A 51857-nucleotide genomic window follows, 5' to 3' on the forward strand; every position below is an offset into this window, starting at 1 on the left:
ACATGAGCAGAGATGCTAGGAAGCACCGTGCCACCCACGTTGCTGAAAGACCTTGCTTTCAAACACCACCACTGAACTGTAAAACCACTAAAATCCCTGTCTTCCCGATACTGTCCTTTTCACTTTAGCTTGAAAAAAGCCAGTGTTTTCTCCATGTGGTCCATCAGAGGAGATTTTTTTCACGGATAATTCTCGTATTATGTCCCTGTTGGACCCACCTCCACTGAGACACAGTCACCACGAGGAATGAATGTGTTTCCATGAATGAATTAAAAGTCTAAATGCTGACCAGGCCGACTGAGGGGAACGAGCCAAAGTTTGAACCCTTGCCGTAAAATTATAAATCTTGTTAGCAAGGCGTTTACTTTCGTCTGCCTCTGCCGAGAAAATCTGCAGTAGAGTAAAAGGAGTGTGACAGCTCACTGCCTGCAGCACTCTCCCCATATTTTTCATACACACTGCTGAAATTGAGTAAAATGAGCTGAACTAAATAAAGCTGAGCATATTAGTTCTGGTGCCATACCACTCCCTTAATACACGAAGCAGTGTTTAAAAGGACAGCATGAAAAAGAAATAAACCAGGCTCATTTGCTTTACTTCAGAGCTGAAAATAGATTCACATCACAGCAGCTTAAGTAAACCACAATACACAATTATGACATGGGGATCGTTAAAGCCTCCTGTTATCTTAAAGGCAGCAATGTCCTCTCAGTCACTTTTAAATCACATTATGTTGGGTAACTGCGTGTGAGTCACTCTCTTCTGTGTGACCTCGAGACGAGAAAAGCTCATGTGCACCGACACTTTCTCATAATTCCAGTTTAGAACAACATGGTCTGATGAATGTTGTGCTATAAAGTGTGTGAAAGAAAACCTGGTGTCGAAATATCCTTAAAACTGCAAATGTCTTAAATGTTAACTCCCTACACCCTTCAAACTCTCTCTCACACACACACACACACACACACACACACAAGCTTCTTTCTTTCGAATGGGCCGAGCTGTACAGAATCTGTGACCTGAATTCATGTTTCAACTGCACATGATGGCTTTGAACTCGTAACAGTCTGAAAAAAAAGAAAAAGAATATTTTCCTCTCCTTTTTTCTTTCTCCTATTCCATCTGCAAGGTACGTATAGGAACTGAAACAACCACATCATAAGATAAAAGCAGAAACTTGACCTGACCGGAATTCACTGTGCCAAAATCATTCTTAATATGAGAGCCGGACAGCCCTGTTCGAGGGATTATCCTCAATAGAACAGGAAAGATTTTCAGCTAATCTATATTGGAATGCCAACTCTAGAGAAGGTAAGGGGAAGTGTTTGGGACCAAAGGTTTCCCTTGGAAGCCAGTACACTGTGCAGCAATTAGGGCCGACCACGTTAAAAAGCAATACAAACTAACAGAAGAGTTTGTTTTGTTCTGATGCAGATACAATGAATTGGAGTTAGTGTATTAGATTTGATCACCTGGTAATTCTGTTATTTGCCAGGCAAAGATAACAAACATTTAGGATTATCAGCTCCTCAGATACCAGAATTTCTTACGAAATGTCTTTTAAACCATTAAGAGAGAATTTTTGTTATTTTTATTCTTGAGCTGCCGGGTAGGAGGTTCATGAAAGACGTCGTGGGTCATTTTTCACAACGCTCATTTCATAAGCTATTTAATTATTTGATGATCAAGAAGAATACAATGTCTTGGTCTGGAGCACAAAAACATGAATATAAGATAAGAACAGTTTAACATTTTCACTATTTAGATAAATGTTTACAGCTGCTAAGATACAAAAGCTAAATGCAGCTGAAATTACTGAAAAAATGAAGGAAAGACTAACTTAATCACTAAAGTATTTGAGCTTCTTTCACCTTTTCACATTATGACCCACATCATATGGTTTTGGTTTACTCCTACTGCTCTGATTAATCTTATTTACAGCTACAGCAAATAGAAAACAGAAAACTAAACTCTGAAAAAAACCCTACAGTGAACAATTTCCCCAGCACCAAACCGCAGACAGACGATGGGTAACATGCTGTTCATACCAAAGGACAGTCAGTTAATCAATTGAAATGAGCTGCAGGGAGCAGTTACTGGAGTTACAGGTTTGAATTTGCTGCTGGTGTAGTTAGATACAGTAAGAGAGGGAGAGAGCATATCTCTGAACATATGCATGAATATACGTATCCGTTTAAGATCCGTGAGTTGTACTGGAAGTCCAAACAGTGGAATCGTTGTGAGAAAGGCTACTACAGCTGCAGTGGTTGTAAGCTGGCTCCAGCTATATCCCCATTTCTTCCTCTTTCGCCTCTGTTCCTGTGCTAGTTCAGGTGTCTGGGGCAGCTAAAGAAGCACAGGCTGGCACCAGCACAGACGCAAAGAGCTGGCAGCAGGCACTATGTTGAGCAACGTTTGAGAGGGTTCAGCCAGTTCCCCGTCAGTGATCTCACAAGGGCAGCAGTCGGGGAACAGAATGTAGACATACAGATGGACTGTGTAATACCTTCCCTTTCGCTGTGCCACCAGTGCTGCCCGGCCCACAAGACATAATTCTCACAGTTGGACTGAGAAATGAAAACTGTGCGAGGAAATTGTTTTATTACTTTAATTTTCAAATGGCAGGCTTATATTAATGGCCCAACTTAAGTATTCAGCAGAACCAGAACCAGAGCGAGATGCAAGATCTGCATGCATTCACACTATTTAGATACACAAATATTCTGATTTGATGTCCTCTTGCGTTGCAATGGTACAGCCTGTTGCTCTGGAAGCGTCTCCATTTCTCGCTCCATTTCTAAACACATACAAACAAGACCAAACCAAACCTCAATGTCCACTTAAGCAAAACTTTAGGAGGAACCGACAAACCCCAAAACCTCACCTCAGCCTGACCGCACCGCAACCACTGCTGGCAGTGCCTTCCATCGCTGAGATGTTCTAAGCGATTGGTTGAAATATTGTTTTACTTTAGGCTTTACTCTGTCTATTTTGGCACCATTCAAATCAACACTGGCCTCCATGAATTACTAGCAAACCATTTCAGTTTAAAACAGGATCTCAAAAAATGTTGTCTATTTTGATGGAAAACTTTAAATAATTTGATGTGGAATGGTACTTGAAGCCTGACTTGAAGTGTGATTTTCCATCCAAATGAACCAGTGTTTAGCTTTGAGTCAGGTGCTGCCAAGAGACTCTCAAAGGTGCCTTTGAGTGGGGCTCTGTGACTTTTTGTTGTGTAACACTGACATCTCATGGACAACTGGAAGACCCGCATTCATACAAGTGATCTGTGAGCATTTTTTATTAGAATAGAAGAATAGAATAGAAAAATACTTTATTCATCCCCCAATGGGGGAAATTTAAATTAGTCAAGTAGCTCAAAAAAATTATAAATATTTACAATGATTGTATATTAACAACAACAATAATAATACCAATTCTAGTAAAAAAATACTACTACTAACTAATAATAATAATAAATGACTAAATAAACAAATAAATAAAAAAAAATAAAAAAATCAATCATTCAATTTGAGAAGAACTCAGCAGTCACTGTTAAAAAGCCTTATGGCTGTGGGAACAAAGGACCTCCTGAACCTCTCAGTCCTGCAGCGCAGAGAGATAAGCCTCTCACTGCAGCTGCTCCTCTGTCCTGCCAGGATGCTGTGGAGAGGATGTTTATTATTCTCCAAAACAGAATACAATTTCCTTCTCATCCGTTTCTCCACCACAGCACTGAGAGGGTCCAGCCTTCTGCCTACAACAGAACCAGCCTTTTTCACCAGTTTGTCCAGGCGCCTACAGCATAGAACAGTGCACTCTCAATGATAGTGTGATACAACATGCACATCATACCCCTGCAGACATTGAAGGACCTGAGTCTCAGGAAAAAGAGACGGCTCTGGCCCCTCCTGTACACTGCGTCTATGTTGGCAGACCACTCCAGTTTATTATCCAGCACCACCCCCAGGTCTGAACAGTCTCAGTCAATTTGAATATGTCATTTGAAAACACCACAAAGCCACTCAGGATAATCCATGACACGTGTTCACATACTAATATTAGAAGTATATATATTTAATTATGTTGTGTTGTCACTGTCTAAAAAGAAGAGATTGTTAAATGATGGATCACAAATGGAAGTTTGAGAGTCAGCCAAAGATACCATGCGGTCTGTTGTATTTTTTTTTTTGTATGTTAACATCTGTTACAGGTGTCAATCGTCAAATTATAGAACAATGGTAATTGATTCATTTACTTCGGTTTTAATTACATAGTTCATTTACACCTGGGATCTTTTTTTTCCCGCAATTGAGAAGGCGGTGGGTGGACGAGGGGAGCAGGAACTTCTGCATTTTCTGTTTCTTGTTATAATTGTTCCCTTTCAGATGTGGGACATCTCATGGACAGAAACAGATTTAAAACATTCTCTAGAAAGCTGCAACACAGCTTGTGGTTTTTGTCTGTTTTCTGTAGGCCAAAAGGTTTAGTATTCCTGTATAGGAATTCACAGAAGACCCTCAATACTTTACATGTTGTCTTTTTCTCTCAGTTTCATCTTTGGTCAGCCATCCAGTTGGCTAAATATCGTAGTGATTCAATCCCACACAACCCAAAACAGATGTGAGGTACTATCATGTTGATTATCACAGTCATTATCACAGCTTAGTGGACAACTGTCAATTTATGAGTCTGACAATTTAGCATTTTTCAAGATATATTTAAAGCTCTTTACTCAAGAAATGTTTCGCTCACATTGTCGCTAATGTAACTGATCTAGTTTATAGTCATTTCCTGAATTATTTGGTGGTAATGAGTTACATTGCATCATACCCACAGATGTTTCTGATATATTTTTCGAAAACTGTTTCTTACCCACCATTTCAACTGTTCAAACAACACTTCTTCTGTTTCTTTTTTTTTTTTTAAGAGGGGCAGCATGCAACAGTTTGGACACTCTTTGACATCTGGTCTCTCTGATAACTTTAACTGTGGTCGTAAGCCTTAAGTAGCTTGTTAGGGCCATGTCCTCTTCATACATTAGGAAGGGCCAGGTGATCCAAATTTCAAAGCTTTGGAATTCATTTTACTCTTCGTTGTTCATGCAATCAGAAGCTATGAGCACCTGCAGCTGCTAAGCAAAACAGATGAAGGCCATAAAAATATATCTTCCCTTTGGACTCCTCAGGATTTTGAGGCTCTAAAAAACTAGCATTTACATTTACTATAAGAAAATGGTTATCTTCCTAGGTAGTTAAAGACAGATGTATTTAAGAAATGTCAGAGAATAAAAAGAGTGGAGGTCAGAGGGACATCTGGAAGACCAAGAAAACTTTCTTAGGAAACAGCTTGAAAAATGTTTAGATAGTGGGGGTGTAACGATTAAGCAATACAAATTGGAACCCAATTTCATATTAGGATGTAATTACATTGGTATGTGGACACTTGGATTGAATAAAATGCATCAGAAACCCAAGAGTACAGTCAAATGTTGGCTGATTTAGGTTTCTAGGCTGCACTGGCTTCCTGTGAGTCAAAGGATAGATTTCAAAATCTTACTGCTGGTCTACAAAACACTGAAGTGTCTTGGATCAAAATATGTGCAAGACTTATTAGTTCCTTATGAGGCATCCAGGCCCCTGTACTGTGTTGCCAGAGCCAGAACCAAATAAAGTGCAGCAGTACTTAGTTACTCTGCTCCTCACCTGTGGACTACACTTCCTGAATACCTGAGGTCTGCTCAAACTGTCAGATCATTTAAAATATTATTGTTTACTCCAGCATTTTCATCAGTTTAGTAAATCAATCCATTAATAATTTGAACCAATTACTATTCTGTATGTGTTTCTGTCAGCCTGGTTTTATTCCTTTGATATTTATTTTGTTCAATTTCCTTGTATGATTTTGATGCAATTTGTTTTTCTTTGCCTTTGTAAAGCACTCTGAATTGCCCTGTGAATGAATGGTGCTATATAAATAAACTTGCCTTGTCTAAAAACAGAAACAGCATTTTTAACAACCAGCATTGACAGCATTTACAATGCATTACCAGTTCTAACTTCTGAAAATCATTTGGATTTTATACGAAGGAAGAAACTTTGGACCAAAGTCTGGAGAGCACTGTCGTAGTACAGCGGGAGCAAGAGAGATCTGAACACTTAGCTCCTGAGAGATAATGATGAACACCCGAGATGCTAATACAGCACAAGTAGAAACAACAACAACAATATGATGTGGACAGTTTTCCACACACAATGTGGGATGCTGAAAGGTAATTAGCCCATCTATTGCCTGATTTATGACTTTAAAGTATGGCTGAGTTGGGGCTTTTGTGACATGATATAAACATTAAAGCTTTGAGCACAAATATGTACAAAAAACCTGATGCAAGATGGCCAAAATAAATCACACGGAATAAAAGCCTTTGCAAGAGGAAAGGGTGAGAATCCCATGATAATTAGTTGGCAACAAAAAGTATTTACAACCTGTCCCAAATAGGATGTTAGTAATAACTGACTGTGAAAAACTTTGCTTAAGGCCTTTTTCTTCTTCTTCTTTTTTCGATCAATAAAAATGTGACTTAGAAAATTCATCTTTTATAAAAAATTCCATGTGTCATCTTTAAACTCTTTAAATGCCATTTGGAAATTAGGTAAACTTGTAGTAACTTAATGATCCACAACTCAAAGTGTTTTTTTTTTTCAACACTAACTTACAATCATTTACTGTATCAAATCAAATCAAATCAAATTTATTTGTATAGCACATTTCATGTACAAACAGTTCAAAGTGCTTTACATAAAATAAAAGCATTGCAGCAGGGAGTGCAAGAAGCATTAAAAATACATAAAATAATATAAAGAGAAACAAATAAAATCATTTAAATGAATTTAAAATCAGGCAACAGTCTAGATAAGTTAAAAGATATTTCATGCATAGACACATGAGAAAAGAAATGTTTTTAACCTGGATTTAAAAATGTCCACATTTGGTGAAAGTTTAATCTCCAGTGGCAGTTTGTTCCACTTATTTGCAGCATAACAGCTAAATGCTGCTTCTCCATGTGTATCAAAGGTTGTTGTTGTTGTTGTTGTTGTTGTTTTTGTTGAAGGGTGTTGGTTAGCTCTTGGAGAGGGGTGGTCACTCAACTGTAAGGTCATTTTGGAGGCTGCACTATTTGGTACAATTAAATTGGACTTTATTATTCTGACAGGACTGTCTTTTGTCTCACCTCGTTCATTCATAAGACGAGGTATTTTTGCTCAAGAATAGGTTCTGTCCTATTTGATTATCTTAGCTTCTTTATTGTCAACATAGGATTGAGTAAATTAAGACAAATTAGGGGAGCTACTTTGTCTCAGTCTGAAATGCCCTTTTCACTTTTTACCACTAGATGGTGCTCAGAGTCTACTTTGAGATCATCTATTCATCTGAACATGTAGGCAGCTTTCTCTGTTCATGTGATACTATTTAATGCATGAATGAAAATGTGAACAAATTCGTATTATGCCAGAGAGTTGCATTTTCTTCAAGTATTAATTCAATTCATGTTGTTTTCCCTGTGCAGTTAGATGTTTGATCAAGATTTCCCAGATGACTGACAAAACATGTTTTCTGTCCTGTTTTGACAGATTTACTCATCTGGGTTAGGCACTTTTTTGAAAATTTTAAAATTCAAGCATTTTCTCAACATGAATACAGTTACATCTGCACAGGTGGTGGAGGAAGACAAGTTTTCTATCTGGATTCCGGTCCACGCAGTAAACTGGGTTAAATTAACCCTTTTAATAAACATAACACTAAGGAACATTTTTCCTGTTGTTTTTGTTCTGAGGATATAAGTTGAGCTTCAATCTGAAACATAATTCTTGAAATATGAAGAAGACATTATTAAAAGCTCCTCTGATTCATAAACATAAGCATTATGAACTGTTGCGTTGACATTTTTCTGGGAAGGACTGTTACAAATGCCCCTTAACCCTCCAAGGATGCGCCACACCTTTAAACCGAGGAAGGAGGGGGATCGGATGAGGAGATGGGTGGTTCATTTGGAAAGCTGAACACATGACACCACTGCCGAGCCTCAGTGACTTTTGTCGTTCAACAACTAGATGAGGGTTCAGGTGGAGGATTATCTAATAATGTTGGACAGTTAAGTGAGTTTGTTTCATAAATACCTTGTACTGTTGAAGTCTCAATAACTTATCAACCCGTCCTGTCCACATTACATGCAGATATACACACATTCACTGGTCACATGACAGGCATGACCACAGGGATCAATTAAAGGCTGGTGACATCATCTTAGTGTCTGGGTATAGTTTCTCACCCTGAGTGAAAATGAGGAATGGATTCCCATGTGTAAATTTCAGTTAATTTCTTGCTTCATCATGTTCAGTAGTTTGAGTTTTTCCAATAAGTGTCAGTAACCTTAACAGTTTAAGCAAGTGATTCACAGATACTGTTGCAATGTGGTGGCAGCATTACTGAATGAAGGGTCTGCACACCATCCACTCAACATACACGAGCCATATGTACTCTCGACACTCTTTGTCCTTTTGTTGTTTAACCAATGCAGAATAACATTGTAGCTTTTCTCTTTTCTTTTCTTCTATGTGTCCTTTCACAACCTTAAACTTTCTTTTTCTCCTGAAAATATTCCTTAGACTCTGAATTAGCTTCAAGTAGAGCAAGCTGACACACTGCACAGGAGATACAGCAGTTTACACATGACAATACAGCGTTTACTTCTTTTTTAAAACATTTTTTTAGTTTATTTGTTTATTTCATTCATCAAAAGTTAAAACAAAACAAAACAAAAAAATAAACAATAATGCAAATGCTGAATGAAAGGGGGCAGAAAGAAGCGAACTTATGTTGTTTACCCCGTTTTCAATAATCATTTTACAGATTAAATTATGATGTGTCCAAGCAAAAAAGAAATGGAAAAGAAGAAGAACAACAACAACCATAACCATAAAATTGCATAAAATAAGTTTAGGTGATGGCTGCTGACCATCCATCTACTCAACATCAAATAAATACACACACATATCTGCATACACTTATGAACCCATACAAACATATATACTTTCACACATACATGTACACACAGAGTCACATGTGCACATGAATGTGAATACATACACCTATACATTCAGTGTCCCATTTGTTTAACCAGCTCATATTTCTGTATCATAATAGTTTTTACAGTTTTTTTAAATATAATGTTTGATCTTGCTTCTTTGGCTTCCTTTGTTCAGACTGTTCCATAAACAATAATCTGGTAAATGTGTTACATACATGTACATCTTATTTTAACAGTGACATTTTTGTGCTCCATTTGTGATCAACACACACATACATGCACCGCTCCCCACCCTTTTTTTGGGGGGGGGGCGGGCAACCCATGTTAGGAACTGCTGTAATCACCTTTGCTGTGAACAATCAGTCATCATCTTTGTTTGAGAAGCGGTTTATTTTTGCCCTGCAGATCTGTCTTTACAGGCTGAACCCGGAAGAGGTGATGTCATGATGGCTATCACTTACAATGCTGCTTCCAGCCTCCAGATGTACAGCCCTCTGTCTCTCCCGTGGTATGACCTCAGCCTACATGTACGCAGGGGACATTGGCTTGTTTATCGGGTTAGCAAGATTCAGCTTAGATTTGATGCAAGACGACGATTTCGAAGGTGTTGGTGTCGGGTTTACACAAACATGCTGTGAATCTGAACCTTTGGAAAAGTTTCACAAAAATAGTGAGATGAGGTTGAAAGTTCAGACTGATGTGGAAAAGATGAAACCACATGTATTTTAGGTCCAGTGAGAATTTAATGAAACAAAACCTAGTAGCATTTACAGGGCTTTTTACTAACACAGTCCTGATCATGTAGACAAGCCAAGTCTTTGAGTATTAATTGTAAGTTATAGCTTATAACAGTTTATATAGAATGTTTATTAAATGGATCCTTGATGATAAACTTTTGGTGCTGAGGTATGTCAATAATAATTGTATTGATTATCTTTTGTTTACAACTACAGTACTACCATACCACTTATGCCTAATGGTAGTATTAAAAAAGAAAAGAGGACTGACGACGCTTGTTCTCGTGTTACTATACTTCACAATCTCACTCATGTTTCCTGAGCAAAAAACTAACCTCTGTCTTTATAAGTACAATTGTGCAGATAGTCATTTTTAGCTTTACATCACAAAATTAAACTGAAAAGTCATAAAATAAAATAAAAGCCTACGGAGAGCACTGATAATCATTGCTGTAAGTGTTACTGGTGGGCTGATTATGTTACTTTCATATTAAGACAGTCACGCGGAAAATAGATTTGTGGTCTCTGGTTACTCCAATTATACTCATACAATATGTCGACATGAAGACTTTTCTCAGTGATTGACAAAACTTCAGAGAGAACACCTGCATGGTGAGGGACAGCTGGCCAAGATACAGGTGCAACGCCATGTGCCAAGACAAACTTTTGTCAGCAGTTGGGTGAAGTTCAATATGTCACCACCCCTTTGTGCAAAATGAGCTGTGACTGCTTTGACAGACAACTGCTTTATCTAGGGTTAATTGTTCTAACTAACAAGTGACTGTGACAGCTGCTGTCAGACTCTGACACTTCTACTCAATAAACGAGTGCAGGCCTCCGTCCACACAGAGCTCAGGGAATCTCTGCTGTGGAGGAACAGAATTGTGTTTGTGTGAGGGTGAGGGTGAGGACTGCAGGCACCGTGTCATTTTACACAGTGAGTTTAAATGAGAAAGAAAGCATTGTACGATGAGAGCACCTGTGATCAAGCCTCTGTAGGACCTGTGAATGTTAAATGAGTTTCAAAGAATGCAGAGCATTCCTATCAAGAAAGCTAGAATGGCTGCACACCGCCCTCTGATTGGTGCTGCTGTCTCTGTGCAGTGAAGGTAGGAGAGGTAAACCAAGAGCCCCTGGAGACAGCATTCAAATATTACCACCCTCAATATTATTTCTAGAAGGACTTGCAAAAAGCCAAGCCAAATGAGACACCCGTTTGAAATGTGAGCTGGCCTAATGCACTGCTGTCATGCCTTGCATTGCTGCAAAAAATTTGATGGGCCTGCCAAGAGCTCTAGGATGGCCAAATAAATTGCGTACATGAAGGAGTGCCATCTACACTTGTGTGTCAGTCATCGTTAAGCGTTTCAACCCTAAGCCAAGTTATGGAAGTCTACAGAGCTAATGTTGTAATCAATCCTAACCCATGAGTCCTCTCTTCCTCTGTCTGGTTAGAGACAGGCAGCCCTCCAAGGTTTCTAAATGGCTCCATCTCTGCGTGAACCCTGACCTAATAGAGCTTACTACTAATGTTGATGTCCTGTCCTCACACTTTATTGGCAGCATGCTGGTCTTGTAGCTCCTGTCCTGTTTTGGGCTGATGTAGCAGAGAAGTACCTGACTATTTCGAGAGCCCCCGCTCTTCATTTAGATGAGGCAATCTGCCCTTCCCGCCATAGTATGTGATCATGATTCCCGCATTGGACAGCACAGTAGCACTGAACTGGAAAAGATATTAATGTGACAGGATATGAAATGAAATGTAAACAAACCTTTTTATTCCTGATTTTATAGAAATACTGTATGTAAGCAAAAAATGCGGGCTTAAAGATTCAATCACTTTCTATTTTTGCTTTTGTTCTAGGTGATCTGGAAATTGAATAGGGTTCTTCTCTGCTGTGGGGTTATCTTGCTTGGAAGATGGTTTCTCTGCAAGATAAAAGTCACAAGTAAATCCATCTAACTAGGCTCCAAGCTATGCGCTTGTGGCAGAAATTGTTTCACACCAATCAGTGCTCAACAGCATTACCTATGAGGGAATTTTAGGAGTGATGGCAGCTAACAATTGTGGCTGAAGTTCCGAGACTGATTCCAGTGGTCCTGCTTTGTCAGTCTAAATGGTGGAAGTTCACTCATAAAAGACAAAAATAGACAGATGCTTCATCCAGTCACCTGCCAAGTTTTTGCCTGCCCTTTTCTAAACAGCTTCCACAGAGGACGTCATAGATGGTTCTGTGTTAAAAAAAAAAAACATCTGGCTTTTGAGGTTAGCTGCGGGACACGTGCCTGCAAATCCACTCTCAGACATACTCTGCTTTCCATCAGTCTGAGCATGTCAGCGTCATGTCTGAATGAGCCAACACCTTCTCATTCCCAGCTCTTCACATGCAGACTCTTGGTCAAGAGTTTTGTGTGTCAAGTTTTCAATACACAGGTTTCTCTTTATCTTCACTTTCCGACGCTCGCGATAAGTGATGCAGTAGCTACACCAATAGCAAACGGCTACAATAAAACATCATTCTACAATGCTGGCAAGTGTCATGGTCTCTATAAGGAGGTCAGAAGGATGAATGTCAGCTTGGGAGTCAGACACCTGACTAATCCCATCAACCTTGGGTATGATTTCTATAACCAGGGCTCTCAAGTTTTCAAGTTTGCTTGGAGTGAGATTCGGGTGGGGCAGGGGCCGGGCCGTGTGCGCGGGGGGTTTCTTTCGTTTTTTTTTGGGGGGGGGGGGGGGATTTAGTGTAAAAATCTTCACTTTTACACTAAATTCTGCTATATTTTAAAATAAATTGTTTTAGGTATGCAAAGTCTTAACAAACAAAAATTTTTTATGAGCGTTGTTGTAAGTGTTTGTGCCATATTTTGATGCTTGATGACTGATATTGGGGGCTCCCATTTAAAGCACTGTGGCTCAATGTCAGCCATTTTCACAGTCATGATGGATGACAGAGTTCCATTCAGAGCCAACGTGTTCCTGGTCTTGGTTTTATTGAGTCCCACCATGGAAAAAACCCTCTCTGCATCAGCATTTCAGCATTTCAGCATTGGCAGAACTAATACCAGTTTGGCAATTGTAGATAGCCTTGGGAACCTGCTCATACCGGTCACCTTTGAAAAGAATTAACCACGGAAGCCTAATTACACTCCTACATATTTTTAACTTTTCATTAAGTTGCTCATGTCAAAGGGTGTGTGCTGAATATTTAGGCCTACTACTCCAACGAACAGATATTGGTCTTTTACAAGGAGTAGGAAAACTATAGTAACTAACAAAAGATTAAAATAAATGAAGATATGACCTGCTGATGATCCTGACGGTTCTCTTCCACCTCCAGCTCGTCTACAACTTCTGCACGCATTCAGAGCATAATAGGTTATGTCCGCTGTGCATTCATGGAACGCGTGCTTGCAGCTTAAAGCTATTTCAGACCTCACCCGGCAACAAGAAATTCTGTTTTCTGATTGGCTGAGAAATTCTATTTTGTGATTTTCCGATGGGTTGCTAAATCAAGACAGCTGTACCAGAGCTATAGTTCTGAGCTGTACGAGCGCACCTGCCATTGACTCGTATAGTATAGGCCATTATAATTTCTGTGCGACGAAGTTGATCATTTCTCAGCGTGAGAAATGGCATGTGTGGCGTGTGAGCGTGTGAACTTGTTGAAATGCGTGTGTCTCACGCTCATTGCGTGAGACTTGAGAGCCCTGTCTATAACCATAGCACATTTAAGTTGATCTGAATTGCTATGGCCCTATGATGTGTTCTAATAAAAGTAAGACTCTGTGGACCTTGGTGTTATACCTCAGTTGCATAGTCAAGTCTTCTACGAATGGAAAATGTCGCTTTTCCATGATGGCGCCCTCCATTACTGTTGTAGGCATGTCTGAATAAAGCTTTAGCATTTTACGTTAATGTTCAACCTCAGAAAAAAAACAAAACACAATGATTATTCTTTTCAGACATGATTAACCCAAGCTATTTATTTTCTTATCAACCTTGTTTTCTCAGATCAGTTTATTTCTCCCTGTAAAGTGCATCATATAATTAACCCATTCAAGTGTCTAGAGGACTTTTAGTGTATAAAGAGTAAAGGCGCGAGCCTAAGTTGGACACCCGTGATCTTTGAAAATTTCAGACAACAGAGAAATTGTCATTTATCAACTGCTTGTATAACCACCTGGGCAGGGAATCACTGAGTGAATCATTTTTCAATCATAACTCAATTCATAAATGTCGCTTAAAACTTTTCTGAGCAAAAAAAGAAGCCTGATGTTAACCTTATGGAGAGGTGGTGGCAACTTTTCTGGGCTCTGAAGCATCTGAGATGGACCATCACACTGTGGAAATGTGTATCGTGGTCTTTGGAAATAAAGGGCACCGTGTGCTCTGGACCAAAGACCCAAAAGGACCATCCAGAGTGTTATTGGTCACAAGTTTAAAAGCCAGTCTCTGTAATGTAATTGTGTCAGTGTCCCTGGAAAAGTTCATTTACACTTCTGTGGTGGCACTGTTAATGCAGAGGTTAGTGAGAATTTAGAGCGACATATGCTGCCTTCAGGGTGACATCTTTTCCAGGGATGGAATGCAATTTTCAACATGTTAATGCAAAACCACAATGTGCACGATCACGAAAGCATGACTAAAGAAGAAGAGGGTAATATATGTCCACATTATGGGTAATATACTGGCCTGCCTGCATTCCTGACCTGTGCCCAATAGAGTGGAGAATGGAGAATGTTGAAACAAAAAAGCAACAACAACCCCATACTGTTTCACACCTTAAGACAGGAAGTGCAGGAAGAATGGGAAAAAACAAAAACTGAAACATGTTATGGCTTGGTATCCTCAATGCCAGAACACCTTTCACGTGTTGTAACAGGGTAAGGGTAACACTACGACACTTTTTGACACATTTCACTAAAATGTACATGCATTAACAAATTAAATAAAGTTGAATATAAGAATAACTGTGTTTTCTTTTTTTCTTTCATTTTCAAAGCTCTCACTACCTTTTCTGATTTGGAATTCTAAAAGTCCCCATTGTTAGACTGAAGGTTTGCGTTACCAGACTGATGAAACCATCGGTGTTACATATCTCACGTGCGAAAAGGACACTTGTGTACCAAAAGAATGTCACGCTTCACGCCGAATTCTTATTGAAACATTGCACTTCCTTTTGTCAATGTCATCATTCTGTGTCTCCAAATATGGTGTTACTACATCTACTTCCTCTTTATGTATATATAGATATAGATAGATCTATATCTATATCTGTCTATAGATATAGATCTATAGATAGATAGATATGTTTAGGAGTCACTGTACTACTTGTTGTTTTCCCCATTTTTTTGTTAAACGTGTCTTTAGCTTAAAGTAGTTGAAGTAGTTTTCCCTCATTCAAATCAAAGAACTGGAAAGAATGTCTTGCACTCCACAGCCCATTAAGAATAACGTTTGATTTGTGATTTTATGTTAATGAATAAAAGAAAATGAGAACGAAAAAAAACCAAACAAACCAAAACAAAGACTTTTGGTCCTGCTCCACTTAAACCTGCAATGTAAACCATTCAGCTAGGAAATATCTCCTAATGTGATATCAGCTGCACACAGACTGTTCAGTTGGTTACAGTTCATTTAGGTTAACAAATAGAGCACAGACTTTGGAAAAGACACAGACAGAGACGACACAGACACTTTGAGGGTGAGGATTGGCATTCCCGTGCATCCTGGTTTCAATAAATGTCTCTTAAAGCAGTCATCTGCTGTATTCTCCCCTCTAATTTGTCTAAAACTACAGTTACTCTCTCAGGCACCAGCCATCATCGCCTCACATTAGGTAAAACCAACATTCTTGAGGCGTGACCACCTATGAAAAATCACAAATAAAAAAAACCTGAAACCATGACACTAATGACAGCATAGTAACCATTTACAGCCACTTATCAGTGTTCAGTCCAATAAGCACCATCAGCGTGGATAACTCCAGCTAAATCCTTTGTGCAACATGAGGCGCATTCGCACTGTAGGAACCTTTTGCAGTTCTTATAACCTTTTCAGGAATGGGGCCGTTTTTTCCCGCATTCGGACATACAGGAACTCAGGACCATCGCCCTCAGTTCCTATAACCATTTTAGCTCCTTCTCCGAGGCTGGGTCTTTTCTGGGTTCTATAGGAACACATCTGACGTAGGTGTTTGGTGGTTGGTAGCTACGCCCCTTGTCAGATTTCCACTTCTTCATGTTTCTAATCTGCTCAAAGTTAACAGTAGAATAACGGCTGAAATGTTTACTCATACGACACAGACACAACCGGCGGGTGTTTAATAAGTTAAACTTACACGTTGTCTCCTTTGTCTGCAGCGCTCTGCTCTCCTTCCTTCATGAAATGAAGAAGTATCGCCTGCTCTCGATCCTGACTCTCTCTGTGAGCTCTTCCAGCCTCGACGTTAGACGCCCGATGTGATCGTCCATGATTAATATCACCATCATGCAGACCATGAACTCGGTGGCCTCTCCGCTCTCCATATAAGCTTCTTGGTGGTGTTTTTTTCTTCTCTCTTTACTTTTCGCGGGTTTTGTTATTGAATGTGGCGCTAAAGTAACACGTCACTGTCGCAGACGGTTGCATCGCATCAGTCCCTATCAAGGTCCAGACTCATGTGGGAATGCAAACTGAAACAGTTCCCCTGAGGAAGGGCAGTTATTAGAACGAAATTCGAGGTGGACCGTTCTTAGAACTGCTCTGTCCGAATGCGGCTAAAGAGTTACAGTGCAATGCACAAGGTGGGCCCAGACCAGGTTGCACCCTGAAACCACTCTGTTTGGATTTATTGAAGGCTGGCATCCACAACAGTCCTGTAAATTTTGCAAATGTGTTCACTTTAACTGCAAATAATGTATATGATGTCCTATTGCTGTATGCATTTGTTCCATCTGCCCACATTCTGACAAAGGTTTAGCTTAACGGGATGCTTATCTCCGCAGCTACAGGTTACCTTACTAAGACTGGCTCATAAATGGACATCTCTAGAAAGCAGAAAGATGGGAAGGAGCCGATTCTGCTGTTGGCCTTTTCTTGTCTCCAGCAGGAGCTGATATCCTGCTGTGTGATGGCTCAGTAATGGGGATTGTCATCTAATTGAATCTGCACTAAGTTCTCCTCGCTACAGAGCCAGTCTGAGGATATGAAATAACAGCAGCATCTCTGTGTCTGTTCTGAATATGTATGAGCACCACATAATCCATGTGAAAAATCAGCATGAATACTACTGACTGTCTGTTAAAAGGATTAAGGAGGATAAGCATTTGAGCTGTTTCCTTGACACTAATTCAATAAGAAGATAGGCAAGGTAAATAAGCAATGGTAATTGATTTCCATGTTTAGTCCTCACATGATCTCAGTACACGCTACTGCATTAGTGGAAATGTATGATCACAAATGTAATTTGTTTCATGTTAAAATGCAAATATTTGCATAGTGCCTGCCTTATGCTGCAAAAAAAGAGCATGGCTGACCCTTCTCTGACAAGTAATCGAATTTGCTAGCAAATCTTTTGAGCATCTGCAGCGTGTTGTTTCTGCCTCTTTCAGTGATTCCAAGATACAATTTTGGAGAGGAGAGATTTAAGCTGTCTAAGTTGACTTTATGGATTCAAGTAATAACCATGTAAGCTCACACTCATCCCTATGATGGAATCGCTAATTTACACAACACATATTCAGCTAAAACAAAAACTAAAAAACTCCAGACTATATTTGCTTTGAAGCGACAGTGTGCACCACCATACACCCTCAGACTGTCACTTGTTCATAAAAATAATACATAGCTAACAAAGTGTTTGTCCTGCTAATCGCCATTTTGAAGCCTGAATTTCTGGAGTTCCTTTTTGCAAAAAGATTTTTGACAGGAACAGTAGTGGAAAAGTCATTCATGTCCTTAATGTGAGCAAAAAGCATTTTAAAAATGATCAAATGCAAGTGTGAATTTGACTCTCAATGTGCTCCTAAATGTACCTGGGGGAGGTGGAGATAAATCCAACCGCTTTACAATCGGACAGCTTATTACAATGTATATCTATAACAATATTTTATGAGATCAGTTATTGTGAATGAAAAAAATCTGATAGGCTACTATGGTAACTATACTAGTTAGATAAATATTGATAGAGTATATTACTGAAGTGAAATTAGACCTAAAATTAGGCCTAGAATTTAGCATGGAAGAGAGCAAAGGTTTACTTCAATAATGCACCACAAACAGAAAGCACTGCTGTGATGATTACACTGTTATAATGAGATAAATGCCACAAAGCCCGATAGAGTCTATATAAACTCAGTGGGCCCTTCTCCATAATAGCACCATAAATCTGTGTGGTCAGATGAATGTGCAGCTGCCATGTGTAAGAGTGTGTGCCTGTGTTGTGTTTTGTGTGTGTGGGTGAAAGAGGGAATCCTCCAACTAAAAGTTCGGGCAGCCTTCCTCCTGTCCACACTCATCATCTTCTTCATCATCAACGCCCCTCCCTCCCACCCCCCACCCCCTCGCGCACTGTTTTCCCAGATTTATTCACGTGCAGCTCGCGCCCGCCTCACTCAGACATTCTGTCGCCAGCGCCGTGACGTCACCTGCACCAGGAGCCTCCTCCGCTGTGAACGTTTCCCTCCGCCTGTCTTGGAGATAATCTAGTCCCTCGTGCCGCGGTAACCCTGAACTTGAGCAACGGACTGGCAAAAAGTGTTGTCATTGCATTTATCTGAGGAAGACACAAAAGTGAAGACTGTTATAACACTTAATTATGCACCTCCATAGTTTCTATAGTGATGTCAATAGGCTATTTAGTACAGACATTATTAAAGACCATTGTCTGTGTAATGAGCCTGTAATGTTCACTCTGAATAATACCTCCGTTTTATGCGAGTTCACATACAATAGTAGTTTTAAGAGCTTTTGCTGTGTAATTTCAAACAGGATTTACGGGGCTTTCGTGCATCTGTTTCGATCAGGTGTTTCTACGTTTCCTTTTGCATCCAAAACTGCTCCAAATCCACTTGAATACGGCTCACAATGCAGATGCATTAACTTGTCTAAGTCACCATGATAGAAGACACTTGATGTCGTCTGCCTGCTCTGGTGTTTTTAGGCACAATCAATGGTCTTGCACGTGAAAACATTGTTTTAAAGATGGATTGAAAAAAAACATTGTTCCACGACAGAACAATGAACGTTTATCATATCAAACCCAAAGCAAGAGAGCTGAGAGGAAGGCTTAACAAGGTGCAGTTTAAGAGTTCACGACAGATATGGTACTTGGCTGTCATTTAAAAATATCACAAATGAGTGGTGGGTAAAATTGGAGAATACACCCTTGTTAATTTTGTTCCAACCCTTTTATTTCTTTCACTTTTAGGAAAAATTCAGTAAACTTAAACGTTTCATAGGGTTAATTCGAGAAGTCTGGAAATAAACAAAGGTTTTGTCATTTTAATCATTTAAAATGCGATAACCGGACTGCACAATTACTAGTCATATATGCACAATATAATAAACATTTTACAAGAAAGTTATGGGGGGGGGTCTCTTCTGCTCTGATATGCTTCTAACAAGCAACACGCAATCCACTTTCAATTAAGCTCTCCGCCACAAACTCACGCGTTTGAAAAGACACCCACCCCCGGGGACTTGCTCTTGTAAATGAGCGAGAAAATCGCATTGTTTCACAATTACATAATCCGTTTCCATGCAGTGAATGAAGATGTTAGAAGTGTAAAAAGTAGGTCTTCTTGTTGTCTGGGGCTGCATCCCGCGGCGTGATACTGGCGTTCAGCGGAGGGTGAAACGGCTCCGCGACTCACTGACGCCAGGTCGAGCAGACCCAACTCAGGCAGAGAGAGCATACAGGAGGGGCCGCTCTCTCACACACACACACACACACACACAGAGAGAAAGAGCCGCAGAGCCAGAAAAGGTACGGTAAACTTTTGTTGCCTCTTTAACTCCCTAAAGGAAAAGTTGATTTAGCACAATTTTCTGTCGCACGGCTGTGGTTGTAAGGAAGTAGATCCCAAACGGCTACGAGGTGAGCAGTGTGTCAGTCTGAGGCTTCAAACTTTTTTCTTCCTTTCACTCACAGTGTCAGACTGGAGACACGTTTAGTTATCTGGGCTTCTCCAATAACCGAGTAATATCAGAAGCAAACATACTCTTATGTTGTGTTTGCTTTGTTTTGTATTGTAAAACTCTAGATAGTATTCTGTGGCAAAGCAGCTTTTTAACGCCAAAGACGGAGTTAATTGCCTTCAAATCTCTTTCAAACAAGCGTCAGTACAAGCTCTTATTTGATGTTTCAGCTGGAAATAAAGACGACTTTGTTCTAATAAGACACATAGAAGAGAGCATTAACTTTTAAGAGTTATATATAAGACAAATGGGTGGTTTGTATCTCAATTAATCAGTTAACTTATCTGTAACACATCAAAACGTGAAAAATGGCCACCACAACCCAAGGCGATGCCTTTCAAATCGCTTGATGTTTGTGACTATCTGGCGTTTAAAGAATAAGCACATCCTTCTCACACTGAGAAAAGACTCTGAATATTCAGCTTTATTCATAATGAATGACTGCAATGATTGAAAATGTGACAAAGCTCCCCAAGTCACTGAAAATCAGGTGATTGACCAGCCTGTGTGGTCTGAAATCATCACATGGACAGAGCCGTCACAATCTGAGGAATATAGGTTAAGGGATTAGACTTATTTGACCAAAAACAGCAGTTTCGCAGTTGTCCTCTTCTTTTTAATTTCGTGCATTATTTCCATACACCATGATCACATTAACGGTTCATCTTGTGAGGGGAAAAGAGACATTTCTTGCCTTTGGAAATTGGAGCAAATGAATTTTTCATCCATTTCAGGTTGACAGTTTGGCTTTGTAAACAAAAACTGAGTAGGGCAGCCATGACATGAATAAGTGGGCAACACACTGCAAAGCCTGACAGTGATCAAAATAGAAAACCCAACGCAGTTCAAACCCTATGCTTTATGCCACACGCAACCATTTGTCAGTGTTTATTTGATAAGGAAGTATTCCTCCGAAATGTTCCACCTCCTCGGTTGTAAAGTGAATGCGTGCCGCACTTCAGTGACTCGCTGGGGCTGTTTCAGCAGCTGTACACGGTGTTGCATGCGTTTATTTATGCCCATTTGTTTGTGAATTTGTGTCTGTGCGAGAGGAAGAAGAGTGAGCGGAGTGAAGGACCCACAGCAGCGAAGGCTAGATCTCCTGACTTTATTGAAGATGACATATCAGATTACCTAAAGGACAGGGATTTGTCCTTGTTGGTGGTGCAGTTCCAATTGTATTATTTTTCTACATTCTCAGGGTAACGGGGCTTTAAAGCACCATTCTGTTTTTTTTTTTTTTTGCCTTGAAATGAGGGTGAAACAGATGCGACTGTCAGATGTTATTATCTTATTTCCTGTATTTACACTGAAGGGGAGGTTAAATTTAGCCTTAGTGTACCTTAATCAAAACATTGCGCTGCTGTGAATGTCTGTCTGTCCAACGTGCATCACAGCAGTTGCAGAAAACAACTCGAAAACAAGGTGTAAATATAGGTCATCGGCATTCCTGTATCCTATAACTATGAGTTTCTGTCTTTAGGAAAAATGTTTTATACTTACTTTGATTTAAAAACAAGCAAAACCGAAGGTGTCGGAAGGGAACTTATTACAAAGTCATGCGGATATTGAAAAAAAAATTCAAAACTTTTCATCAGCTGGTTTAATGATGATATATAGGCCTAACCGTAAGTTGTAGCTCTTCTCTTGCGTGTTTGCACGGTCTGGATAACATATCCTCAATGTGACGGGGTGAGGTGTCCACCCTAACACAACACAAACCCAACACTGAGTGCCAGGCATGTTTGGGATGGCTGCTGGAAAACCCATGTGTTGTGGTCGCGTGCGCACCGCTGTGTCCGGGACGCACAGAAGTTGATTTCAGTTCCAGCTCATGGATGACGGGACTGGACTGCGAACCGTTTAGTTGGTTTTCTGGCATTTCCAGTGTTGCGCTGCAAGGGACGTGATCGCCTGATTTCTTCCGCTTGTGTTGCGGTGTAATGTTTACTGGCTCTGATCTGTGCATGTGTTTGTGAGGGACAGTGGCCCCAGTCGCTCAAAGGACCCTCCCAGGTCAATGCCATGTCTAGTCAGTAAGGGTAACACCTCATGTCTGTCTGTGGTTATTTTTAAGCTATGCTTGTAGACTAGTGTATTGACTGGAGTGGCTATGGAAAAAGAATTTGCCTTTGCTGTCTACTAATTGTTGTTACTGCCATCTGGCGTGAATGTGTGTTTTAATTCCCTGGTTTAGATTTATCTATTTTGTTGAAAATGTTTTTTTTTAAATGCAACTGAGAACGAGGGTTAGCTTACTGGAGCGGCAACATAGTTCTCAAGAAAAGTCCGTTAACGGTTCATCTTATGAGTCGTTTAGTTTACAAATGACAAGATCGAGTTAAACGTGTTATCATTGATCAGTAATCTTTTGGCACAGATCAAGGTGACACCCTCAGACTACAGTGTCTGACCAAGATAGACCAAAGTTAAAATGTGTTCAGTCTGCAGCATTATGAAACTGAGACTGGAACACGAGATTATCTGGCGTTTAGCTTCATAAATGGCTTAGAGATTTTATGAAAAGTATTGATTATTTTGGTTCTGATGTTTATGGCAGATGTAAGTGACCATTTCAGCATGATATCAGCCCCAGCAGCTAACTTCTGCTTACGAGCCGTTTGCTTTACCGTCCATTACAGCTGAATTCTTACTAATTGTATGTGTTTGTACTGTCACTGTTCGCTGTGCAATAACCCTCGAATGCACCTAATATTGAACACACCCGGTGAAGAGTGTTCTCAGTTTCTTTTTCTGCAAAACACCCAGTTTGTCTTTGATCTCTGGCTTCGCCATCACTCTCACTTTCTTGCTCTCTTCCTGTCTCTGCATCATTCCCCCTTTCTTCTTCCCTCTTCCTCTTTATCTGTCACCCTCTCTCTTCCTGCACTCCCCTGTTTATAGCCAGTGACTCCATTGAGCGGGGGTTAATGGAGGCCCCATCCAGGACCCTGCTGATAAATAATGTAGCTTCTTGATAATGCCCCATCTCTGGGGAGGGTCTAGAGAGCATCATTACTGCCTCCTCATCCTACACAGCCCAGGCTTAAATTGATTAACAGACACTGGAGCGGTGCAAAATGATCCATGTGGCTAGTGTAGTGGCTAACAGCTCGCACCAGGTGGGTCAAAGCCCTCGCCTGTCAGTGTCGCATGATCCCACTCTGTGCTCCCATTAGCTTAAGTCTCTGTCCAGTGGGCTAACTGATGACCATAATAAGCTACCGCTAACGCAATACTGAGAGAGCAGCGCCCAGACTCGGCTGTAGGGAATGTCAGAAGGGTTTTTATGGAGCTGTTGTGTAAATGATGGTGTGTGTTTCAGTTTTTATAGGGAAGAAAGCTGCTCTGAGGACACTGCAGGCATCTGTGTGACTCCTCATGGCGTGCATGAGACACAAGGTTACGGAGCTCGAAGTTTGAAGGCTACATACAGAAATCTGTGCTTGTTGAGCAAATGTAGTTATTCAGTTTAAAAATAGACATAAAGTAGAAGCTCTACATCAGTCTCCAAAATAAGGTAGTCAGCTGTGAGGATAATCAAAGCAATTCATTTGTTGGCAATAGGACAAATGATAAATTGGAAATTCATGTGATAATTGGCTGAAATGGGTAATAACTGATTCCAGATGCTCAATTGTGAGGACTCTGTGGCTATTTTGTCTTACCGTAATGTATTTTGTTTTTTTAAGGCATCATCTTTGACTTATTCCTTTCAAGTTTATCAGTTATATTGAAGATATGTGTAATTGGAGGATTCACTGGAAGATCATTACCAGCAAGGCAATGGGATTAGATGTGAGGTTTAACTCGCAAACAAAATGGTCACTTACAGTTTAACCAAAAGTGACTAGTATCAGCCTCTCCCTTATAAAGATTTACTGCTTCCTTTCTGTCCTACAACAGCTGTGCTTCACGCTTTTAGTTGTTCAAAACAAGCAATATGAAGACTGGACAGTTTCACTATGACCCACATTCGAAGGTAAATGAACACTGTCACTGTATTAAAAGACTGATGATTAGAAACCAGAAATAAATGCAATTTTCAGTAAGCGATGACTGAATATTGACTCGTTGAAGTTTGTTTCTTTCTGTGAAATCGACTTTCTTTTCAGGTAGGGAAGCTGGATGATCATGATAAATCATGATAGAAAATTAAATACATCAGGTTCCAGCAGCTACTCATTAAAAAATAGGCTCACACATGAACACAATGTCTGAAAAATGTGCAACAATTAGTTGTAACAAAGCAGTTGTTGTTCACACATGGACTTCACAGCTGTCTGCTGGAGACAGGTTCTCACAACAGAAAATACTCTTGACATACTCTGGTCACCAGGAACAAGTTGGCGGTGGGCCTTGAATCACAACAAATCCAAAATAAACCCTCCCCGACACAACGTAGCTTACTCAAACTACTCTCCAAGTGAAAGTGCTAAAATCAATGTCCTCGAACGTAACGGCAAAAATGCTGTTTTGCTGTGGAATTTGTTGGTGAATTTTTCAGAAAGTTAGTGGATGAAGAGACTGTTATGCTATGCAGACATCCTAGTCTATACATAGATATAGGAAGAGCGCGGCACATTGGCGCCTTTATATTTTGACTACCTCAAAACACAACTCCAAACTAGCATTGACTAGCAGAGGTAATACTGTGCCATATCAAGCTCTTTAAATAAGCATGTGGTCAGACAAGGAGTCAGATATGATTGACTGTCAGGGTTAGAAACACTCCAAAGGCATGGCCTCCAGCTGCAGCTGAATCATAGCAGCATTGTTAAGTCTACTCCAGATGTTAGATACAGTGCTTTCAGGAATTTACCATGTGAAATGGGTTAAAGTTTGTTTTTTTGTGCAGCTAGTATTGAATTGTGCTGATGGTGTTGGCTGTTACTGAGAAGTCCTCGCAGCAGCTCTGCAGCTGAATGTAGATCAAATTGACTTCTTATGTGCTGGGGTGCTGACCCTGGTGCAGATTTAATGTTGTTGCCATTCGAATTGTTTCCAAGTAAGATTATTTACATGTACTTCACATCTGAAGTACACGTTCTCTCTGCGAAGGAGTGCTGACTGTGTCACTTTTATCCAGCAGACACTGACAAGGTCACAAAGCAGAGATAATGCTTGCTTTTTAAGCCTTTCCCATTGTAATGACACAATGCACTAATCATGTTAAAATGAAGTAAATCATCCATTTGTAATATAGCAGATCTTAGCCAGCATCAATACAAGGCACAACTTGTTTATTTTTGGGGCCAAGAGAAATGTGTCATAGCTGCCAGGATCCAAAAGTGGGAAGTACTAAAAATAGATGAAGAAGTCTGGTCATATTCACAATCTTGTTTACTCGGTGTTTGATCAAAAACTATTTGAATTAAATTAAGCTTTTTTAGTTCAGTTCAGTTCAGAGCTACAACACAGAAAATAGTTTGTTTCACGTGTGAAGGCATCCCTCCAGACTTTGTTTCCTCTCTGAGTTGAGCAGGGAGCTCCCTTAGTCACAGAGATATCAGTTTTTGATCAGTTTATCAGTTTTTGATCTCACACACATTGTAGTCCACCCACATTCTCTCCCTTCTTATGTGTGTAGCTTGGCGTCGTTTCTTAGATGTTATTGAAATGACTAAGATAGTCACAGCTGCAACTTGCAGCTTTCCAGTTAGTGTGGTTTCTAATCTTAAGTGTCCACATTCAGCGTAAACAGCACTTGTACACATCAGATCTCCCGAGCCGTTTGCCAGTACGATGTACCTCACGTATGCAGTAGTTGGCAAAGATATAAATTGCTCTTTATCCCATAATCTGCAGGGCCAGGAATAACTACGGAGCAGTCTTAATGATCAATCTGTTCCTGGTCGTATGAAATCCAATATACTGCAGGCTTTACTGTCAGAACGATGCATCCTCATCCATGAGTCAGAATTTATAAATGCTGGTGCATTTCTGACAGGCTGTTTATTTGATTCAGGGATCGCATCTGAACATTTATCCACAGCCAAACCTCGACCTTAACTAAATTTCATCCCCCTAATTTTATTCGGACAGAATATGAAAAGAAGGTGGAACAGAAATCGCTCGGATGTCCTTTTGTGTTCTCTCTTAAAAAGCTAGAATGTGTGTACCTTCTGGCTACTGAATGGCTCCTGTGGGACCCGAGTGAATGGGCACATTTATCCTGGGGTCCACATGCACTTCCCTTTTATTGTACTGCACAGATTCCTGCCCGAAATCAGTGTTTGTTGGTCGGTGACAGATCTCCAAACACAAATTCACAGAATTAAGGTATTTTTCTCAAAATCCTTGAGTAAATATTTGCCTTTTTTAAATTCATTACCAGCGTCTTTCTGAAGGATGTTCGGGTTGCATACAGTATGTGAAGTCCTTTGCTGTAAATGACATCAGTAATTGGTGGTAATGTGACAATCCATACAGACAGGAAGCTATCTGAAGAATGTCTGGTTGGGGCTGATGTTCACAGGAGGGTGTCTGGAATGACTGTCAGGCCATTTTCTCAGAAGTCATGAGTGACATGATCATACCAGCTGTTGTGGTGACATTAGCATTCTTTTCTTCAAGAACGGCAGCCTACATCGTTGATGCCGGTGCAGTAAAAGAGGAAGAATACGGTGGTTTCTGTAACTTTGCAAAAGAAAGGATTCAGGCAGCAGCACATATCTGTTTGTGTCACTTATCTTTTAATGGGAGATTTTAACTTACTGTCTGTGTCTTTTCCTTTTTGTTCTAGTGACTTTCAAGAGGATCGGATCTTACAAACTTTTGAATCTGAGAAGCACCTGGAAAAAAAAAACCCTCAAACGTTCAAATAATACTCCACCCTTTGTCTTCTTGGACTGGACAGTCTCCCACCACCTGTCACACTTTTTTGAGGAGAGTGGAGGAGGACAGTTTGTCCACTATGAATGTCACCTCGCTCTTCTCTTTCACCAGCCCAGCAGTCAAGCGGCTGCTGGGTTGGAAGCAGGGAGATGAGGAAGAGAAGTGGGCAGAAAAGGCCGTGGATGCTCTGGTTAAAAAACTGAAAAAGAAGAAGGGAGCCATGGAGGAGCTGGAGCGGGCTCTCAGCTGCCCTGGTCAGCCCAGTAACTGTGTGACAATTCCTCGCTCACTGGATGGACGGCTACAGGTGTCCCACAGGAAAGGTCTACCACATGTCATTTACTGTCGGGTGTGGCGTTGGCCTGACCTGCAGTCCCACCATGAGCTGAAGGCACTGGAATGCTGCGAGTACCCCTTTGGCTCCAAGCAGAAAGACGTGTGTATCAACCCCTACCACTACAAACGAGTGGACAGTCCAGGTGAGGGATATAATCTTATCTTATCTGACCTTATCAAGCCGATCAGCCTCTGATCCGCAGTAACAACAGACTGTCAGTTTTATTATTTCATCATATAAACCTTCTTTCCTTCAGACACTTTGATAAAGTACTTAAAGGTAGGGTAGGAGATCCTGGATTTTGAGTCCAGCGAAGCTGCATTTTGAAAATACACAGGTCAAAAGTCCCAACCTCTTTCTTCAGACTTTCCCCCCGAAGCCACGCCTCTAGAGTGCTTGTTCACGAGCACGAAGGTGCACGAGCGCTGTTCTGACAGCAAGCATCGATCGTTGCCGTATTTAGTATTTAGTATATGCTAACTATATGTTTAATAATGCTAGGTGCTAGCCAAGCTGGCTCTAGTTTAGCTTCCTGCCAAGCTTCTGGACGTTCACGGAGCAGGGTACGCGCACAGGGAGAAGGAGGGGGAGGGAGGAGCAGATTGCAGTTTGATAGACGGCATCAGAATCCAATCATTGTTAACGGTCCGTTCAGTATGATTGGATACTGTTTTTCCTAGATTGTACGTTCTAGAGGCCACTAAAACTTTTCATTTTTGTGTCAAAACTTTTAATTAATTGGTTGCAATGGGGGTGTGAAGAGTATTTCAAGCAATAGGTAAAAAAATGCTCCAGAAAAAGAACCCCTACCCCGCCTTTAATGTCGTGTTCTCTTGCATAAAATCCTGCAGGTTTCACCCTGAGACTAGCTGCACCTATTCATGATTTTAAAAAAACAAAAGAAAAATATATATATTTCTTGTATCAGTTTGGTTCAGGAGTAAGGACTAAGACGAATCCAATTTAGCCTCATGCTCAAGAAAATTAGGGTCAGCTGACAAGATAAAAACAACTGTGTGCAGGGTGCTAAGTTTGTACAGGGCCGTGTGTGTGTGTGTGTGTGTGTGTGTGTGTGTGTGTGTGCGTGTGTGTGTGTGTGTGAGAGAGTGAAGCAGGAAATTCCATCTGGGGGAGAACGAGGGCTTTGTTTTGGGCATGCCCTGTACTGCAGGCACTTCTTTTTCTTCCACACATGTTGACACACACAGGCATAAACACTCATACACTTGCACGCATTTGACAATAACAGGGCCACACATACTAAAACGCACGCATGCACAGACACACCGATGAGTGCAGGCCCAGTTTTTCTGAAGATGACTGGAACAGGAAGACCCACACACAATGGGAGGAAAGAGTTGTTGCCTGCCTCGCACACGTTTTGTTTTAGCAGCGGGTGGAAGACACAGGGCTAAGGTGATTCAACCCCTCAGCACCTGTCTGTCCACACCAGTCCCCCCTCCTCACACACAGTCTATTTTTCCACCCTCAACACCACCCACACACACACACACACACACATCCTGTCAATCTCCCCTCACTATTCTACATAACGCCACAGCTGTCCGCCTGCTCCACATTTAACCTTTGAAATAAATTGCCAGATTGATGTATTAGACTGTTGCAGCACACATGGGCTACCTTTGCAAACACTCAGAGCAGCGTGAGCCTCATCTAAAATTTCAGCACCAGCTTTATTTATCTGCAGAGGTATTTATAGACACAAGTGGAGCGTATCACTGTGGTTTATACAGCACCTGAACAATCCTCAGCCAGAATATTTACCCCAAGTGATGAATTCCACCAGAGTGGCCTTCGTTGAAACGTCTTTTAGAGCAGAAACCTGAGAGTCTGAGCCAAATACTGCTGGCTAAGCCCAACTGCCAACTGGCTGGAAGCTGACATTTGAAAAATGCAGCAACATCTGTGCTCAGAATGTCGAGTCATGAAGAGTGCCAGAAAGACTTTTTATCATGCTGCAATTAGATAACCTTATTATTGACTTTGCATCTATTTGTGTACCGGTATGTATGTGATTGCGCATGATGTCTAGAGTGCTGAAAATCTTTGTTAATCACTAGGTGGATATAGCTTATGTTCCTCATCAATCCAAAGCTCAGGTATGGTTTCAGATAAGCGTTTGGAGGTCAGCTGAACACCTCAGACTGCTTCTTTTTTTTAAATCATGTTCTTTCCCCACAGAGTCTTGATTTTATTATTTATTAATTATTTTTTTTTGTGGGGTCCATTGCTGCCCTGCTAAGGCAGTCTGCCATGCAGGGGCAGTGGTGTTACTCACTTTACCCGTCTGTGGTTATAATGTTATGGTCGTTGAATGGACCCCGAGTGGTGATAAGTTGCTTTTTCTGTCTGAACTAACAACAAAGACGAGACGATGCAAAGACTTTACATCAGCCATGTCTTTGCTTCCACTTCCGAGACAGTAAACACGGAACAACATTAAGATATGACTTATTCTGGAACTTGTTCCCATCAAGACGCTTATTAGTTGATTAGGAGTAATTGTCACTGTTTGCGTCCCTTTGCAGATGGCTCACTCACTTCCCTCAACAAGTTGCTACAACCGGATAATCCGGAAGGTCCCCTCCTTAAAGGGAACAGCTTCTAGTCTCACATTTGTTTTGAGCATATTTGCGTTTTAAAAAATCTTTCATTTAGGTAACATTTTCACAATGAAAAAAATTGTATTGCTTCAGAAGACGATTCAAGTAAAAAAATTCTGTCTGTGAAGAGAAACTGAATTAAAAGCTGAGAGTTTATGCTAAGAACTCGTGTCCGGAGTGGGCCGTACATACTGGTGACCTGGTCATAAACCACACTACATAAACACAGTTTAAATAGTTGAAACAGTTCATCACCTTTAGGTACAGCACTGTCTGAGGTGCTAAAGGAAGAGCTGGTGCATAGAGCGCAGTGAAGTATCTGTTGTTGACAAGTTCAGATAATCTCATGCTTTATATCATCATAGCACCCTCCTCAGCGCTCAGTGGACTGGCTGTTAAAAAAGGGAGAAAAGTGTAAAAGCTCCATCACTTTAGGGTTTTGTTAACTAATGGGTGGAGCACAGTTTTAGAAATACACTCCTTAACTTTTGTGCTTTTGACTTTTGCCCTCTTCAGTGCTGCCTCCGGTTTTGGTACCGAGGAACAGCGAGTTCAATGCCAAGCATACCATGCTGCCCCGGTTCCGCAACCCTCTGCAACAGAACGAGCCACACATGCCCCAGAATGCCACCTTTCCAGAATCTTTTGCTCAGGCCAACACCGTTCCTTTCCCGCATTCACCTGGAAATAGCTTCCCAAGCTCCCCTGGAAGTGGCAGCAGTGCCACCTTCCCTCATTCGCCATCCAGCTCCGACCCCGGAAGTCCATTCCAGATGCCAGGTAGGATCCCGTCGTGCATTAAACTTTTCCATTTCCTCCATACTGAACCCCGACTCATTTCACTTCATTTGTCTTGTGTCCTGATGCAGAGACTCCCCCACCTGCCTACATGCCCCCAGAGGAGCAGATGACTCAGGACTGCCCCCAGCCAATGGACACCAACCTCATGGCTCCACCCCTGCCCCTACAGAGTAACAACCGGATAGGTAAACATGGCAGTTTGGATCTCTCCTGCACACACAGGAGGTTTTTCGGACATGACGTTATCCCGCGCCGTGGCTTCCAGTGATACATTTTGATGATTAAAATGCCAACATTTAATAGACTGTTGAGTGATTGATTTAATGTCAGTTATGACAATCCAACATTTATTTTACATCAGAACTCACTTACAGTAAGTTTCCAATGTCAAACGTCAACATTAATTCAATATTTCTGCCTGACAAGATTTAAATGTTGTTTTAATTTGATTTTGCTGTCAGGGATATCAAGCAAGGATCAGTTAAATGATCGTGCTTATTATAGATGCCTTGTGACTAGATTTAAGCTGAGCTAATACACTCGGCAGCTTTGAGGAGCAGAACTACGGTAAACGTACATCACAACAATACATTCGGTCAGTTCGGATGCTTCTTTTTACAGGCCACGTTTGAAGCATCCCAGTGAAAACTCCGTTATACTGCTATACCATTACAAGAATGCGGCTAAACGCTTATCAGACTACATCTTAATGTGGGATGAGATATCAGATCAGATAGAGGTATACACATATATATGTGTTGGGTAGATAAATCTGGGGTCTGCTAGTTCAGTGGGACTTTGTCTGTGGGTGAAAGCTCAAAGGAAGCTCAGCCTCATCAAATTAAAGCAGGCCTCAGAGCAGCTTTATGAGGCCTGTAAAAACTGGGGCTTATGTCATCTCTTCCTGTGGTAATGACTTGAAACTCGTTAAAGATAACATTCACTAATTACCTCCAATTTTGAAATCTGAAATGTGGTGTAATGACTGCTGCTATCTCAACGTTGTGGTTTTGTTTTATGGTACAAGGTAGACACGTTTGAGCACCGTACATCTGGATGTAGGAGAATGTAATAAACCAAATCACCTGATTAGCAGCCAAGAGGCTTCTACTTTTGTAGTTTCAGCCACATTTTTTTTATCCGTAATATTATATTGTCATCAAATTAAGTGCAAAGACCTGAAACATGGCATCATATGATAAGTGAGGTAGCTAACGAACCATCAGGCTGACCAAACTTTTTTTTTTTCACTCCATATATCTGATGTTAAACGTCTATCTAAGCTTATAGAATTTCATATTCTTCGACCTCTGTCTCTTTTCATCTATTTTTCGTCACACGATAAGACTCCTGGGACTGGAGATCACTGATTTGCAAATATTCCTAAAGCATCTTGCAGTTCAATTAATCTCACCATGCACTGGGATAATAGTTAGACTTTCATCTGAGCTTTTGTCTCCACACATGACCCACAAAGTGTTTGTAGTTTGTATCATTATTGCTCTCATGGCTCAGATTCGGTCCTCGTCTAGTGATAGCAGTAGCAGAAAGCTGTTGAAAGTTTTGTTAGTTGGAAGTGGGAGTTGGGGGGACTTTTTTTTTTTTTTTTTTTTTTTTTCCACAAGCTGCATCCTGTACAGGGGAGCATGTTTCTATTGTAGGCCAGTTCTGGGAAGGGAACAGACAAAACACACCTGTCAGCCAGTGCCACGCTACAGAGGAAGTTTGGGAGAGGTATGTGCCTAGATAAACATGATTTATTCCTCCCTCCAAAAGGGTGAGGCCAGCTTGGAACAGCAATGGCTGGCACACAGACTACAGTCCATTTGTGTGCTTTGATTTTGATCAGCCCAGATGTATAGAAGTTAAACTAATGCATCTTACATGTTAATCACTTTGGGCTACATGGGACATTATTGATGGAAATATAGCTGCAAGCAGCGATGTGGGGGTCCTAGCAGAATGGCACAATAGGCAAGGCTTGGGCTGCTCAGGAAGGCGTCGTGAGTCCATGCACCAAGTTTGGCATCGATACATCAATGCATCGCAGAGATACGGCCAAATGTCCCATTTGCGCGTCGGCATGGAGTTTGATTGGCTGCCGCGGTTACACGGAAGTTAAATAAAAAAATCCACATAATAACTTATGTCCGGCTTGGTCTGAAGATTCTATGTGCCAAGTCTCGTGGAGATTGGACAATCTTAGTGGCCTGAAATGCGTTTTGAAGGTTTTTGATTAAATTCAAAATGGCGGACAATCCAAGATGGCGCAAATGACGTCATTAAGTGTGTTGACCTCGTCCTTATCCAGGGATTCTACTGGTACCTCATTTGTGAAATGTGGACCAAGGGGTCCAAAGATATGAGCAAAAATGCATTTTTGCTACATATAGCGCCACCTATAGGCCAAACGTCACCAAACTTCTTGGGCCTCTTACCTTAGCAGTCTTGAGTCTGTGTTATAAGTTTGACGTCATGATATCAAATGGTTGCCAAGATATGACCTCACTTCCGGTTTGGGGGCGTCAACCTCGAGTTTGATTGGCTTTTATGGAAAAACGGAAGCCTAATTCAAAATTCCACACGATAACTTTTGTGCGGCTTGGTCTTAAGAGTCTATGTGCCACGTTTCGTGATAATTGGACAATCTCTGTGACCTGAAATGTTTTTTTAAGCTTTTTGATCAAATTCAAAATGGCGGAAAATCTAAGTATACGCAAATTGACGTCATAGGGTGCGTTGGACTCGTCGTGATCCAAGGATTCCAACGATGCCTCATTTGTGAAATTTGGACCAAGTAGTCCAAAGTTATTAGGCTGAATGCACTTTGAACTTTGGCGTGTTGGTGGCGCTAGAGAGTAAGCTCTTGGGGCATGAAAATTTTTGATATTGGCTTCGCTGCTAGGACCCCCAATAATTTTGTGGATGAGGAAGATTTAGAAAGGAGCCTGCCGCCATCTGTGCACGCAGAGTCTTGAATGTGCATTGAGTCAGTTTCCGTCCTCACAGCGTTCTCTGCTCACTCATGTGATCTGTTAATGTGTTTCCTTTGCAGATGTGCAGCCTGTTGCCTATGAGGAGCCCAAGCACTGGTGCTCTATTGTTTACTATGAGCTCAACAATCGCGTTGGGGAAGCGTTCCAGGCTTCTTCCACAAGTGTGCTTGTCGATGGCTTCACAGACCCCTCCAACAACCGCAACCGATTCTGCCTCGGCCTGCTCTCCAACGTCAACCGCAACTCTACCATTGAGAACACCCGGCGGCACATCGGCAAAGGTCCAGCACTGACAAAACTTAACTGTTTCACTTACAGTAATGCAAAGACTGCCAATAGATGAGATTAAATCAATTTGAGTATTTATTTTTTGTGGCAACCCAAGTGCATCAGGACAATAACAACAAATTGACTTAACATTTTACTCTATTGATTTAAGGTTCATCCCACTGAGGGTTTGGCCCTTTAATCACCTGACAAACTGAATTCTCTCCTGCTGTCTGATAGGTGTCCATTTGTACTACGTTGGAGGGGAGGTGTATGCAGAATGCCTGAGTGACAGCAGTATCTTCGTCCAGAGTCGCAACTGTAACTACCACCATGGCTTCCACCCAACAACTGTGTGCAAGATTCCCAGTAGATGTAGCCTGAAGATTTTCAACAATCAGGAGTTTGCCGAGTTGCTGGCCCAGTCTGTGAACCACGGCTTTGAGGCGGTTTATGAGCTCACCAAGATGTGCACCATCCGCATGAGCTTTGTTAAGGTAAGCTGTTCGGATTTCCTTCAGAACAGAAATGATAGAGCAGCGTTGCACTTATGAACGGTCTCAGTAATGACAGTCAACTTGTTTGTGGTAAACTGTTGGTTGAGTTTTAAAGTTTAAAAGGTCCCCTTTCTGTGAAGAATCGTGGCTACAACAGCATCTTGATACTTGACAACATAACACAACTTTCTACTTTTCTTAAAAAGAATATTTGGCCAATCGAATAACAGCCGTTAAAAAAATGAAAATAAATCTCATCCAGTCTTTAACTCATAAACTAGCAGTTAGACTAGCCACTGAAAATGAATCTTACATATACTTACCGATACAGTCGTGTAGCACAATTACAGATTCTGTGTTTTCCTGCATTTCAGGGCTGGGGAGCAGAATACCACCGTCAAGATGTGACCAGCACACCCTGCTGGATTGAGATTCACCTGCATGGTCCTCTGCAGTGGTTGGATAAGGTGCTAACCCAGATGGGCTCCCCCCAAAACCCTATATCCTCTGTCTCCTAGGCTTCACCGTCCCCAGGCCTCACTGTCCTCAGCCCCGTAGCTATCCAAACCCCAGCATTTGGGTCTAAGTAGCGAGAATAGCAGCCAATCGGTCCCAGACTAATTTGTGGTTTAGTTAGTTGTCCATAACTGATGGAGCTTTCGACTGAAACACAAACTGATCTGAGACCTTTAAGGATGGTCAGACAGTTATACGGGCAGGTTTGTTTTCTACTTGAAGGACATCTGAATTGGGCACATATACAGACTGGGAGAGGAGTAAAGCCAAGTGAGCGTGATGCAACTGGAAGATACTTGATCTTTGTGACCAACTGTAATAATTAGATCATCACACTCACCACGAGGCAAGTTTCCTCTCTGATCTTGCTCCCTCAAGTTCTTTTTTTTTTTTTTTCCCCATTGTTCTATTATTCTGACTCATAACTAAATATTCCCGCAGACATCCAGTTGTACTTGTGTAGTTACAATAATTATGGCACATTCCAGGTCGCCAAAATCGCAGTTGGTTGATGTTTTCTGTCTGACTACAAGTGGAATGACACAACACGTACAAAATTAGTAGAGACTGGCGTCTCAAAAGGTTAATAAAGTAAAACAGTTATTCTACTCTGAAAATAAAATCCTTGAATCAAAAAACGCAAATAGTTACACAAGGACAAAATTGGGGGGAGGGGGAGTTTAAAGTGTAAAGTGTAGGTTTAGTGTGGGGCATGGGACTAAAAGGGCATTTCAGACATGAAAGACTAAAGTTTCAGTGTTGCTCATCTTATGTTACATTTTTGTTTCAAATGCATTCAGAGAAAATAAGAATAGTGTCTAGACATGTTCACTATTAGAATATGTGCCGTGCGGTCTGTTTTTTGCGAAGCATAGTTTGGTTAGTGTAGTGTTGCACATTTAAGGCCGGTAGCTTAACGTGACACAAAGCAGAGGCAGACACGAGTAAAGTGAAGTTTGTCCCTCGCCGCGCAGCAGAGTCAGACGTGTCGAAGACGGTGTTGCACTGTGGATGGACTCCATTTTTCAAAAGTTTTAGAAGGATTCAAGTCGTTACTGATATTTCCACAGCGTGACGTCTGCGTGTACTTAATGCACAGCCCAGCTCAATAATGCAGAGAATCAAATACACAGTTTCATTATTATTATTTTATTTCTGTTTAAGGGGCAAAAAGCTGAAACTTCCATCGTTGATTTAAACCTTCAGCGTGGAACATTAGTGATGCCCCTCTGGCAGTGAGCAACATGAACGCTGTTGATGCGAGCGCGTTTGTCGTTGGCTTTGATGGCTTTCTGCTTCCGGCTGTAATTGATCCTCCGAACGCTGAGGGGGTTCTTTTTGTACCCGAGGCATCCGAAGCTTTCCTTGGATGCTTGTCAGGTTTTCCCCGTGTACAGTTCTACACCTTCCTGTACAGTATTGTGTTTGGTTTGCAAAGCAGTCGACACATGTACAACAGAGAATTTGGTCCAGGCTTTCTCCTCTGAAGAGAAGTTCTCATAATGTAAAATACTCCGGGGTGACCTCTAAATAAAGTGTACAGGAGGTGGGGCGAGATGCTAAGAGTGCACTGCCAATCCCTAATGGTGACTGTTTATGAGTTTAGCAGCCCGAGTCGTAGTAACAAACCAAATCCAGGTCAGCTGAAAAGAGCATGAAGCAGCAGCTCTTATCAGAACATGCGAACGTTGTGAATATTTGCGCTCTCACATGCAGCTCTTCCAGAACATGTCCAGAAAGTTTCAGGTGCACATAACAGACTGTTTTAAGTGATTAAAGGAAGAGGAATCTGTAGTAATTATGTGCTTTAAATTTGGGGGCTTAATTTAGCTCCATTGGTGCAGGAAAGCTGAAAGAAAACTGTTTTTGTTCCTCAAAAAAGGCCTTCTATTATATTTACACAGATTTTCTTTTTTTGTGTGTGTTTGACATAACAACTGAAGGTCATTTGCTGGACTTAAAACTACTTAAAACCCGGAGAAAACAAAATGGGTTTGTTCTGAAACTTTTGAAAGATGGTGTAAATATTTTAGTGACTTCCTCATTCTCTCATTTCAGTGACTGAGCAAAACGTGTTGAAATGACTTTTAAGGGAAAATGTTGAGCATTCAGATTTTAATTGTTGACAGAAAAGTGTCAGTTACTGATGTCCTTATAGTTTTCTCTTTTTTTTTTTTTTTTACAAAAAGCAGATTTTAACCTTTGATTTCACTTCCTTTCTTTGAGCGGTCCCGTTTGCTACTGAACTGTTATACTCGTTACATTCTTTTGTTTTTTGTATTTTGAAACATGTTTTTGGGTTGTTTTTTTTTCTGCACTTTCACATTTTGCCTCACTGCTTTGTCTTTTTTTTTTTTCTTTCTTTCTTCATCATTTTTTTTTCCTGTCTTGCTCAGTAAAACTCCCAGAAAAGCAGTTTTATTCCATGAATATCAAGTCTCTACTGGAAGATTGAATAAAATTGTTTCATTAATTGCGACACCTCTCTCTCTCTTTTGTGATCACTGTCTTGACATGTTTACCTTAATGTGTCTGTTGAATCGTAGGCCACCCATACTCGGATCACGTGATCTGTTTTTTAAACCATCAAATTCTCTGTGTGTGTGTTTGTACTTGTATTACAGATCTTATGGGGACACGACTTTGTGTAACTACATTCAATCTGGGGACTTATCACCTCATTGGGGGACTGAAAAGCAAGTCCCCATAATGTGGAAGTAGAGATTTAAGTTGTGTACTAGGTTTAAAGGTTGAGGATAGAGTTGAACAGCTAATGTTGCTGAAACAATTATGATCTGGAAATTGTGGGTTTCCTTCGTTACATGACAGCACTGTAAACCTTACCACAATCTCCGATAACGGTATATCAGAGGTCGCTCATTTCAGCGTGTGTATGCGCCTGATAGTTAGTATGGGGGTTTGTGTGGTGTGGGTGAACCACCACCTCCCTACAAATCGCAGGTTTATCCCAAATTCCTCAGGTGAGCACGACCGGTGCATAAAACGCATCCGTGTGTGTACTGTACCTGTGAGGGACTGAAAATATGCTGACACCGCCTCCCTCTTGAAACTACGATATAACGAGATGAGTTTGTAGACATATTAGCAACGAGTTGATTTAATTGAATTAAAGGATGATTTTTAAGCGCCGCCTGCAGAATAAGATGGAAAAACGCTTAGGCCAGGATGACTTTAACTTGCTTAAAACGCTGTTTAAAAACGCACTCGATAATGTGCGCGTGCCATAAATTGGTGAGCGCGTCAGAAAATGTCCAGCTTCGCTTTACTTTATAGCTCCCGAGCAAACAATGAATAAGGATAAAAGCTGTTTTCATTTTAAGATCCATTTTTATAGAGGGAGCTTTAATTCTTTTCCCGATGTTCTTCTGACATTTTACGGTATCATTTATTGTTGGTATTGACGCTTTCGTTTCCACTGCCGCACTAAATGTTTCTCCAGGTACTGAACATCACTGACCGTCGTCTCGTGGGACCTGATGATAAAGTTTTTTTTCCAAAAGGGATGGCGAGGGATAAACAAAAGACAAACGTAGTGGGAATTGTTAGAATATGTTACAATTACTGTCAGGACAATTAGTCAAAGTGACCCCCCACTGTAAGCCTGAGTGGGGGCATCGCCTGTGACGCTCACAAACGGGCCACATTCAGTCTGGCATCACAACAATAAGCAGAATTAGTTAATCAACTATAGTAAAGGGAATCTTAACAGTCCTGCATTAAAGTCTTTGCGCTGGAATACACGTTCTTAGTGTAGACAAATTAAAAGTCTTAATTATGCATTTATAATATATGAAGATATTTGGATTTTAAACTTTTGTGTACATCTCTGTAATGTTGCAGCTGGAGCCTATTTTATTTACTTTAGGTGTGGTGACATAGCTTAATCTATAATTGGCAAATATTTAGTAAACCTTGAAAATAAAATGCCTGTGGAGATTTGTATCGCTCCTTGATCTTAAAGCTGATTTCTTTCCTTTAGCACAAGTTTGCCTTGAATGAATTTCATCCATCCTGGTTGTGTTTCAAGACTTTTCCTTTTATATTTGAAGGTTATTTCTACCAGAGGTGCAAAGGGTCTAAATACTCACATAAATGACACACGGCGGTCTTATATACAGCCTAAATATACACATTTCTTTTTTCAGATTGATGAGAATAGATATGATCTTAATTCAGTTTAAGGAAGGTCTGAAACTTTGTGGAAATGTTCTAAAAACTTGCACTGAACTGTAATTGTAGCTGAGTAGCTACATTGCAAAATATGTGCCTCTAAAATATAGCGGAGAAGTGGTAGAAAGTGCATGAACTACATCAAAGCTTAAGTACAAAACAAAAGTAAATGTACTTACATTCCAGCATAAATAGGACTGTGATCGTTAGTCTCTGCTTCCACCTACTGGGTCAAACTGTCTATCGCAATCTTTTCTTTTATTTCCTGGTCTGTCCAAAAATGTTTTATTTTTTAAAAAGTGAGTGTAAAGTCATGTTTACCTACTTGTTAGATATCTATGATAATCCCCAAAAAATTAAATAACTTCTAATTTTCGAAACGAATTCAAGAAACCAGCTCCATTTAGTTGTGGGCGGTGTCTACGTCACCGGAAACAGGAAGAGAATGAATGAAACACGGGTGATATGTAATCCGTAACACCGTGCAGCTGGTCCGAGGTCAGAGTGAGTGGCTTTCTGACTTTTATGGATATATTGTTTGGGTAGTTGACAGCTTCATTTAAACTCACTAACTTGCGGACTAACGTTAGCTACAAACCACCGGCTTCATGTGAGGTGTAATACCGGAATGATTCAAGGGGAAAACGTTTACTGTTTAAACTTAAACGGAACTTTTTGCACTCAGCGTTAACTGTCTCACGGCTAAAAACACCTTTTGTTTCACCTTAAGGTAGCTCTAGTCTTCACAACATGGAAAGAATACAATAGATTATTAATTTTGTTGTTCTGTAGGGACATTTGAGGTGATGCTCATGAGTATAAACGCACCAACAACGCATTTTTACAAGTGTTTTTTATTTATTTTTCTCCTCCTAGAAGCCCCACTTTGGTCACAAAATGAGACGGTTTGGCCTCTGTCTTCTCCGCCACATCTCCCGTCCCCCATTTACAGTCTCCCCAGTCACCAGGACATGCTGCTCTCACCAAGGCGGCTTCACAGTTTCCCCCCAGTGGAGCAGGGGCACCGTCCCGGGTCACAGCTGCCACCGCTGGAGGGGTGTGAGCAGCGCGGCCGCCAGCCAGCACATACAGGACCTGAGCGGGCCTGAGCAGAGACTGTTGAATAAACTGTATGATGGACTGATCTCAGGACAGCGGGCGTCTCTTGCTGAGTCCATCACTTTGGTGGAGACCCTGCATCCCAGAAAGAAAGAGCTGGCCCAGGTGCTGCTGCAGAGGGTGCTGGCGTACAAGAGGGAGCAGGAGAGCCATAATGGAGGGAGGCCGCTGGCCTTCAGAGTAGGTGTGTGGCTTTGAATGTGAGCTGAGCTGAGAGTGTTGGTGTAAACTGTGGATAGGTCTGAAAATAATTTGTACAAGGGCGTACTATTGAGGTAGCTGCTCACCAGGTGCAGGATGCACTTTTATGGAGGCGTAGGCAGATCAGTCCTCTGCTAACAAGCCTGGCGTGGTAGTAAATGGTGCCAATGTGTGTGTGACCTTGTGTGTGTCTCAGTGAGTGAATGGAAGGGACAAAGTAGAAATCAACCGGATACATTTACTAGGAGTCACTGTTTAAATAATAGTTGGATTCTAAGTTGGTTTGGATACTCCTTTAACTCAGCATAATCGATGACAAATATTCATACCTAACTAAAGAAAAGAAAAAAAAATCCGCTTCTGTGCGCTCATAAACACAGGAGCTGAAAGAAAGACGATTTAAAAAAAATTATTCGGCGACATCGTATCTCATGTTCCTTGACATGATATTATAATCCAGCAGGGATTTATTGGTATGCAACAGAATCTAAATCCTGTTGATTTGATGTTTTCTAGCCTTGTACCTTCAGGCTTTTGTGCTAAACAACTGTGCGTGTTTTTCTTCTAATATTGTTTGTGTTAAAATCATTTTCTTCATCTTCCATACGTTGAGTTAGGGCGGTTCATTACACAAGAACTAAACACTCGCGTATATATATCCCCTTCTGCGCCTCGTTTTGTTGATTATATCGTCAAATCGGGTTGGATCATTTAGTTCTTGCTGGCTTTTGTTGATGATTGTGTCTTTCTCCTTTCTTCCTTTTTTTTTTTTTTTTTTTATGCCAGGTCTGTCCGGTCCTCCCGGAGCTGGAAAGTCATCCTTCATCGAGGTGGTGGGAAAGATGTTGACGGAACGTGGGCATAAAGTGGCAGTGCTGGCTGTCGACCCGTCCTCCTGCACCACGGGAGGTAACATCTCATCTATTTCAGATACATCTCAGAGGAATCGATTTTATTGGACGCTGTGGAACGCACAGTGAATTTGTATTCGAAGTTGTCGCGTGATATGTGAAGATTTTTGCTCTTCCGTTTATGTATCATTTTTATTTGTCGCACACCGTGGTGGCGCAGCAAACTGACTGATCCCTCTTGTTGCAGGGTCTCTGCTGGGTGATAAAACTCGTATGACTGAGCTCTCGAGAGACATGAGCGCTTTCATCAGGCCGTCACCAACCTCGGGTACGCTCGGCGGTGTCACCAGAACGACCAATGAGGCCATCGTTCTCTGTGAGGGGGCAGGATATGACCTTGTTCTTGTGGAGACTGTCGGTAAGGCTCATTCATTTAAAAGCAAACCCTTTCTAATTTGCTCGGATGGTGTCACAAAGCCCCTTTTTCCGCCCAACACAGAAGATCAGACCACACGCATTGTGTTAAAGTGCAGTTCCAGCGTTGCCTTACAAAGAAGTTCTTGCATTTTGAATGTGCTGTAATGGTCTGACACGGCTAATATTTGTTGGAACTGCCACAACACTTTTTCATCCTCAGTGGTATCAACACGATTTGCTCAGTGTGACACCCACATCCTCTCATCAGGCAACCTGCTTCGCATTTCGAGGATAGAATTTATTCACTGCGAGCGATCTCAAGTTTATCCCAACTCATGATTATTCAAAGGCGTTTCTCAAGTGCTGAACAAGTCCCCACCAAAAAACCTTCCTTTGTATCCTCCTCAGATGTTGTAGTATAAAAGTGCAATACTTACATTGTGCATTTAGCTTTAGGTTGGGGGCCTGTGTGGTCCTTCATTTAAGTATTTATCTGATTTTCTGCAGGATTCTGTTTCATACTTGGCTGTGTTGTTGCTCAGCAGCGATGATTGAAATGTTCTGTTGTTTTTTCAGGGGTTGGACAGTCAGAATTTGCAGTGGCTGACATGGTTGACATGTTTGTGCTTCTGATTCCACCAGCAGGGGGCGATGAACTCCAGGTCAGTGAAGAGCACCAGGAACTCGAACAAAGTATTTAAACGTGTGTTTTGGGGGTGAAAATGGGTTGTTTAATGGGTTCAGAAGTCCTGCAATATATGACTTTACCAAAATGAAAACAATGGCTACACCAGGGATGTCAAAGTCAAATACACCGAGGGCCAAAAAAACAAATTTGTCACAAGCCGAGGGCCGGACTGGTTCAATGTTTATTAAAACGTATTGAAATGATTGCACATAGCCTATTGAACCAAGACCTAACGCACTGTATATTATTTAATGATTAAATGAATAAAGCAATATTTTGTTATGGCTCTGTCAGTAACTTCAAGTGAAAACATTTTCAACAGGCAAACAGACAAAAACGAACTTCCTTCAAAGAAAAATCGCATGTCCTGTACATTAAATGAATAAAAAGCTAATAATAATAACAATAATAAGCTAGCCTTGACAGCAGCCACGCTTTGTGATTTGGCATATGTGAACATAGCCTGCCTGAACTTAAGGCCTCGTTTTAATTCTTCCACCTTCTGTAAGCCTTTGTTTTGTGTCCATATTCTTGTCTTTGTCTGTGTGTTTCTGAGACGTTTGATAATGCCTTCTTAGATTATATTCTTTCATTACAGCCAAACTTTCTACACACAGAAGACACACAGGTTTATCTTTTACCTCCGTGAGCATGTACTCTGCCTCCCACCTGGCTTGAAACCCCGTTCTTAGCGTCCACCTTACGTTTAGCCATTTTTGAGGAGGGGGGTAGCTGAGAGTTGATCTCTGCTCTGACTGCTGATGAATAATGCCGCTTGTGCGCGCTGCAGTGACTTCGCGGGCTACCGTTGCATTGTGGGGAATGTAGTGTTGGTGCGTGCAAAACACCAGCGGGCGGCTGTGGCCTGCGGGCCGGTTCTAATAGTAATTAAATATCATCCAGGGGGCCATAGATAATTAATTTGCGGGCCCGAGGGCCTTGACTTTGACATATGTGGCCTACACAATATCCAGCCCCTGCAACGTATCTTCACACCTATTGTGTGTATAGAATGACACGAGAACAAGAACATTTTCAAACCATTTAATGAAGTTCATTTAAATCTGCCCACCCAAGTCTCTAGAAAATATTCAGTAAAACTGATCTTTAATCCCGATTTGCTATTTTCCACCACGTATACACTGAGCTGAATCACGTAATTGTGTGTCTGAAGATGTAAATAAAGACAATCCAGAATTAGAAATGAATTGCTTCAAAATGCATTGGTGACATAGTTGATATTTTTTTAAAGGTTGTTAATTTTTTTTTTTTAGGTTCACAAGGTAATCTTATTGGCATCGTTTAATGATTAATATTAGTGTGATCATCATAGTGGGACACTACTGTAAGTAACTGAAGTGGCATCTGTTGTCATTGCAGTACTTGTGTCCTTTTACTCCGGAAGCACTTTGTCATTAAAGATGATAATAAGAGCTACTATTCACTGCATTTTGGTGTGACGGCACATTTACATTGGATATTACAAATGAATTACAGCAGAACTGAATACAGTCTATGTAGTTTCACACGGATGTTGTATATGTTGTGCTGCTATGCCTTGCCTTTAACTATCCAGTAGTTGTTATTATAAACCTTGACGTGATCACCAGTTCTTATGTGGGGTTGCAGGAAGTTCTCCTGTCAGTGTCTCAGCTGCGGTGGACAGCAGTCAGAAAGTTCTCAGTTTGAAGAATCGGGGGGGAATTTTCGACAGGGTCACAGCGGCCAACAGAAGAGCAAAGATTTACCATCTAAAACAACTCGCACCTCAAAAATGTCATTAGAGTTTTACTGAACGCTTTGGCAGCGAATTTTACGCAGTGCTACTTTTGCATCAGAGATTTACTTTGTCACTATTTTCCCAGCCGAAGAACGTCTGTGTTGCTCCGCATCATTGCGCGCACAACAGGTCCTGACAAAGTCCTACATGATGCTCCGAACTGAGAACGCTGTGCCCGCTGTCTGCTGTATGTAACACACTGACTTGCTCATGATTACATCACACAACCCCACTTAGAAAACGAAAATGATGAAACCCTTTAAAGCAACAGACACCTACCTGCTGTGTGACGATATGGCAGCATGTCCCTTCTCTCTCTTCCCTTGCACAGATGCACTCTGTTGTCATGAGACAGTCCGCCTTTTTATTAAGGAACACCCACACTTGTGTTAATACATCCATCCGCCTCTCTTAAGCAGCTTGAGTTTGAGCTTTTCCTGAATAACACCCCTTTTTTCCACTCTCACAAATGGAGGGATACTATATCTCCATACTGGTGCTCTGTTGGACTGCTTCAGGTTACTGAACAAGTAATAGTTTTCACTTTATTCTGCTGTTGTGAGATTGTTTCCAGTGTACTTTAAGTTGTTGTCATGGAGGAATGTTACATTACATTACATGTTCTGCTGGATAGTGGGAGTCATCTATGAGGTGGAATTCTGGCACTGCTCCAGACATTCATTTTATTTTATAAAATGTCTTGGTACAGCCTTCTCATCATGCGGTTATCATCACACTCCCACCTCCATGCTTCACTGCTGGGATTATGCGTTTGCTTTTTAGTTTTGGCCAAACACGCCGGACCCGATCTGAGCCAGACCAAATGCATCCTTGTGTCATCATGCTGAATGCACTCCCAGCATTCAGCGGGCCTCTTCTCAAGTTCTGCTGTAAAAGGATCTTGTGGTTTTGTGCTCAGAGAAAGCAAATGATTTGTTTTCCCTCTTTTATTGGATGTTATCAGCTGATGATGCTGTTATGTAATGTACGCTGCGTCGTCTGAAATGTCACTAGAAACTTTGATTTCCACTGAGAACTTGTGCCAAATCAGTCAGGAGGACACTACAGGTCTTATTAACGGTCCTCTGGCTTCCTCTCTTCCTCCTGATTACCGCCACAACTGTATCTCGTCACTTTTATTCACATATCACAGATCTTCTCGTGTCATTTTCCATTTGAAAACATTTGAGCAGCTAGAACAAGGTTTGGTTTAAACTTTTCTTTTCAAAAAAGTGACTGATACCAGACAAAAAAAAAACATTGACATTTCAGTTTTATTTACTCAGAAAACAGAATTGAGGCTAAATATTAACGGGTTAAAGGCAGTTTATAGTTTTTAAGTAGAAATAAAATCTCAACTATATTCAGAATTTTAAACCACGCAGAAGGAGAAATCAGTGATGAATGTCAAGAAAGACTGGATTGATTGACTTTACAAGTGAACTTGCTGCCTGGAAACCACACTTCCATCCCAGATCCTTCAAGGAGATTTAAGTGTCTCGACATCAGATTTATTGAAAGGGTTTTGAACAGTTAGTGGCCGTCTTCTCTAATGCCAAAATCTCCGTCCAGGGTATCAAAAGGGGCATCATCGAGAGGGCAGACTTGGTGGTGGTGACGAAGTCTGATGGAGACTTGGTGGTGCCGGCCAAGAGGATCCAGACCGAATACATCAGTGCACTCAAGCTGCTAAGGAAAAAGTCAAAGTCCTGGAACCCTAAGGTGGGTGCTGTGGGTAAGATTATGGCTGCACGTATGCGTGTTAAGACGGGGGTCAACAACACAACGGCGAAGCGTTCAAAGACGCCGGGCGGCTGCAGAGGTATTTACTGCTTTATGGACGCAACACGCCATCCCAGTGAGAGGTCAGCTGACCCAGGATGAGGACAGAAGGGCAAAACGATGATGTCGTCATAGTATCATGTTTTCTGTACTGCAGTGGTTCACTCGCCCGGCATATCCCATCTCACCCGCCGCTTAGCCTCCTCCCTTTGTTTTCTAAGCCCAGTGCAGAATCTGCCTTCTGGGCAAGCTGCCAGGACCCCCATACCCCCCCCCCCGTCGCTCTGACTACTCGGCTGCTGTGTCACGCTTTTTGCTGATTAGAAACCTGCACACTCACATAAAAGCTGAAGGGCTCCTCTTATAGCCACTCTTACTTATCGTTAGCTCTGCTTTCTTGTGCCTATTTGTGTCCGTCTGTTTGGCCAACAGACGTATCTATGACGTATCTTTTCCTCACTGTGTCTCTTACTGTCTTCAGTGCTTTGCGTGAAAACATGACAAATATAAAGTTCTTGGGCCAGATGTGTGTGTAATATGTGAGAACTGACTATAAACTGAACTTGAGGCTAACCGTCACAACCAACTCGCTTCGTCAACAACTTTGGTTTGTATAATGTCAGTTCTGGATTATTTTAGATTTCGTTTCCACTGACTAAAACTCGGAGGTTAATTTATTAAATGTGTGAACGGACAAGCGCAGCAACATTTCAAAGTGGGAGAGTATCCAAAACCTTTTACTTTTAAGGTTTTATTGATTACCAAAGTTGTTTTCGGTAGCTTTTTCTGTCTCTTCGCCAACTGATTAATTTCTACAAGAAATTAATTAGAGTTCTCAGGCTCCTGAGCATTACCACCTGCTACTGCACATTCCGGCTATCCCCACACTTATTTGATTGATTTTCTGCCTTTTCTTGCCTTTAATTTAAAATAAAGGTGTTTGGACCTGAGAAAATTGTCCAGATGTGAGCTGTGCTTTTACTTCTGTGAAGTCCTCCTTTGGTCTTCCTCTCAGCTTCATTTGTTTACTCCATCACGATTGCTACGAGTTGGTGTCACACTGGGACCTACTTTTAAATTTTTTGTCCACCTTCTCCTACAAACAGCAAAGTTAAGCAACGTCTGCTGCAGGGCAGCTGTCAGTGTCAGAGGCAAGTATCCAGAATGGAGATGGTACAGTTAGCATTATGGCCATGGCAGGTGGTTTTAGTTTTTTATGTCAGGTTTTATTTATATACCAAGTATTTTATTACATGATCTTGTTCCTCGCTTGTTCTTCATGCTTTTCTTTTGTCTTTCTTTTTTATTGTTTATTAGATAATTCTGTTACATTTTTAGAAAACTCTGCAATCTTGGTTTCGAAATAAAGTTGTACTTAAACTAGTCATAATATAAATTTGCATTTAAGGAAGAAGCATCTAGTAGATTATTAATTAAAGTTGCAGTTTGCAAAGATGACAAACAAACTGAAACCCTTGTCTGATTTCGTAATCTCGTTCGCTGCATCAAAAGGAAACAAACCAAAATGAAACTTTCTGATAAATTAAATGGATTTAAAAGAAGATGGTCTATATATTTTGAAGAGGAGGATGTTGGCTTCACTTATAGTTCACTATAGGTCAGTAAGTTATGTGCACGCTTGGCAAAAATAAACTTGAAAATAGTCATTAATCAACGTGAGCTTCCTTCCAGATGAGAAGAATCCATATTAAATGGTGGAAACGATAAGACACAGAGGATAGAACGACTGACAGGTTTAAGGAGTAAGGATGAATAAAAAACGGGTGATTTTAAATAAATTAAATTTAAAAAAAAAAAAAAAAAGCTACAAAACATCTGGGTGTGAAAATGAAAAACGGTGCACGAAATGAAAACTTACAAAGGAAATGCTCAGAAAGCTCTCCGATAAGCATGTTTTTAAAAGATGTAGCACCCTCAGGTTGTTTTTTAATTTTCCTCCTTCAGTCCGTCTTCATCTTCATTCACTTGTGTAGAAGTTTCTACCAGAATGCAGAAATGTAAGATTCCAGTAGGCACGTTTTGAAGGCTTAAACCTACATGTGAATCTGCTTCTTCGTGTTTCAGTAAATCTGAGGCACCTCTGTGTCTGCTTTGAAATGAAATGTTGCCTGCTGAGAGTCCTCGTGTGTCTTTCATTAACCTCTGAAGAGAGACGTATGGTCACTTGTTGAAGCGCTAAACACGGAAGTGACATTTGTCCCAAGACTGATTGTGTGCACCGTGTGTTGGCGGCTTCTGACTGGGTGGAGTTACTTTGGAAAGATTAACCTGAAATTAAAAAAATGGGCTCAAAAAGATGAAAAGTCAGCTTTTCATATACACTGTGTGGAGAATTATTAGGCAAATGAGTATTTTGATCACATCATCCTTTTTATACATGTTGTCCTACTCCAAAGTTGTATAGGCTTGAAACCCAACTACCAATTAAGTAAATCAGGTGATGTGCATCTCTTTAATGAGAAGGGGTGTGGACTAATGACATCAACACCCTATATTAGGTGTGCTTAATTATTAGGCAACTTCCTTTCCTTTGGCAAAATGGGTCAGAAGAGGGATTTGACGGACTCTGAAAAGTCAAAAATTGTGAGATGTCTTGCAGAGGGATGCAGCAGTCTTGAAATTGCCAAACTTTTGAAACGTCTTGATCACCGAACAATCAAGTGTTTCATGGCAAATAGCCAACAGGGTCACAAGAAGCGTATTGAAAAAAAAAGGTGCAAAATAACTGCCCATGAATTGAGGAAAATCAAGCGTGAAGCTGCCAAGATGCCATTTGCCACCAGTTTTGCCATATTTCAGAGCTGCAACGTTACTGGAGTGTCAAAAAGCACAAGGTGTGCGATACTCATGGCCAAGGTAAGGAAGGCTGAAAAACGACCACCTTTGAACAAGAAACATAAAATAAAACGTCAAGACTGGGCCAAGAATTATCTTAAGACTGATTTTTCTAAGGTTTTATGGTCTGATGAAATGAGAGTGACTCTTGATGGGCCCGAGGCTGGATCAGTAAAGGGCAGAGAGCTCCACTCAGACGCCAGCAAGGTGGAGGTGGGGTACTGGTATGGGCTGGTATCATCAAAGATGTTCTTGTGGGACCTTTTCGGGTTGAGGATGGAGTGAAGCTCAACTCCCAGACCTACTGCCAGTTTCTGGAAGACACCTTCTTCAAGCAGTGGTACAGGAAGAAGTCAGTATCGTTCAAGAAAAACATGATTTTCATGCAGGACAATGCTCCATCATATGCATCCAAATACTCCACAGCGTGGCTGGCTAGTAAAGGTTTAAAAGAAGAAAAAATAATGACATGGCCCCCATGTTCACCTGATCTGAACCCCATAGAGAACCTGTGGTCCCTCATAAAATGTGAGATCTACAGGGAGGGAAAACAGTACACTTCTCTGAACAGTGTCTGGGAGGCTGTGGTGGCTGCTGCACGCAATGTTGATCGTAAACAGATCAAGAAACTGACAGAATCTATGGATGGAAGGCTTTTGAGTGTCATTGTAAAGAAAGGTGGCTTTATTGGTCACTGATTGGTTTTGTTTTTGATTGTCAGAAATGTTTATTTCTAAATTTTGAGTTGTTATATTGGTTTACCTGGTGAAAATAAACAAGTGAAATGGGTATATATTTGGTTTTTATTAAGTTGCCTAATAATTCTGCACAGTAATAGTTACCTGCACAAACAGATATCCTCCTAAGATAGCCAAATGTAAAAAAAAAAACACTCCAACTTCCAAAAATATTAAGCTTTGATATTTATGAGTCTTTTGGGTTGATTGAGAACATAGTTGTTGTTCAATAATAAAAAATAATCCTCTCAAATACAACTTGCCTAATAATTCTGCACGCAGTGTACAACATTAAACACAACAGCTGAAGCATATTCAGGACCTCGTGTTTGTTTCTAATGGGACACATCGCGCATTAATCAACCCTGGCATTTTAAAGCATCATTGAAAATGTGGCTGTCTTCACTCAACAGCAGTCAAAGTAAAAAAAAAACTGGAGTCCCAGTAAACAGAGGAAAAAAGATACAGCTAATTTCCCGAGGGTCATAAACATCCATCCATTTTCTAAACCCGTTTAATCCAGTTCAGGGTGGCGGGGGGGCTGGAGCCTATGTCAGCTGCCATCGGGCGAGAGGTGGCGAGCGCCCCGGACAGGTTGCCAATCCATCGCAGGGCCAACACGGAGACAAACAGCCATGCACACGCACGCTGAGCCATAAACAACACAATCCAATTTAAGTGTCACTAAATGAGTCGACCCATAACAGAAGTGCATATCAGCAGATTTGTTTCTAACATATTGTCATTTAATGGATAGCTGACAGTACAGATGCAAGCTGGAACTAAACTCAGGATGTTATGGTGATGTGTTAACTTTCTGCTGTGTCAGGCTCATTTAAACCATCTTTTTTTTCATTTTATTTCCCCGCCTGAACAACAAGGTATTTTGTTCATAGCGTTTAAAGACCACTTTCTGAGTTGGAGAGAACTCATCTCTTGCTGCCTGTTTTTTTTTCTTTTTTTTTTCTTGGTGTAGTGTCATAGAATGTGGCCGTCAGTGTGCTGTGATGAAGACATCCTCAGGTTTTACTGTTGAACTGTTGTCAGCTCAGTGGGCTTTAAGTTCACCTATACAATCCCCACCCCATCCCAAACTCCATCCTCAGGTGCTGCGGGCCTCCTCGCAAACCTTTGAGGGCATCCCAAAGGTCTGGGCCAAGATGGAGTCGTACAGGGACACCATGTTGACCAGCGGTGAACTGCAGGGCCGGCGGCGGGCCCAGCAGAGGGTCTGGATGTGGAGTTTGATACAGGACACCGTCCTCTGCCACTTCCAAAACCACCCGAGCGTCAGGGAGGCTCTTCCTCGCCTCGAGGAGAAGGTCACCAAAGGAGTCATCTCTCCTGGACTGGCTGCTGACATGCTTCTCAAAGCCTTCACCACATCATCATCAGCATCATAGTTATCGCTGGAACTGCACGTTTTGAGAAAGAAGGAATTTATCGTGGCTGATCCGAGCTGCTCGGTGTCAACAAAACCAGAACCAAAATGTATTTTTTTTTGCGGTTTGTACAAAGAGAAGCAGTCTTGTTCTTCTTACTTTTAGTTTGAAAGAACCGAGACAGAAGTCAGCCCGCTGCAGAAATCTTAATTACTAAATGATTTTATCCAAATCACAAAAAGAAGAGAGAGTGCAGCTGAAAAACACATTCACAAGGAGCAAAAATAAAAATTTATTTGTGCTGTGAGGTATCAAATGCTGCTTAATCGTTTGCCTAAAAGCAGATACCTGGTATGTCTTCTCGTATGAACGCGACAGACCTTCACTAACTGTTGTAGTGAGGCGTCTAAAGCTGGTTTTTAAAGGTCATGCAGTGGAAGCTCACTTTGTTTATAACCCCTCAAACGGCATCATTTATCTGTGAAGCTGACGTTTGTTCATATGTTGTTCATATGTCATTAATACAGTTGTGGAATTTTTCTAATGAGTGAAAAATAAAAGTGTTAATGAAAGAATCAGGGTGACAGCGATGGGATTTATTATGGCACCTCTTCTCTGTTGTCAAACGGTCTCTGACACATTTTTATCTTGGTAAGTGTGTTGTTTTTTAAAAAAATTTTTTACATTGAGTACTCGTATAAAAAAATTGAAATGAATCCTGAATAGATCAGTGAATAACATTAAATATGCCAGTGCCAAGGTTTTCTCTCTTCTTGTGTTTGCTCACGATATGAAAAAAGGGGGCCGTGATTAATGTCACCTCTATGAATATTAGTCTTGAGATTTGTCAGAGGTGTAATTAAATTTATTTTCTTCTCTGGAGCCACAGATGTCGGCGCTAGCTCTCTGAGTGAGTCAGCTGTGCGGTTGCTTCTAATTCAGGCAAAACACACTTTAATATTTTCAG

At 41.1% G+C, this 51857-nt stretch overlaps 2 protein-coding genes across 3 annotated transcripts; both read left to right on the top strand.

The window, feature by feature from the left end:
* The first annotated feature begins 19690 nt into the window (after positions 1 to 19690).
* Positions 19691 to 37365, top strand: smad1 (SMAD family member 1). The gene is made up of 7 exons (XM_075463140.1): positions 19691 to 19799; positions 26757 to 27327; positions 30326 to 30589; positions 30679 to 30795; positions 33666 to 33887; positions 34114 to 34370; positions 34745 to 37365. The coding sequence occupies exons 2-7, from the start codon at positions 26928 to 26930 to the stop codon at positions 34886 to 34888; spliced, it is 1404 nt and encodes a 467-aa protein (XP_075319255.1). The 5' UTR covers positions 19691 to 19799; positions 26757 to 26927; the 3' UTR covers positions 34889 to 37365.
* Positions 37366 to 39515: 2150 nt separating this feature from the next.
* mmaa (metabolism of cobalamin associated A) lies at positions 39516 to 51563 on the top strand. 2 transcript variants are annotated; one of them, XM_075463142.1, is made up of 7 exons: positions 39516 to 39575; positions 39954 to 40380; positions 41184 to 41306; positions 41496 to 41666; positions 42242 to 42327; positions 45706 to 45855; positions 50615 to 51563. In XM_075463142.1, exons 2-7 carry the CDS (start codon positions 39975 to 39977, stop codon positions 50909 to 50911), a joined length of 1233 nt encoding a protein of 410 aa, XP_075319257.1. In that variant the 5' UTR covers positions 39516 to 39575; positions 39954 to 39974; the 3' UTR covers positions 50912 to 51563. The 2 variants fall into 2 exon arrangements, with proteins under 2 accessions (XP_075319257.1, XP_075319256.1); XM_075463141.1 differs by having other exon boundaries at positions 39518 to 39581.
* The last annotated feature ends 294 nt before the right edge of the window (positions 51564 to 51857 follow it).

Source organism: Odontesthes bonariensis, chromosome 4, assembly GCF_027942865.1.
Source record: "Odontesthes bonariensis isolate fOdoBon6 chromosome 4, fOdoBon6.hap1, whole genome shotgun sequence".
NCBI lineage: Eukaryota > Metazoa > Chordata > Actinopteri > Atheriniformes > Atherinopsidae > Odontesthes > Odontesthes bonariensis.

Bases quoted from the DNA above. Each gene is read 5' to 3' on its own strand.
- smad1 (XM_075463140.1), top strand. From the start codon at position 26,928: ATGAATGTCACCTCGCTCTTCTCTTTCACCAGCCCAGCAGTCAAGCGG. The intron at 30,590-30,678 runs GTAGGATCCCGT...GTCCTGATGCAG, and splicing joins AAGTCCATTCCAGATGCCAG to AGACTCCCCCACCTGCCTAC. The intron at 33,888-34,113 runs GTCCAGCACTGA...GCTGTCTGATAG, and splicing joins CCGGCGGCACATCGGCAAAG to GTGTCCATTTGTACTACGTT.
- mmaa (XM_075463142.1), top strand. From the start codon at position 39,975: ATGAGACGGTTTGGCCTCTGTCTTCTCCGCCACATCTCCCGTCCCCCA. The intron at 40,381-41,183 runs GTGTGTGGCTTT...TTTTTATGCCAG, and splicing joins GCCGCTGGCCTTCAGAGTAG to GTCTGTCCGGTCCTCCCGGA. The intron at 41,307-41,495 runs GTAACATCTCAT...CTCTTGTTGCAG, and splicing joins GTCCTCCTGCACCACGGGAG to GGTCTCTGCTGGGTGATAAA.